The sequence below is a fragment of the Phascolarctos cinereus genome, unplaced genomic scaffold (genome assembly GCF_003287225.1).
Source record: "Phascolarctos cinereus isolate Bilbo 61053 unplaced genomic scaffold, phaCin_HiC Scaffold_5;HRSCAF=322, whole genome shotgun sequence".
Taxonomy (NCBI): domain Eukaryota; kingdom Metazoa; phylum Chordata; class Mammalia; order Diprotodontia; family Phascolarctidae; genus Phascolarctos; species Phascolarctos cinereus.
Genome location: NW_027555958.1, coordinates 271,723,825 through 271,784,772, shown reverse-complemented (window position 1 = coordinate 271,784,772; position 60,948 = coordinate 271,723,825). Strand labels below are relative to the sequence as shown.

At 43.6% G+C, this 60,948-nt stretch overlaps 1 protein-coding gene across 2 annotated transcripts; it reads right to left on the bottom strand.

Moving 5' to 3' along the window:
• Positions 1 to 6,406: 6,406 nt before the first annotated feature.
• FSCN2 (fascin actin-bundling protein 2, retinal) lies at positions 6,407 to 23,975 on the bottom strand. Of its 2 annotated transcripts, none has more exons than XM_021000921.1 (5): positions 23,153 to 23,975; positions 12,794 to 12,950; positions 8,361 to 8,486; positions 7,926 to 8,134; positions 6,407 to 6,827 (listed from the first exon to the last, which is right to left on the bottom strand). In XM_021000921.1, the coding sequence occupies exons 1-5, from the start codon at positions 23,973 to 23,975 to the stop codon at positions 6,622 to 6,624; spliced, it is 1,521 nt and encodes a 506-aa protein (XP_020856580.1). In that variant the 3' UTR covers positions 6,407 to 6,621. The 2 variants fall into 2 exon arrangements, with proteins under 2 accessions (XP_020856580.1, XP_020856581.1); XM_021000922.1 differs by having other exon boundaries at positions 7,926 to 8,093; positions 8,365 to 8,486.
• Positions 23,976 to 60,948: the final 36,973 nt, after the last annotated feature.

Sequence of the window (60,948 nt, the reverse complement as noted above, 5' to 3'; positions counted from 1 at the left end):
CATTCCTCAATTAATAAATGGTCAAAGGACATGAAGGCAGTTTCCAGAAGAAGAGATCAAAGCTATCTATAGTCATATGGAAAAAAATACTCTCAGTCACTATTGATTAGAGAAATGCAAATTAAAACAACTCTGAGGTAACACCTCATACCTATCAGATTGGCAAACATGACAGAAAAGGAAAATGATAAATGTTGGGAAGGTATGTGGAAAAATTGGAACTCTAATGCACTGTTGGTACAGTTATGAACTGATCCAACCATTCTGGAGAGCAATTTGGAACTGTGCCCAAAGAGCTATAAAACTGTGCCTAAGTCTTTGACCCGGCAATATCACTAATAAGTCTGTATCCCAAAGAGATCAAAGAAAAAAGAAAAGAACCTATTTATACCAAAATACTTATAGCAACTCTTTTTGTGGTGGTAAAAAATTGGAAATTGAAGAGATGCTCATCAGTTGGGAAAGGCTGAACAAGTTGTGGTATGTGATTGTGATGGAATACTGTTGTGCCATAAGAAATGACGATCAAGATGCTTTCAGAAAAACCTGGGAAGACCTATATGAACTGATGCAAAGTGAAGTGAGCAGAATCAGGAGAACATTGTAAACAGTGACAGCAATATTGTATGGTGATCAACTATGAAGGACTTCGCTGTTCTCAGCAGTATGGTGATCCAAGACAATTCTGAAGGACTCATGATGAAAAATGCTATCCACGTCCAGAGTAAGAACTGATGGAGTCTGCATGCAGATAGAAGCATGTTGTTGAATTGTTTCCCACTGTGTCCAACTCTTTGTGACCCCATTGGGGATTTTTCTTGGCAAAGATACTAAAATGGTTTGCCATTTCCTTCTCCAGTTCATTTTACAGATGAGGAAACTGAGGCAAACAGGGTTAAGTGACTTTCCTAGAGTCACACAACTAGTCCCACTGTGCCACCTCGTTGCTCAGATAGAAGCATACTTTTTAACATTTCTGTTTTTCCCTTTGGGTTTTTGAAGGATTTGTGTTTTCTTTTGCAACATTGCTAATATAAAAATGTTTTACATGACTGCACATGTCCAATCGATATCAAATCGCTTAAGGAGAGAATTTGGAGCACAAAATGTTAAAAAATGAATGTTAAAAATTATTTTTACATGTAATTGAGAAGAAGAATGAGAGGAGAGGGAGAAAGAGAGAGAAGAAATGTACCTAAGCATCTTCCTTTCCTTTAGTCCAGCCCACCAAATGATAATGATGAGGGTTACTGGGAGTGAGTGGCAGCCCTATCTTACCTTCTGTCACTTTGTTATAGCCTAATTTCTTTCAAATTGAATCTTCTCAGGGAGAGGGGATAAGGCTGCATCCTGGATGCTGGGGTTAAGTCCTCCCTTGGGGTGCAGAGAGCTGAGGCCAAGACAGCTGTCTGCTTCAGGCTGGATTTGGCAGGGCAGATGGTAATGCGCATCTCCCTGGCTCACTCCCATTCCCCTCCACACCCAAGCCGCATCCTTGGGATGCTGGTCCTGACAACCCACTCCCTACCCTGCAGAACCGCCACACCCAGATCTCAGCCAGAGGGTGGCCTCGTGGGCTGATGCTATAAGATACCTCCCCACGCCAGACTACCTACTACCTACTCCCAGCCCTCTTAGTGCTCAGCACGGAGGCCTTCCCCTTGCCCAACCTCTCTGGATGCGGGGGAGAGGAGGCCGAGGGGCGTCATCCCAATCCCCACTCTGATTGGGCTTAAGGCTCCCGGGGCCAATGGAACCCACAACCCAGCGAGATCCTTTTAAATTCCTTCTCCGGTTCCTGCCGGTCTAGGAAACAGCTGAGCTGGTTCCAAGTACCAGCTCTGTCCTCAGTCTCATTCAGCCCATTAGCAGCCGTGGCTGCAGCTGAACCTGAGCCCCAGGACCTCGTTTGCTTCCCCCCTCCCTCCTCTTGCAGGGCCTCCGCGGCGTTGGACCATAGGTCCAGGAGGATCCCTTTGATTTTCCTCACGGTCTGAGGTTGGAAGTGGGCTTCCACGTGTCCTGGTCCAGTCGCGGTGCAGGATGCCCTTCATCTTTGTACCTCGGTTTCCCTTCGTGCACAGACAGGGAAAAGTTCTAAGAGAGCTCCCCTACTCCACCCCTCTGGCAGGATCAGAGCAAACCCTTTTCTGGTTTCTTCTTTTTTCTCCCCATCCCTCCTCTAACATCCTCAGGGCCGGAGAATCACAGCTATAAATGATAGATTTGCATCCTGTTGGGTGACTTAGATCTGGTCCATGGAAAGGGTCTAGGGAATCTTTGGCTTTCCAGAGGACGTGGCCCTAGAGTAGTGAACTAATTTCAGATTTAGCAAAGTGGTAAGATGGGGTGCCTCTTACCACTGGGAGAGACAGGGACATCTGGGGCAACCTTGGGCAAGTTGCTTCACTGAATTGTTCAATGATCAAATGAGATGTCCCTTCTGTCTCTGACATTCTATTGTTCTGTACTATGGGGTGACTGGGAGAAGTCCTTCTCAGCACTCAAATTGTCACAAGGGTAGAAGGGGGTGAGGCGAGGGCACAGTGTGTGCCTCCTCTCCTGCAGCAGCTTCTCCCCACCCTCATACTCAAGAGAAGAAGGAGGGGTCCTTAGTTCCTCAAGCCAAAACTTTGAGGGATGGGGCTAAGCATTTATATAGGACCTATTATGTGCCAGGCACTGTGCTAAGTGATTTATCTCTAAGAGGTAGGTGCTGTTATTAATCCCATTTTACAGTTGAAGAAACTGAGGCAAACAGAGTTTAAATTATTTGGAAATATGTTTTGCATGATTTCTTATGTATAATTGAGATATTGCTTGCCATCGCTGTGTTGGGGGCACTGAGGGAGGGAAAGAATTTGGAACTCAAAATTTAAAAAAAAGAATGTAAAAAAAATAATTTTAAAAGAAAATTATTTATCCAGGGTCACACAGCTAGCCTGAGACTGAATTTGAACTCAGGTCCTCCTAACTCCAGGCCCAACACTTTACCCACTGTACCACTTAGCTACCTTCAAATAGAAATTGTTTGCTAGTGAAAAAGGGCTCAATTTACCAGCGATTAGAGTCCACAGAAATCAAAAGATTGATTTTGGGGGAAGGTAGACCTGATGATTCTAGAGTTCAGTGATTAGGGTCTAGTCCTGCCATGACACTGTTCATAGGGAAGTTTAAAACTAGGAGGCATTGCCACCTTTTGGTGGAGGTACCAGCTAATCTATATTGGCATGAAATTTGAGGGTCCCCATTTTACAGGTGGTGAAACCGAGGTAGTGACTAGGATAGAAACCACTGGAATCCCACTGGCATAGTGAGCACACATTTATTAAAATAATTATTTAATTTAATTGACTAGATCCCTGGCTGAGGGTTCCTGTGTTTCTGGCGTTGTTGTCTGGTGCTAACAGCTAACACCTGTTTTGCCACTGCACCCGAAAGACCATGGGACTTTTCCATCTGGCTTGGGGCTGAAACTTTCTGAAGGTGTTGTATCCTCCCTGTTAGAATGTGAGCACCTTGAAGGCAGGGGTTGTTTTACTTTTCTGTTTGTGTTCCCAGAACTTAGCACAGTGCTTTGCACATAGTAAGCATTGAATAAATGCTTCATTTATTCATTCATTCATTCATTCATTCATTCATTCGGCAGGAGTTCTTAACCTTCTTTGGGTTTTTCTGGCAGAACCCCTCCTCAGAATAATATTTTTCAAAAATGGAAGTCAGTGAAATTGAAATTAAATTTCAGTTAGTGAAAACAAGATTTTTTTTCCTAAACAAGTTCATGGACTCTGAAATCTATTCACGGACCCTGTAAATCCCAAGAACCCCACCTTTAGAATACAGTCGACTGGATCCTTCATTCCCTGAACCACCCTGTGGCGGGTGGTGATGAGAGACCCCCTCTGGCCCAAGCATGTGGAGTCCAGGCAACCATGAGATTTAGCACAAGGAGAGAGCTTAGACAGCATCTCTTCTATTTCAACAGATGGGAAAGTAGGCCCAAAGAAGTGGATTTGTCTAAGGTCACTTAGAAGTACCTAGTAAAGAGGCAGAGTATCATGGTGGATAAAGCCCAGGACTTGGTTTGGGGAAGATCTAGGTTCCAGACCCATGGTCTCAAGGCACTGAGGGTGTGACGCTAAGCAAATGACTTCATCTGCCTGAACTTCCATTTCCTCAATGGTAAAATAGGATTTTTTTTTCCTCCAGTTCTCCAATGGAGAATTTGGTAAGGAACTTTGTAAGCCTTAACGTGCTATGAGTCAGTTTTTATTATTATTACTGACCCTGTTGACTTCATTAACACAGGGAATTCCAGGTAAAGAACTTACAGATGCAGACCTGAAACTGAGACAAACCAGGTTAAATGACTTGCCCAGGGTCACACAGCCAGTAAGTGTCTCAGGCCAGATTTGAACTCAGGAAGATGAGTCTTCCTGACTCCAGATTTGGTACCTTATCCACTGCACCACCTAGTTGGCCCCCTCCCCTTGAGATTACTTCCCATTTATACACTATAGATCATGTGTGTATGGAGTTGGCATTTTGTCTCTCCTATTAGAAGGTGAGCTCTTTGTGAGCATGGATCTTGTTTTTTGACTTTCTTTGCATCCTAGTACTAAGCCCATTGCCCAGCATGTAGGAAGTGCTTAATAGATACCTGTTGACTCTTTGACTAGCTCTTCACCTCTCTCTCCCCCTCTTCCAGAGCCCAGGAGTGACTCAAAATGGATTTTCCCCAAATTCCTATCCAAGGAATTCTGACTTCAGCCTTTTCCCCTTCTCCTGGCTCTGCCATATCTCTGTGGATCACAGTACAGCTGGTTACCCTGGAGATAATCAGAGAGGCACAGGCAGGCTGGAACTCAGAGCAGACTGTGAAGGGAGGGGTTGGGAGCTACAGAACCTTCCCACCCAACCCACCCACAGTCAAGGCTGTCCTAGCCACCCCACACAAATTACCCTGTTATATCCTCACACAGAATCCATTCCACAAATATTCCCAAGTGTTTTCTGAGTCAAGAGCTATCCTCAATCTACATTCTGGAGGGCCTGGCTGCAGTTTGGGGGAATGGTCCAAACACTGACTCAGTGCTGGGGATGAGCCTGGGCAGATCACTTAATTTCTCTGGGCCTCTGTTGCCTCACTCGTAAAACAAGGGGGGTTGGATTGGGTGACTTCTAATTTCACGAGTGCTGGAATGGGATATATGATGTATATAACATGCGGTGAAGTTAGTGACTCTGCCCAAGGTGGTATGTGCACACATGGGTGGGTACCTCAGGCCAGCCAAAGCCAGCAAGTGTTTGAGAAGTGTCCCTGGGTATACTGCAACCCGTGTTATCTGCAGTAAAGTGGGAGGGATTCAGAATTCTCTAAATGTGTCTAGGGAGGGGATGGAGAACAGGGAAACCACACCAGGAGTGGGTTTGCTGTCTAACAGAGAAAATTCTTCCTAAGACACTCTGGAAATGTGATTATTAGTACTAGTACCAGCTGGTCTCACAATGGGGAGACTTTGATGTGAAGCTGACATACAAAATCCCAAGGGAAAGAAGAGCCCAGACGTTCTTTGTCTTCCCTGAGACCCCAGAGAGTAGGAGCTCATTGGAAAGGGGAAGTTCTTGGCCCTGGCTCTGCCCCTCTGAAGTTCATGTAAGGGTCCCAGGAGACCAGGCCTCAGGGTCCCTTAGCCAAGTAGGCATCAGAGAAACGAGGGCTCCAGCCAGGTGAAGGAGCAGGTTAGGAAGAGAAGGGAGACAAGAGAGGAGGGGGAAAGAAAGCTGTGGATGGGATGGATTAAGGAAACTGGACAGGTCAGGGAGACACTTGGGCCAGTGGAATGTACAGAGCTGACCTGTCCAGCCCTGGCCCTGGTTCTGGCCATGCCCCTCTTTTCTGCAGGCTCTGTTCCTCTCAGGGATTGCCCATTTTTTCTCTCCCAGGAATTCTAACAGGCTCAATTTTCCCTGTCCTCCTCCCTCCTCCCCCTTCTCTTCCGACTCTAATTCCATTCTCTTCTCAGGCTGTGTCCTTTATCCTGAGGTCACCTTGAAGCCAAGGGGGATTCTGGGAGGCCACAACTCCTCAGAGCTCTCCAGGCTCATCACAGAAAGTGGGATAGAATCACTCCTGGAGGATAATGGGGCCTATTCCTGCGAGAGAGCCATCTGTGGGCAAACTTTGGCTATGTGTATTTCTCCTGGGAACAGAGGAAGGGAGTAGTAATGACCTGAAACCCTGAATATTGTGATAATGGCCATCACAGGAAGGCCAGGCAGCCTTCCCAGAATTTGTCTGGCTTGCTTTAGAAAGACTGTCTTATTGCCTTTCAGGGCATGGGATGTGAGACACAGAGCAGGTGGGCATTGAATGTCAAGAAACCAGAGAAAGCTGAATCTCAGACAGAATTTTTATGTGGGAGATGGGGGAAGAGGAAAGTTATGATCACGCATTGTGTGCTGGAGTCAGAAGAGGGAGGGGATGGGACTCCCCCTCCCACTCCACCCCACCCCAGGGAGATACCCAGGCTCCTTCCCTGAGTCTACTTCTATTCCTCTTCTATCCTTCTGCTTCTTCCCTGGAAGGCTCTGGGGGCAGTTCATCCGGGTAGATGGGAGTCAGTACTCCCAGAGGGTGGCACAGGCAAGGGAGTCTCCATCAGCCTTCAACATGCCTGACGAGGCTCCCCGCAGGTATTTGCCGTTTTTACCTCTGATGGCCACTCGACCCCGCTCCCGAAACTCAAAGAAGAAATCTTCTGACCTCTCGCCATCACTGCACACGTTGCCATTGCTGGCTATGTACCAGAACTTACCGCCTCTGCCTGAGGGTGGAGTGGGGGGGCAAGTGGGTCAGGATAGGACAGATTCTAGGGGTTCCCACCCCTGCTTTTGGCCCATTTCCTCCCTTCTCCTCCCCCTAGATTTTATCCTTCCCTTTCCTCTCCTCCCAATCTGGCTCTTCTCATCCCCACCTCCCTCAAATTGCCTTCTTCTTCTGAACACTGCTGACCCCCTGGGATGGGACTGGAGCTGCCTGGGGTTAGAAAGTCTGTGCATGGTGACATTGAGGATGATGAGACTCTTCCTGTGAACTCCAGGGGCACAGTCCTCCATTGCCCCTCTCAGCGCTGTCACATTCCTCATTACCTCTAGTGCTCAGTGCAGTGGCTTTTGTGGGATGGAGGTGCAGGTGGAAGGTTTGGGAGTGGGGGAGAAAAGGTTGTGTGATTCCTTTCTGTGGCAGGAAGGGGGCCAGCCCTTTCCTACCAGGCCCTGAGCAAGTATGTCATTCACATCTGGGTCACCAAGAGTGAGATTAGGTTCTATTCATTTCTGTCTCAGCCCCAGCCCCTTTTCCCATCCTAGGTTTTATCTCTATCTCTATCCGTATCAGGGGTGGGAGCAGTAACTTTACATTAACAAAAATCCCAGAAATAGTTATGAGAAGGAAACTAACTCCCTCTCTCTTTCCTCCTACCAATGTCACTGTCTGGGTAAGCTTTCCTTCAGCCATTGGTGGTTCTGATTTGAAGCTACATCATATTTGGCTGGCCAGATGCTTATAGACAGCTCGTTCAGCCAGTGACAGGTGATGCAGGACCAGTAGGTGTGTCCTTTATTTTCCATTCCTTTCCCACTGATAGAGCACAAGAGAAAAAGCGTTGGGGGGGGGGAAGAGAGCAACTGTTTGACTATGATTCTCTAAGAATGCCAGAGCACAAGTAGATCCGACAGCAGATTCCTCAGACTGTGCTACTCAACCTCTCCCTCACCGTCTTGTGCAGGCCAGAATGGGGAATAGGGGCGGGGACAGGGGTGGGAGTGGAGAGGTGGGGAGACTCTTGTCTAACACCAAACCCCCAGTGTGGTCTCAATCCCCATTCTGATCCCTACCCCTGCTCCCCACCCCAAAGCTGCACCTCGGATCTGGTAGGCGCCATCGCTGAAACTGATGTGGAAGACGTCATAGGCGGATCGATTCGTGTCGAGCAGATTGGAGTTCCGATGATGGCAGACAAAACCATCGTTGCCCCTTAACACCAAGATGGGCCGATTGATGAGTTTGATGATAAATTCTTCATCCTCACCTGGGCCGAGGAGAGGATGACTGCTGTGGGGACGGGGATGCCTTACCTTGCGCCCCCCTTTACACTCACCTGTCTGTCTGTGTGTGTGTGTGTGGTGTGTGTGTGTGTGTGTGTGTGTGTGTGTGTCGTAGGGGCTCTTTTCTTCTCTCCTGCCCATCCTTCTCCCTATCATCTATCATTGCTTGAATAACGAACTAGGCGTTGCTAGGGACTCTCAAATCTGCAGACTTTCAGGCTCCTCCCTGGACAGCCTGGCCTGGCAGTCACTCACCAATGAAGTCACTGATGGCCGCTAGGTGCCCATTCTTCTTCGTGCAGATGTAGCGCCCGTTGCTTGCCTTGAGCGCTATTCGTCGGCCGCGCCATTCGATCTCAAACATGGTTTTGGCAGCACTAGGGAGGGGAGAAGAGGGGGACAGTCACTGTCATTGGGGAAGGGGGGGGTCTGATAATCGTTTGCCTGCCCCACCACCCACTTAGTCCTGCTTTGACTGGGGTCATACAGAAGGTCTGTTTCATCCCAGGAAAATCAGAGCAGGTGCAGGGCTAGCCCAGGGGTTTGAAATCACTGTTATCAGGTAGAGATGGGAGAATGCCTCCCTAAATGGAGGATTCTTAACCTTGTTTGTATCATGGTTCCCTTTGGCAGTCTGACAAAGCCTGTGGATATCATAGAATATAATCTTAAAATTCACAAAATAATATAATGGGGGTACAAAGGAAACCAATTGTGTTGAAGTATAGTTATCAAAATAGATAAAGATCCCAGGTTAAGAACCTTTGCCCTAACCTTGTGAATGGAGCTGTCCCCCCTGGGTCTCTTTCCCCTCCTCTTCCTCTCAGATAAATAGCTCTGGACTCTGGAATCAATTCCCTTTGGATTCAACAACCCTACCTCAAAGAGAAAGTAGAAGAGAAGGCTCTGTCTACCCTCACCTGTGGTCTCGACCCCAGCCTCCTACCCTTCTCCAAGTTCCTCATACCCCTTGGAATTGCCTTCACCTGGCCCCCCAGAGTTGCTATTTCTTCCCTAGGTTGAGGTACCATCCTCACCTCACTTTCTAGGTAATGCCTTGGGCCAGAGAACACTGGCTCATCACTGGGTGGGGCCTACCTACCAGAGGATTCAGAAGAAAAGGGAGAAGTGGCCATTTAGGTCCTACGGATGCTACTGCTGAAGGTGACAGTGGATAAGAGTAATCTGATGAGGGTGAGGCTGGCGGAAGTGATGGTGATAATTGTAGTTGAGATGGTAGTTGTGAGTTTGATGGTGGTATAATAGTGATGATTGTAGTGGTGATGGCAATGGTGATGGTGATGGTGATGGTGACAATGATGACAGTGATGGGGTGATGTTCATTTGGAGGTAATCTCGGTGATTGTGATAATAACATGGCTGGTAGTGATCAGATGGCAATGTTAGCAAGGAAGATGATAGTGAAGAAAATGGTGGTGGTGAGGGTGACAAAATTGTCCCCATCTTCACAAGGCAGTTTCTACCTTCACAACATCTCTTGAACACTTCTCTCTACTCGCTTAGCTCAGTTCAGGCCCTCATCTCCTCTTACCTAGATTATTGCAACAGCCTCCTAATTGGTCTCCCCAACTCAAGTCTTTCTCTATCCAACTTCATTCTATACATTTAAATTAATTTTCCTTAAGCATAGATTGGACCATGTCACTTCCCTATCCAAACAACTCCAGGGACTTCCTATTGCCTCTAGGATAAAATATAAATTTCTCTGTCTAGCTTTTTTTTTTTTTGGTGAGGCAATCAGGGTTGCCCAAGGTCACACAACTAGAAAGTATCAAGCGTCTGAGGCCAGATTTGAATTCAGGGTCCTCCTAACTCCAGGGCTAGTACTCTATCCACTGTACCACCCAGCTGTGTCTTAAAGGAAGAAAAGGACTCTGTGAGGTGGAGATGAGGAAGGAGAACATTCCAGGTTTGAGACACAGTCATTATAGAGGCACAGAGATCAGAGATGGATTGCTGAATGTGAAGAATAAAGAGAAGACCAAACTGGCTAGATCTCTGAGTGCTGGAGGGGAATAATGTCCAATGGGGCTAGAAAGGTAGACTGAGGCAAGATTTTGAAGGGCTTTGAAGGCCTTAGACATTTACTAACTGTGTGACCCTGGGCAAGTCATTTAACCCTGACTGCCTTAAAAAAAGATACAGCTCAAGTACCATCTTCTGCATCAAGCCTTTTCTGATCCTCCTAACTGTTAATGCCTCTCCTCCCAAACTGCCTCGTGCATCTAACTACTGTGTGTGTGTGTTTGTATTTGTTCACTTTATGTTGTATGTATATATGCATATATATATATTCACATATGCCCATACAGTTACATGTGCTTCTTGTCTCCCTCATTAGAATGTCAGCTCATTTTGAATAGGGATTGTTGTATTCTAGGTACTTGTATCCTCAGCACCTAGGACAGTATTTGACACAAAGTAGACATTTAAACACTAGTTGATTGATGAATTGTTTGAGGTAGCCCTTCTTCTTACAGTGGCCATGTATCTGATTCTCACCCTCTCCTGCTTCTCCAGGAGATCACTACCCAATTATCACTGACCCCGGAATCTTTAATCTCTCCCTAGCTACAGCTCCCTTTCCTACTGCCTGCAAACACACCTAAATCTCCTTCATCCTGAAAAAACTCCATGGGCTCTACCATCTCCTTGAGCTATAATCCCAGATCTTCCTTCTCCTTCTCCTTCTCCTTCTCCTCCTTCTCCTTCTTCCTCTCTGTCTCTCTTCCCCTCTCTCTCTGTCTCTGTTCCCATCTCTCTCTGTCTCTCTTCCCCTCTCTCTCTGTCTCTCTTCCCCTTTCTCTCTCTCTCTTTCTCCCCCCCCCTTACTTTTGTCTGGCTTCTGACCTCATCACTCATCACCTGAAACTGCTTTTTTCTAAGGTTATGAATCATTTCTCACTTGCTAAATCTGGTAGTTCCACAAGCGCATCCACATCTTCCCCATTCTGAAAAAAAATCACTAGACCCTCTCGTATTCAAGTTATAATTCTGAATCTCCCCTCCCTTTCTCAGGCTGTCTCAACTTCTCTTGGTTTCTGACCCCATCACTCAACTGAAACTTTCTCCAAAGTCATGGACTATCTCTTAGTGGCCAAATATGGTGGGCCTTTCTCCATTTTTTCCCTCTTGACCTCTGTGCAGCAGATGACATCGCTGAGCACCTTGTCTTCCTGGATGGTCTCTCCTCTGTGTGCTCTGTGATGCTGTCCTCCCTTAGTCCTCCTTCTACCTGTGAGACTGCTGAGCCTTTATCTTCTTTGCTGGATTATCGCCCATTTCATGCCTCCCTTAACCATGGCTGTACCACAACCTTCTGTCCTGGGCCCTTCTTTCTCTATACTCTCTCACTTGATAGGCTGGTCAACTCCCATGAGTTTAATTATCATCTTTATTCAGACAATTCCAATATTGATATGTCCAAACCTAGTCCCTCTCTCAAGCTCCCATCCTGCATCACCAACTGCCTATTGGACATTTCAAACTGTAGTGTCTTGTAGGCACCCCCAAACTCAACATGACCAAAACAGAACTCATTATCTTTCTCCCCCAAACCCACCCCTCACTATTTCTATTAAGTGCACCATCATTCTTTGAATTCATCAAAGTTCATAACCTGAGTGTCATCCTAGTCTCCCCCCCTCCATATCTAACCAAAATGATAGGCTCTACCTCCACAGCATCTCTCCCATATGTCCCCTTCTCTCCACTCACACTGGTATCATCCTATTTCAGAGTCTCATCATCTATCACCTGGACAACAAGTCTCTCCAATCTATCCTCCACAGGCTACTTCAGGGAGTTTTCTAAAATGCAGGACTGACCATGTCACCTCCTTACTCAATTAACCCCTATTTCTCCTTATTACATCTAGGATCAAACCCATTTAAAGCCCTCCACAACCTAGCTCCAACTCACCTTTCTAGCCTTATTACACACGACTCATTTTAATCCAACCTGTTGTTCAACCAAACTGACCTTACTGTTCCTTACACACTTACTCCATCTTTTCCTTTGCCCAGTTTGTCCCTCACACCTGCAATGATCCATATTCCTTAAGACTCATCTCAAGGGGCAGCTAGGTGGTGCAGTGGATAGAGCACCGGCCCTGAACTCAGGAGGACCTGAGTCCTACTAGGTGTGTGACCCTGGGCAAGTCACTTAACCCCAATTGCCAAAAAAAAAAAGATTCATCTCAAGTCCCACTTTCTACATCACTCCAGCTACTAGTGCCTCCCCCTACAAAAAAAAATTACTTTACATCTACTTTCTATGTGTTGTCTTTACATACACATATATTTATACACACTATATATAATTAGAGGTAGATATATACATATACATCTATCTACCTACCTATCTATCCACATGGAAAATATACATTTCCTGATAGAATATAATCTTCTTGAAAAGAAAAATGGCTTCATATTGGCCTTTGTATCCCCAGAACCTCTCACAATACTCGGCAAGCGGTGGTTTATTGGACCTTATTGATTGATGGTGATGGGAAGGAGGTGGTGATGGTGACAGTGTGGATGTTTATATATACAGTGAGTGTGATGATGATGATAATGTTGATGGTGGTGATGGGTGAATGTGATGGAGATGGTGATGGTGAAGGGGAGACTGGGCAAAGCCAGGAGTAGTCAGGGCTGCTCACACTTGTGTGGCAATAGACTGGATACCCCCATGAGTGACCAGGGTCCAGTAATCCCCAGTGTTGGAATGGAAAATACACTTCTTGGTCTCACGGTCAATTTGCATCTGGAATGTCTCATGGTCCAGCTCTTCATCCTGATTGGCTGAGACGTTGATCCCTGGAAAGAGGAAATGGGTTAGAAGGAAGGAAAGAAAGTTACTTTAACTAAGCCTGGTAGGTAAGAAAAGTCGAGTTCAGAAGTTCCAGGGCACCCCTGAATTTCAGGGAGGACTAAGGATGGACAAAGGGAGGTATCCATCTTGTTCCTGGCATAGGGAATGTGATAGAACACAGAATCTCTCACAAGCCCCCTTAACCAGTGGGGTGATTTATTGTTGTTATTGTTCAGTCGACTCAGTTGTGTTGGACTCTTTTGTGGCCTCATGGACCATATGGTCCCTGGAGTTTTCTTGGCAAAGATAGTAGAGTGGTTTGCCATTTTCTTTTCCAGCTCATTTTACAGATGGGGAAACTAAGGCAAATGAATTTAAATGACTTGCCCAGGGTCACACAGCTAGTAAGTGTCAGAGGCTGGATTTGAACTCGGGTCTTCCTGAATCCAGGCTCAGCGCTCTATCCACTGAGTCACCCGGCTGCCTCATCGATGTCATGCTCAAACAGAAAGAGGGCCACTACACCAGACGTAAAGATCTGTGCAGACTTAGAAAACCATATATTAACATTATGTTCTATTGCTTATTTATTTTGCTTGTTTTGGTTTTTGAAGGCAGTCAGGGTTAAGTGACTTGCCCAAGGTCACACAGCTAATAAGTGTCTGAGGCTGGATTTAAACTCAGATCCTCCTGATTCCAGGGCTGGAGTGCTATCTACTGCACCACCTAGCTGCCCCTTTTTCATTTATTTTGTTAAATATTTCCCAATCTGGTTAGCTGTACTTGGGAATGTTGCTGGCGGCATGAAGCTGGGGTGCCTCTTTGACATGTCTGCCCTTTACCACTAGGCTACCAGCCTTTTCTTGAAGGGATGTAGTAGCTGGCACAAAGGGGAGCCAAGCGAGAGAGACAAAATCAGTGTAAGGAGGAAATCCACTCAAATCCAGTTTGGGGGGAAAATGGACTTAGTACCCTTCCTGTGCCTGATTTCTCCTCCCTAAATAGCCAAACCAACCTCCTTCTGTTTGCCCAGAAAATCCTCCAAATCATCACTGCTAATTGGAAAGCTAAGCTGATTGCTGTAGTTTCCATCTGCCCATCAGATGGAGTTGACGTCCCTATTTATAACTCACCCCTTAATCAGCTTGGGTTAGGCCAGGGCCCCAGTGTGGGGGAGAGCCAGAGGCTCCAAGGATCTGTTAGGTCACCGAAGCTGCCCCAGGGGGCCTGTCCTCATTTAAGAAATGCCCAAGTCTTCTGAGCAGCAGAGCTTAGCACACTGACTCCCTACCTCCCCTGTAGGAGACCCTGGAGGAAGTGGATCAGACTCAGGGCTCTGCCAGGGCCACAATGGGGGTTTACAGACATAACAAAGTGAGAGGCATCGGTGGCAAATTGAGGGAGGGGGCCAAGTAGAACTGGAAAAGGGAGCAGTCAGCTAGAGCCCCCTACCCTACCAAGATGCTCTTAGCTCCGCCTTCCCTTTCCCTTCCCCCCCCAAACCAGAGTAAACCAAACCCCAAGCTCATCATCATCATCCCCAAACCGGGCCCAGTTACCATGGCAACCCTGCAGCACTCAGAACCTTGGCAGACCACAGAGCCTGCCTTGTACCACCTGCTTCCCACGTGGTACCCCAGTGGTCGGGGCTAACACACAGGAGGGGAGGGGAGTGGGAAGTGATGAAGAGGAGGCAGCTTTGACAACTGCAAGTAAATACCAGCCTACACCTGCCGCGGAGGACACAGCCGTTCAGGAGAATGGATGGCGGATCAGGGCGAGTCCCTCTGGTACCCAATGCTCACTAGGGGTAGCCCTGGAACTCCTCCCCTGTCCCAGAGAAAGATCAGACAAGGGAGATTTCCTGCCTAAGGTGAGAGGAGGCTTGGGATCAGGTGCCCATGACACCTCCTCCTGCAAAGAATGCCCTCTTCTCTTCCTTTAAGCTCCAACTTGTCCTGCAAGTAGCCGTGAGCCTAGGGCTGACAGGCCTCCATGTGAGGCCCTGAAAGCAGGTCTTGTCCTTAAGGACTGTCCAGGGTTAGGATTTTGCCAGAGTGAAGGAAGCCACCAGAACAGCCCCCCGCAAGAGAGAGTGGGGGGTGGGAGGCATAGGAGGAACACCAGAAATGGAGTCAAAAGATCCCTCATCCCAACTCTGCCATCCAAAGCAGCTGGCCAGCCTGTGGGTGCATCCTGTATACTCTTTTGTGTCCTGATTTCATTATCTGAAAGATGGGGACAATCATACTTGTATTACCTACCTCACAGGGTTATTATTAAGTAAAGAGCTTTGTGAACTCTAAAGTAACACATAAATATAAACGATCATCATTTACTGTTGTTGAATCACTTCAGTTGTGTCTGGCTCTTCATGATCCCATCTTGGGGTTTTCTTGGTAGAGAAACTGGAGTGGTCTGCCATTTCCTTCTCCAGCTCATTTGACAGATGAGGAAACCAAGGCAAACAGAATTAAGTGACTTGCCCAGGACCACACAGCTAGTAAGTATCTGAAGCTGGATTTGAACTCATGAAGATGAGTCTCCTTGACTGTATACACTGTGCCACCTAGCTGCCCTGCTAATGTCATCATCATTGGAGTCATACGGATAGTTCTGATCTCTCCCAGGGTGCCCCAGGATTGGGCACCCCTCTCTAGCAATGACGCACAGAGGAAGCAACAGAGAATGAAGGATTTCTGTCAGAGGGTCCCTGTGCTCTGCTACCCTTGAGAGGCAGCTACGTGACGTAACCAGTATATGAAGTATAGGACCCACAGTCAGGAAGGCCTGAGTCCCATTTCAGACACTCGTTAGCTGTGTAATCCTGGGAAAATCACTTCTCTCCACCTCAGTTTTCTCATTTGTGAAAATGGAGATGATGATAGCACCTACTTCCTCGTTTTGTTGCAAGGATCAGATGAGATTTTTGTAAAGTGCTTTGCAAACCTTAAAATGAGAAGTAGATGCTAGCTACAGTTATTGTTAGATGAAATCAACCATGACCCCTGTGTGGTCAGTTTATGGGAGATCACAGGCCTGAGTAGCCCAGGATAGGTAGGTGTGGGTGGGTTATGAGCTGGATCTTGGGAGGACAATGCCCACCTTGATGAGATCACAGATCTGTTGAAGGACTGAGAATTTTGAATCCTGCAAGGAACCTAGCAGCCCATACCTGCTTGCTCATCCATTTGGGAAGGGAACAGAGGAAGAGGTGTCCCTCTGAATACTACTTATTCTGTCAGTGAGGTTGTTCCCCCTCTTCTCCTCGGGCTGGAAGCAAAGGAGGACTCTCAGATTTCTGCAGAATGGCTGTTCTTGGGGAACCAAGGCAGAAGCTCTTGACTTGGGGTCCACAAATTCCCAAGTGTCACATGAATAGATTTCAGTGGCGTCTGTGAACTTGGATGGAGGAAAAAAATTACATCTTCATTTACACTGACCACAGCTAGGTGGCCTAATGGATAGAGCAGTGGGCTTGGAGTCAGGAAGATCTGAGTTCAAATCCAGTGCCCACACTTACTAGCTGTGTGACCCTAGGCAAGTCACTTACTCAACCTGTTTGCCTCGGTTTCCTCAACTGTAAAATGGGAAGAAAAATAGCACTTACTTCCCGGGATTATTGCGAGGATCAAAGGAGATATTTGTAAAGCACTTAGCTCAGTGCCTGGCACATAGGAGGAGTTTAATAAATGCTTATTTTATTCCTTCTACTAACCTTTGATTTAAATTTAACATTTCTTTCACTTGTTTAAAAACATTATTCTGAGAAGAGGTCCAAAGGCTTCACTAGACTGCTAAGGGGGTCCATGATTCAAAAGTTAAGAACTCCTATTCTAAGGATTAGATGAGGCAGCCTGTTGGGTTTTGAGTTCAAATTCTACTCTGGACCTTACTAACAGAGTGACTGTGGACAAGTCAATTCATCTTTCTAAGCCTTAGGCAACTCTCCAAAAAACACTATAAAGAATGAAGGAGGGGGTAGCTAGGTGGCGCAGTGGATAGAGCACCACCCCTAGAGTCAGGAGGACCTGAGTTCAAATCCAGCTTCAGACATATAACACTTACTAGCTGTGTGACTCCAGGCAAGTCACTTAACCCCATTACCTCACTAATAAATAAATAAATAAGTGAATGAATGAATGAATAAATAAATAAATGCTTGTTGACCGACTGACCCCTAGGCTTCCACCTAATCCAATTCCTTTTGTCTCTTCCAGCTTTCTCCTCCTTTTCCCCAAAGTGCTGGACCCTGGGTCTGGGCTGGGCTGAGCTGGGAAATCATAGGGTCAGAGGAGCACAGATTTAGATCTAGAAGAGACCTAACGAGTCATTGAGTCCAACCCCTTCATTTTACATCTGGGGAAACTGAGGCCCAGAGAGATGAAGCATCGCATGGCTAGTAAGTATCTGAGGCAGGATTTAAGCCCAGGTCCTCCTAATTCTAAGTCCAGTGCCAGAGTGTCTGAAGCTAGAAAGAGTGGACAGCTCTCAAATTTGTATTTTAAATCCCTATAGGCCTTCGCTCCCTGTCTCTGCTCAGCCTGGGCACAGGGCCAGAGGCTCAGACTCTGACTTAGTTACTAGGGAGAAGGAGAAGGAGTTGTGATAATAGACTATAAGTCCTCATTTGCATATGATTACCCAGAATGCCCCACCTCAAACCCCTAGCCTCAGGTTCTGGGGTAGGGAGTGAAGGGGGTCAAACAGCGGCACTGGCACAACCTCCCCTGTGTTTAGGCAGCTCGGACACCCTCATGTCTCCCTAAGCGCGGCAGGGGAGCCCGCTGATGAGCAAGAAAGGAGAGTGGGCATCCACTACGAAAAGCAGATAAGAGAGGAAGTCAACCGGACTTTCGGAATTGATTTATTCCGTTCTAGCCAGACACTTTTGTTAGTCTGGTAAAGCCCATGAAACCCTTGTCAGATTAAAGATTTTAAAAGCATAAAGCAAAACACATAAGATTACCGAGGAAACCAGTTATATTCAAATACATTTATCAAATTAAAAAAAGTTTCCGGACCCCTGTATTCACTCACTTAATCATCATCATCGTCATCATCATGGCTGACATTTATATAGCAATTTCAGTTTTGCAAAGTGCAAAGCACATTATGAGATCATTCCAGTGAGGTCTTGTTTGATTTATGGATTCATTCGACAAACATTTAATTAAGTTCTTCCTTTGTACAAAGGACTGAGATCAATCAGATCTCTTACATGCCTTCTGGCTTGAAAATTCTTTGATTCTAGAAATGGTTCCTAATTTCAAGGGAGGGAGGCTGTTTAATTGTAAAAGCAAAGAGTGGACCTTTTTAGGGACCAAGTACTTCCCTTATCTTAGCTCCTTTTTCTTCTTCTGTAAAATGAAGTGGTTACTGAGGAAGAAAAAAAGGAGGGGGGAGAGGAAAAAGTCTTATGCGTACAAAAATATGTAAAGCAGCTCTTTTGTGGCGGCAAAGGACTGGAAACTAAGGGGATACCCATCAATTTGGAAATGACTGAAAAAAATTATGGTTCCCTGAACAAATATGGTATACAAATCTAATAGAATACTGTTGTGCTGTAAGAAATAATAAAACGAATGACCACTAGGGGGCACCATAGTGTACTGAGCGATGGATCTGGAGTCAGGAAGAACTGAATTCAAATCCAACCTCAGACACACTTACTGTGTGACCCTCTCTCTGCCTCACTTTCCTCAACTCTAAAATGGGAATGTATAACAGCACCTATCTTCCAGGGTTGTTTCGAGGATCAGAGGAGATAATATTTGTAAGCACTTAGCACACTGCCTGGTATGTAGTAGGCACCATATAAATGTTTATTCCCTTCCCTTTTAAAGAAACCTGGGAAGACTGGTATGAGCTGATGCTGAGTGAAGTAAGTGGAATTATTTATTTTTATCTTTTTTATTTATTTATTTATTTTGCTTTTAGGCAATTGGGGTTAAGTGACTTGCCCAGGGTCACACAGCTAGTAAGTGTCAAGTGTTTGGTCTGAGGCCGGATTTGAACTCAGGCCCTCCTGACTTCAGGGCTGGTGCTCTATCTACTGTGCCACCTAGCTGCCCCAGTAAGTGGAATTAGGAGAACAATTATAACACCAATTTTGAAAGACCTGATCAATGCAAAAACCAATCATGAATCCAAAGGACTGAAATGACTGAGCGACAACATGCATTCTTGCTACAAGGGTTTTGTTTTTCTTTTCTTTTCCAGTGTGGGGTAGTGTGGGAGGGAAAAAATGAACGAATATTAGATAATTTTAAAAAATGAAGCATGCTACGCACTTTCTGACAGGGAAGTGATGGATTGAGAGTGAAGAATGAGCCATATATTTTTGGAGATGACCAATATGGGAATTTATTTGGCTTGACTACGCATACTTCAGGCAGCTAGGTGGTGCAATGGATAGAGTGCTAGGCCTGGAGTCAGGAAGACCCAAGTTCAAATGCAGCCTCAGACACTAATTAGCTGTGTGGCCCTGGGCAAATCACTTACCCTCTCACAGCCTCAGTTTTCTCATCTATGAAATGAAGGTAATAATAGCACCTATCTCATAGGGTTATTGTGAATTAAATGAGGTAATATTTGTAAATGGAGCAGCTAGGTGGCACAATGGATAGAGTGCCTGGCTCAGATAAGGAAGACCTGAGTTAAAATCTGGCCTTGGACACTTACTGGCTGGGCGACCCTGAGCAAGTCACTTAACCCTGTTTGCCTCAGTTTCCTCATCTGTCAAATGAACTGGAGAAGGAAATGGCAAATCACTCCAGTATCTCTACCAAGAAAACCCCAAATGGGGTCACGGAGAATCAGATATGACTGAAATGACTGAGCGACAACATGCATTCTTGCTACAAGGGTTTTGTTTTTCTTTTCCAGTGTGGGGTAGTGTGGGAGGGAAAAAATGAACAAATATTAGATAATTTTAAAAAAGTGAGAGATCTGGACGACATAAGCTCTAAGGTCCCACGATTCCTGTGCAGCCTCCTCTGGGCACTGCCCCACGTTGGGCTATCCTGGCACCGCCCCAAAGAGTCCAGGGTCACCTCTGTTATCTGGGAGAACTTGAGTAGAGGACAGCATTGAACATCAGGATAGTTCCACAGATTTCCCAGGAATGACAGTTTTCAAATCCAGCTTTTCATGGACCTATGGCATCTTCCTGTGCTACCGGACATAGGCTCCCCTCCTCCTCCTCCCTACCCTCTAGACCCTCTAGTTCTTAACCTGAGCTCCACGAAACAAACAAACGAAAAATTGAGAACCCCTGCTCCAGGAGAACAAAACATTTTTTCTTTCTAGAGTTCAGGGGGTGCCAGAAAGAGTCTAGGAAAATTATACGAGACCTAGATAATGGGGGAATTGGGGGATCTCTATTGAGGGGTTCTTCCCTAGTCTCTCCTCAACTTCAGGTAAATGGCTCCATCCTCCCTCAGAACTGAAGGTTGGGGAGGTCCTTCTTTCTCCCTGCGTCCCTCAGTAAGACCACCAAAGGAGCTTGTTTAAGGATGAGGCCGGCTTCTTTGACATACATGCCTATGCCTCTTAATCCGAAACTGGCCTGTGCCCCTCCAAGGGTCCGGAGCAGGGGTGGGGAACCCGAGGCCTCGAGTTCCTCAAGTGCGGCCCTTTCCAGTCAAAGGGCTGCACTTGAGGACCTTGGGAGTCACAGGTAACTTCAAGGCCTCGGGTTCCCCACCCCTGGGGAGGGAACGCTGGGGAGGTTGAAGGAGTAGAGGATAAGGAAGGGAGAGACTGTGACTCTTCCCGTAGTTAGACTGTCTCCTTAGGGCCCACTACCCTTCCCTCACCCCAGCTTTGAAATTCCTCTCTCTCTGAGACATATTTTGGATGTGACCAATGCAGGAAATTTGTTTTGCTTAACTATGCATATTTGTTACAAGAGTTTTGTTTTTCACTTCAAATTTGGACAAGAGGAGAGAAAAAATATTTTTTAAATAAAAAAAAATTACTTTTTTGTTTTAAGAAACTTTTTTTTTACTACCTCTCTCCATGTTCTCTTCTGTATACTCCTCAGCCCTAGTCCTCCCCGGACCCTGGACATGTTACTTAAACTCTTTTAAAAAGTCTCAGTTTGGCTATCTGTAAAATGGGGATCATAGTACCTACTTCACAGGGTTTTGTGATGGTTGAGTGAAAAATACATGTAAAGTTCTTTGCAAAACCTAAAGTGCTATATAAATGTTAATAATTGCAATTATCATGATTGTTATTTTCTGTCCTCCCTTTCTACTCTGCTCTCCGGAAATTCTATTGTTTAAAAGAGAGAGAGAGAGAGAGAGAGAGAGAGAGAGAAAAGAGAGAGAGAAAGAAAGAAAGCTCTGTTTCATTCTCTATCTTTTCCTCTCACTTTCCTTTTGTTTTTCTGATTCTCACTGAAACCTTCTTTTCTCCCCTACCTCACCTCCAGACATTCCCTCCAAGGTTAGCTAGTCCCTACCTCTGGTTTCACCCCCTCTGACACTCAGGGCCAGAAAGAATTGACAAATATTTGGTGCTTCCCACTTTCTTCTTCTGCCTCAATTCAATAAACATTTATTAAGCACCTTCTCTGTGCCAGGTACTATGCTAAGCACTGAAAAAGAAAGACATTCCCTGCCCTCAGGGAGCTTACAGTCTAATCAGAGAAGCCAACACTTAAAAGGAAGCTGAAAAGGGGAGGCGTGCTCTACCACCCACCCACCCACGGCCTCTCTTCCTTTAAATTTAACTCCAGCCTGTCCAGATCCTCACTGCTCTCATCTTCGGACCTACAGGTCACTGTCACTCTCTCTCAGAAGTTCAGAACTATGTCACAGTCTTCCTCACCCCAACCTTTGCCTCCTTCAAATATCCTGACCTCCTAGTCACCTAAGCAACTCAACCCCCATGGTTCTATCTCCAGGGTGCCTTAAGCCGAACAGTAGTTCTTGTCCTTATCCTGCCCTCTCCTACCTTTACACTTGCTTGTGTAATCACCTAGAATGGCCACCCCACCCATCTAGAGCAGAGGTTTCTAACCTTTTTTTGTGCCGTGGGCCCCTTTGCAGGGTGTTTGGTGAAGCATCTACAGAGCCTTCTCAGAATAGTGTTTTTAAATGCATAAAACAAAATACATAGGATTATAAATCAAGATGTAATTTTCCCCACCTCCAAGTTCACAGATTCGTGGGCCTCCAGTAAGATCCCCTGGTCTATAGAAGTCCTTGCCTTTCTTTAAGGTCGGGCTTCTTTGAATCCTTCCCTAATCTTTCTATGTCAAGTTATCCGTAGTCCCCTCCTTTACTTTTCACATTTTAATTTGTGCTCTAATTATCCATTTACTTGGCTTTCCAGACGGTAGATTCTAGGAGAGGAAGGATTGCGTGTCTGCCCCAGGGCCTAGCACGTTATGTGTCCATAAGGCAACCCTAACCCTCCGTACCTGGAATGCACTCCCTCTTCATCTCTGACAAAATTTCAGTGTCTCTCCCTTCCTTCAAAGATCAAGCTCAGAGGGCCGGAGGGGGAGAAAAATTTAAAACTCAAAAGCTTATGGAAGTGGTTGTTGATAAATCAAAATAAATTAATAAAAAAAAAAGGCCAAAAAAAAAAGATCAAGCTCAGGTTCGCCCTCTTCCCTGAAGTCCTCCCTGATCCCCAGCTAAATGGAAATTTCCCTAGAGCGCTTTATCTGCATCCCTCCTTTGACCCCACCTTACTCCCTATTTTGACACCCAATTAGCTCTGTTCTTCTCTACTCCTGCTGGCCATTGAATGTAAACTCTTTGAGACCCAAGGCTATGTCAAATTATTTATTTGTACCCTTGGCACCTAGCACAGAATTAAGTGCATATATCATTAGATGCTTTAAAGATGTTTGTTGAATGCCTGCTTGTGAAGGAATGCTTAACAAATATCTGTTGAGCTGACTGAAATTCCTGAAACTAGCTCTTTTTGTATTTATGCTAAGTCCCACCTACTCCGTAACCTTGACCTCTGCGTACTCCTTTCCCTGATCTTGAACTTCTCAGTTTCACCAAGCCTATTAAGTTTTTCAGCATCTTTCCCTACCTCAAACGGATTAATGCAGTGGTGAGTGGTTTTCAGCTTGGGTAGGGGCCCCCCACCCCAATTCTGGGCTGGACACACTGACTCAACTCTCCCTGGTTATAGGAGAGCCTGGAAGAAGGGGAGGGAAAGGGAGTAATAGATTTACCTTGTCGGATGGAAACATAGCGCCCATTGGAGCCCATAAACACCACTTGGGGATGGCTCTCCTCCAGGTCAAAGAGTTCGTCCTTGCTTGGCTTGGAGCTGCGCCCAGCCTTGAGGGTCCCAGTGGGCCCCATGGGGGCCAGGTACCTGCCATCACAATCCTTGAAAGCCAACTTGCCAGCTTTGAACTCCAGGGTATAGCGAGCCCGGGGCTCTGGCTCCCACACTAGTTTACCATCATTGCGTAGGTAACGACTGTCACAGGTCTTCAGACAGTATTGCTTGTTTAGGAAGATAAGAGTGATGAGGGCATCCACGCCCCAAGGAATGTTGCTGTCAGTTGCAATCTCATCCTCCTGTGGGCACAAGTGGGCATAGCGCCGGCGGCTGATGCTCAACAGATTGGCCTGGGGATGGATGGCGAGGTGGACCGTCCAGAGCTCAGCAGGCGTGATAGTTGGTGAAAAGCAGGAGAGGTGGTCCTCGGAGCCCCCGAAAAATCGCCGATAGGGTTCTGACTGCAAAGCCCAGCGCCCGTCCGAGTGGGTGACGATTAGGAAGCGAGCATCCCGGCCCGGCTTCTCTGCCTCACAGGACACCTTCCCGTCCTGATCAGCTTCCAGGTAGCGTCCTAGGTGGCTTCGGAAGAAGACAGCCGAGCTGTTGTCTTCACCCTGCTCCAGGACCCATATCTGCTTCCTCTTAAGGCTGGAGGCTGAGGCGTTTACCTTGAAGCCAAAGCTTTCAGCTGTCAGATAGCGGTCCTCTTCATTGATCAGGCCAAATTGGATCTTCAGCACCTGGTGGATCCCATTGGTTGGCATCTTTGGGGCCCCCAGGGGACCCCTTGCAACAATGGCTTATCTGCCCCAGCAGGACACCCACTTTGCTCACTTTGCTCCAGACTCTCCTGTCCTCCGGCAAATTCCGCTTAGCTAGCTGGAACTGAATATCTCTGCTGAAACGGGTCAGGGGCCACCCGCCCTAGACGTTGATTCTTCAGCTATCACCTGGGATCCCCTCATTGAACCCCATGGGTCAGGGGTCCCCAGGGCCACCTGCTCTTCCACTGACTGGTACCTGCCTCTGAGGCACTACCAGGTCACCTCTTACATGACCATGGGAGCAGGGGAGAGAGAGAGAGGAGTGATGAGGTGGATCAGACAATGTGCACACTTAGGAGCTGCCGGCTGGTTTAATTAGCCACAGCTAGGATTACAGAGCTCTCCCAGATCTCAATGAGGCCAGAGCCATCAGTAACCAACAGTCAGCCCCACTAAGGAAGGGGGGGCTCAGAGCTGAAGCTCTTTTCTCTGCCTGCCCTGCCCCCCCTCAAGAATCCCAGGCCACCAGCAGCTCTGCTCTTCTCCCTACCTTCCAATCCTTTTGTTTTGCCCCTTCCCTCAGCCTCTCCTGGGGGCTTTCCCTGGATCTGTACTCCCCTAGCCTTACAGCCTAGCTCCGGTGGAAAACTTACAGTGTAACCTGATCATTGCCCATGCCTCCCTCAGCCAGCCTTCCAGATCTGTTCCCTTTCATATCGGGATAAAATTACTTGCTTCTCTGATTCCTACTGCTGCCAGGAGTGGGTCATCTCACCCCACCTGGCCTGTTGGGCCCATAAGCTCCTTATCAATTAGTCCAACTTGTTATTGGTTTAGACCTTCTATCCTTCCTCCTGCCCCTTGCCCTCTCCATCTGTCCATCTGGGAATCCTCCCAGCCCTGACTTCAGCTCAAGGGATTAGGAAAGGGGAATCCATTGGTATCCTGTCCCGGTCCCCCAGAGGAGCCATTTTGGCTAACGCCTCTCTGACCCAAGTCTGCTATCTCCTCCTGTTGGTCAAACCTTACTTTGTCAAGTAGGGGGAAGAAACCTGGGGCCTAGTGGCATAGGTTACAGATGGAGGGAAAATACTCCTTGGCCTTGTCCCTGAGATTCAATCCCCAGATTTCTGACCTTGGAAAAAGGAAGCCACACCAAAGGTGGAGTGGGGGGGAGGTCATGGATCATTCTTTGAGACTGACACAACCAACCTTTAACATGAAGAAAAGCTTAGCTGCCCCCAGAATAGGCCATCTGACATCATCTCTCTCCCTCCCTCTGTCCCACCTGGTTATGCCACAGGAATCACAGAATCATTGAGTCTCAAAGATTCAAGAGGCTTGAGCGGGCCTCAAGGCCAACCACCTGGTCAGTGCTTGAAACCCCTCTATGGCCCTCAAGAAAAATGATCCTTCATCTCTGCCTGGACACCTCCAGTGCCCTTGATGCAGCTGGGAGATAACAGGAGCTGAGGTTTGTGGGATGTAGTAGCAGAGGTTTGTGAGTGGTTCTGAAAGGTACTTAATTATCGGGGGGAGGGAAGAAATCTTAGACATAGGAACACAGACCTAGGGCTAAACCTAAGAGGCAACCTAGCCCCAGCCTTCATTTTGTAGTTGAGAAAGCTGGGGTCCCAGGGAGATTAAGGAACTTGCCCAAGGTACATACATAGGTGTCAGAGGTAGGATTTGAACCCAGGGCTTCTGATTCAAGTGAGTGGGTTTTCCCCCTACTATGCTTTCTCTTCATCATTAGTGGAGGAAGCAGGGGGGGCCATGAACCTTTATGAGCAATGTTGAGGAAAGATAGTCGGGCCTGAAGTCAGGAGAGCCCTGGGTTTGAATCCAGGCAGTAACACTGGCCGTATGACCCTGGCTAAGTGTCACCTGGCCTCTCAATTTCCTCATCTGTAAAATGGAGATAATTGTACTTATACCACTAACTCACTGAGTTTAACACAGTACTCAACACTGTAGTAGGTACTTAATGAATGTTTACTGATTGATGAGTTCCTGTGGGGGGAGATTGGTAAAACTCAAAGTGTTGGTAGAGACCTGAGTTGTCACAATTACCATGTTGCATGTGGACAATCTTCTGGGTACCATAGGAAGGGAGTGAGAGACCTAGTCCTGCTTTCTAGGGGTCACAGTCTAATGCCAATATAGGGATACAGCTAAACATCTTGGGAGGACTGCAGGCAGAGAGCTTAGACATGGCCAAGGCCCTGCTTTGGGCTACTGAGGAAAGTGAAACTTCCCCCTTCAGCCTTTCTCTTCCTTAGCAGCTTTAGGGTCTCCTTCCCTCCTCCTCTCTGCACCTGCAGTCTCTTTGGGCTGTTTGAAAAATATGGCCCCCAATATCGCAATGGTGCCGGGGGAGGTCTCTAAGCAGACCTCCTCTTCAACCACCCTACCCCCTCAACTCACTGTCATCCTTCCTTCATCTGCAAGCCAGTCTGTCTTCGGCACCTGCCCTGGGGGCCAGGAGCCAGAATAGAAATCGGATCTTCCCATCCTGGGAGGCAACGAACCGAGGTGTCCTCTTCCTCATCTTGGTGTTTTGACCCAAACGTCTCCCTGGGGACTCAGAAGGCGGGGGTGGAGGGTGGGGGGGGGGAGACTGAGAAAGAGAGGGAAGAAGTAGGGGGACTTCTTTGGATCTGAGGGGAGTTAGCCTAAATTTTGGACAAAGACCCAGGAGTCTCTGCAAGTATTCATTGTCCCAACTCTCTTAGCTGATTTTTCACACTCCTCCACAGCCCCAGAGGGGTTAGGAAGCTTATCTGTAGTATCTACTACCTACTACTTGTGAGCCTAGAGTAACCAATCAATCAGTAAGTAATTATTAAGTGCCTACCTCAGACACTCACTAGCTGTGTGACCCTGAGTGAGTCCCATAATCTCTTTCTGCCTCAGTTTCCTCAACAGGAATATGGGAATAATAATAGCACCTACCCCCAGGGCTGTTGTGAAGATCAAATTAGATATTTCTAAAGCATTTTGCAAACCTTAAAGTGCTTTGTAGATGCTAGCTATTATTATTTTTATTAATACTATTAACTGTTTATTTTTGAAGAAGAAAATCGATATTGCAAGCAGCTTGTGGCTAACCCATTCTAAGCTTTGGTTTCCTCCTCTCTCTGTAAAATGACGGGGGTCAGACTAGATGACCCCTTAAATTCCCTTCAGCTCTAAATGTTTGATTCTCTAACCTTCTGCAAATTCAACAACCTTTAGGGTGTCTGAAGATCCTAGGTAGCCCCAGGTCACAGATCCTTTCTCCAGACAAGGACCTGTGAATATGGACAGGCAGGTGTGTTTGTGTGCCAGGGATGGTACAGAAGTTGGATTTTGGCCCAGTAACCTGGTGCAGGGAGGTCTATAAGGGCGAACAGAGTAGGAAGAAGAGATTTACTAAACTGTAAGGTCCACAAGGGCAGGAATTTTGTCTTAAATAAACTTTGTATCTGTTCCAATACTAAATTCAGTGCTCTACACATAGTAGGTGCTTAATAAATGTGTAGTTAATGGTGAAGGAAGGAAAGAAGGAAGGAAGGAAGGAAGGAAGGAAGGAAGGAAGGAAGGAAGGAAGGAAGGAAGGAAGGAAGGAAGGAAGGAAGGAAGGAAGGAAGGAAGGAAGGAATGGTGATGTTCCAGGAACCACTACTAGAAAAAACCTAAATTGTTACACCGTCCACATGGGCTAAGGGGCTGTGTGTGTGTAGGTATCAGGGGCATATTCTAGTCTGCAGATAAAATCACACCTGGACATGTAGAGTGATGAAAAGTTTTGTGTGAATGATCTGAGCCAGGAAGACATAGATAGCAATTGCACAAAGATATGTTTGTGTATGAATGGTCTTGCCTGTGTGGCCACTTAGGAAACTTCCCGACTCACACCTGCAGCTGCCCTGGCTTCATTTCAAAAGAGCTATGGGCCACTTCTGGCCACTACTACGTCCCAGTAAGAGATGCTCAGGCTGTTGGACAGCATTCTCACTGATTAGCTTAATAGCCTCATTAGCATATGAATGGGCTATTGACAGCTCTCTAATGGGCATCGGGTGCCCTATTGGAGCTGGGGGTGGTTGTTGAGGCTCTAATTGGACCTCTTGTGAGAGCCAGAAACAGCTGGGGAGGGGGCATTTGAGAATAGTGTGGACAAGGCCCTTTTCCTGGGACCACTGAGTCTGTTTATACACTCTCCAGAGATATGGAGAAGTCAGGGGTGGGTTGAGGTGCAAAGGGCCTGTGCCATTTAGGATCTGTTGTGCCCCCATCGGCATTAATCCTTTGCATTTTTCTATTCCCACAGAGGGACAGTGCCCCCTTTCAGGGCCACAAGTTGTCCAGAAGTCCTTAAAGAGGCGGACTATACATTTTATAGTCAACCATAAGAGAAGTAAGTAGTAGTGGTCTGGGCCCCTGGAAATTTTGTTCAACAGCTTGGCACGCTGGGGATACCCTTCACCTTCTCTGAGGAGAGCAGAGGATGGTAATGAAAAGAACATCAGACAGATCCTGGCTTTGAATTCTGCCCCCCCCCCCCGGTTGTCCTTGGGCAACTCATGGCCTCAGTTTCCTCATCTGTAAAATAAGAGGGTTGGATTAGATGATTGAAAAAACCTTTATTAAGTGTTAGGTTTCGGGGATATAGAGCCAAAAAAAAGAAACTGCTTCAGCCCTCAGGGAGCTTATGTTTTATAGGTGCTTGGGGAGAGGGATGTACCACATGTAGACTGATAAATATAATGCAAGGTAGGAAGAGAGAACAAGAAAGAGCAGAGAGCCTTTGGGATACTTGAGGAAGCAATTTTGTGTGTGTGTTTTGTCCTTCGTTCTAGATGAGGAAATACCTAATTATTCAGAAAATCAGGGGAGGCTTCTGGAGTTGAGCCTTAGTAAGGATCCTGAAAGGCAAAGATGAGGAGGGACCTATGAGCCTAAGATCAACCCAAGGACACAGAAGGAGGAAATACCCTGGGCATTCAAGAGCCCTCTACTCCCCCTCCCCTTCGATCTTTCAGCTCTCCCTATATAGACAGACTGATAGGCTTCTGATTGTCTTCTTTAAAAACAAACAGTTAATATTATTAATAATAATAAATAGCATCTATATAGCACTTTGAGGTTTGCAAAATGCCTTACAATATCTAATTTGATTCTCACGACAGGGGGTAGGTGCTATTATTATCCCCATATTCCAGTTGAGGAAACTGAGGCAGATAGAGTTTATGGGACTTACTAAGGTCACACAGCTAGTGAGTGTCTGAGGCTGTATCTGAGTTCAGGTTTTCCTGACTCCAGATCCACTGGCCTGGACAAGAGTGACCTGGAAGCCACCTGTGGTCCTCCTATCTCTTTGTGAAAGGTGGTCTTTGTCTCAGCCTGGGGTGCTTCCCTCCTCAGCTACTCTCAGAGCATTCTTCCTTCTCCTGTATTTCTCTTATGGATGCTAGAGAGGGAAAGGGAAAGAACAGGCCAGACATGGGGCCCACCCCCTTCTCCTGGAGAAAGGCCAGCTCCCCACAGGCCAGTCTGGGAATAGTGATAAGAATGATCAGATTTAGAGCTAGAAGAGATCTTAAAAATCTTCTCAGCTTTTGGGGGCCATAGGCTCCCCTTTAGCCTATGGTGAAGCCTTTATGGAAGAATGGTTTTAAGTGCATAAAACAAAATAATAAGATTCTGAAGGAAACCAGTAATATTAAAATAAAGGTGTAATTATTTCCCATCCAAATTCACAGACTTGCTGAAATCTACGCACGTGTTAAGAACTCCTGTTGGCTTAACCCCCTCAACAAACAAGTTGAAACATCTGGGCCCCCCAGTGGCCCAGCCAGTAAGAGGCACAGTCAGGATTCAAATTCAGGTCTTTTATCTATTGAGCCTGCATCAGGAGCCAATCCAACCAAAACCCAGGTCCCCACGTTTGCCAGACTCTCCTGGGATGCTCCTCTTTTCCCTCCAAGAAGAAATTAAAAATGGCAGCCAGTGGTATGGGTGTCCCAGATTGGGGGAGGTAAGGAAAACATCCCCGAGGCTGAGTTCTGAGTAGGCTTTCCCCTAGGGTTATACAGCAAGCTCAAGGCAGTGCAAAGCTCCCAGAGCTGGCTCAGGCTCTGCCACCATGGCAACGCAGTGAGCCCAGGCCTGGTGCCCAGGCGAGGCTGTGATGGGTGGCATGAGCTGGCAGAGGTTTGACAGCTCCCGTGAGCAGGCCTGACCAGGGCCCAGACAGACTCCTGGAGGCTGGAAAGGCCTCTGAAGTTTTGGAAATCTCTGGAAATCCACCAGGGGCTATCCTGGTGATAATGAAACATCTTGTGAGAGCCACCTGCAAACAGCTTGGGTCTCTAGGCTCAGAGCCAGCCCTAAATATTCCTGAGTCTGTAGCAGGACTACAATGCTTGAACTTAACACCCAGGCTTGAGTTTAACACCCAGAGCGGTAACTAGCCTCAAGTGCACAGGGCTTTGGCCTACGGCACTGACTTTGGGGGTTGTGCTACCTCTCCTACCTTCATCCCTGAACTTCACAGGTGTTCCTTCGCGGTCCTAGGTGGCGCAACCATCCCCAGCATCCTGTTGCTCTGGTCCCAGACCAACCCCTCTCTCGAATGCACTAGCGAGACCTTCTGCGACAGTGCTGGAGTTTATGTTTTACCCGAGGGATATGACATATAAACAGAAAAGCATACACTTGATTATTTAAGGAGAAGGAGGGAAGAGATCGTTCCCAACTAAGGGGACCAGGATCAAGGAATTGCACCCTTCCCTCAACTGGTTTTCCCCAAATGAAAAAAAAATTCCTGGCGAGAGCTCCAGGGACACTCCCTCCCTAAAAAAACTCTCCAACAATAATAGCAAATTTCGCACATTTAGAAATCTTCCTAGCTCCAGGAATTACTGCCAGCTCTCTGGCATCCTTCAGCCCACAGCCAGTCTAGATGGGTCACCTCCCAGTAGGCTTTTGGGGCCTTTTGTGTGTAGAGGTCAGAGATTCCGCTAGTGGCCTTTAGCTCTTCTGTTCCTTTTCTTGGTTTCCTCAGTTCCTCAGGATGCAGAGCAGAGGAGAAAGGAGGAGGAGGAGGAGGAAAAAGGAGGAAGAAGAGGAAGAGAAAGGAGGAGGAGGACAAGGAGGAGGAGAAATTAATTTGGTCCCCCTTTCAGGGAACTAGCCAGAGGCCCTGATTTCTTTTTTTCTAGCTCAGGCCCTGCTCCCCAGTTCCCCCCCAGGGTCCCGCTCAGGTTTCCCTGGGCCCAGGCTGTTCTTATTGTTCCTGAAAACAGGCCCAGGGGATTGGCTGGCTAATGATTTTTTCATGGCCGAGATCTCTCTTTCCTCCGTGGTTCCACTTACACTAGAGCTCGGCCAGCGCTTGTCTTCCTCAGCACTGGGTTGGTTTACTCGGGCCCTGCGCTTGTGGTTTAGGGTGACACTCTCACTGGGCACACTCCCTGGCACCAAGCCAGCACTGGAATGCAGAAGCTGCTTGCAGGATGAGAGAGAAAGGCTGTTGCTATGGGAACGTGAGCTCCCGAGAGAGGCTCCTAAAATTGGGTTGCCACTCTGTGTTTCCATGAGCGTGATCCCAGGCTTAGGCGCCCACACAGAGGCAGCTGGAGTGTGCAGAGTAGGAAAAGGCACAGGATCTGAACCTTGCCAAGCTGCAGGTTTGGTTCTGCTTCTATTACTTACTTGCTCTGTGACCCCAAGGAGCCTCAGTTTCCTTACCTGTAAAACAGGGATATTTGTAATATCTACCTCACAGGCTTATTGTGGGAATCAAACGAGCTGACAGATGTGAAGTGTGTTATAAACTGCAACAGGCTATTAAGAAGCAGCTTAATATAGTGGATGAAGTGCAACTTTGGAGTCAGAAAGACCTGGGTTCAAATCTTACCTTGTACATGTACCGCTGTGGGACTCTGGGCAAGGGTTGCACCTCTTCGTGTCTTAAAAGACTCTGTAGGACTAAGTCATAAATGGGTTGTGATTAGCGCTAATGGAGTTCCTGCATGACGTGTTTGTTGCCCTTAATTCTAAAATCACCCATCCTTTGCATATTGTTCTATTACCCACAGATAGAGATAGGGATAAGGATGGGGACTGGACCTGGGATTTCATTAGTACACTGAACTCCTACAAAAGGAAATTCCTTCTACAAATACAGGTGAGCATCTCTTCTGCAACTTCCAGTCTTAGAGAGGAACCCAGAGCACCAAAAAAATGAAGTGACTTTCCCAAGGTCACACAGCCACTTATGGGGTAAAGGATGGGCCTTTCTGGTTCTTAAGGTGGCTCTCTATTCACTATGCCAAGTTGCCACACATAAAATAAAAATAATTGATGATATTTATATAGTGTTTTAAGATTTGCAAAACACTTTATATAAATTACTTTATTTGCCACATGCTCTCACTCTCACGCTCACATCATCCAAAAACAGTGTGTACACATATTATACTTGTTGGTGGTGCTTTTCTGGTGTTTTCAGTTATATCTGATTCTTCGTGACCCCATTTGGGGTTTTCATGGCAAAAATACTAGCGTTGTTTGCCATTTCCTTCTCCAGCTCATTTTGTAGATGAGGAAACGGAGGCAAACAGGATTAAGTGACTTGCCCAAGGTCACACAGATAGTAAGTGTCTGAGGCTGGATTTGAATTCACGAGGATGACTTCAGGCCCTGCACTCCATCCACTGTGCCACCTAGCTGCCCTAATACATATTATATACACATACACAAATATACATCCGCATGTGTACACATGTTGATACTACGCCATATTCTCAATGTGTGTGCACCACTCCATTCACTGGTGTGCCCTGTATGTTCAGCAACTAACAGCTCTGGCCCTAATGGCCTGTGTGAACCTAAGCAGAGGACTTAGACTCTCTGAGGGAAAGAGGGAAAGAGTGAACTGGAGAACCCCTAAAGTTCCCTTCAGCTGTAGGATTCTGTGGCTCCACAATTCTAACTCACAGTTAGTCAATTGATTGATCCATCGATCTATCTATCACCAAGCATTATTAAGCACCCACGACGTGGCAGGCGAAAGACAAAAACAAAACCATCCCTGACCTCAAAGACACTTCTTTCACTCTATCAGAGAGAGAAAATGTGTAGGTAACTAAATCTATGTGAAATATAAACAAGTAAGTATGAGGTTAAATTAATGGCTGGGGGTATTGGGAAAGGCTTCACGGGGAAGGTGGTACTGAGCAGTTTTGAAAGAAACTAGGAGGGGCAGTAGGTGGCACAGTGGATACAGCACCGGCCCTGAAGTCAGGAGGACCTGAGTTCAAATCCAGACTCAGACCAAACACTTGACACTTACTAGCTGTGAGACCCTGGGCAAGTCACTTAACCCCAATTGCCTAAAAAGAAAGAAAGAAAGAAAGAAAGAAAGAAAGAAAGAAAGAAAGAAAGAAAGAAAGAAAGAAAGAAAGAAAAACTAGGAACTGTCAGAGGAGGATGTAAGGAGGGAGGACATTTAAGGTATGGGATACAGTCCTCAACGACACAGAGATGGAATATGGAAGGACTAGCAAAAAGGCTAGTTTGTCCGGACCACAGAAGCAGAAAGGGGATTCACATTCGAGGTGTTCCAAAAGTCTGTGTAGTTGTAGGCTTTAATAGCTTAAAACTCTGACTATGATTTCCAGCCCTCTATATCCATCCCTAAGTCTCTCTGCCGTTCTCTGGTCACATGCCTCAAACTAGTCATTGCATTTTTCAGATTAGATGTTCTGTAGGCATCTAAGGCCTAAGACCACCACAAGGTCTGCATCCCAGAGAGATTAAAGGGAAAAAAAGGATCTATTTGTATAAAAAATATTTATAGCAGCTCTTTTTGTGGTGGTGGCAAAGAATTGGACATTGAGGAGATGTCCATCGATCAGGGAATGGCTGAACAAGTTGTGGTATATGATTATACCAGAATACTATTGTGCTATAAGAAATGATGAACAGGAGGATTCCAGAAAATCCTGAAAAGACTTATATGGACTGATGCTGAGTGAAGTGAGCAGAACCAGAACATTGTACATAATAACAGCAATATTGTAATGATGGTCAACTGTGAATGACTTAGCCATTCTCAGCAATACAACAGTCCAAGACATTCCCAAAGAACTCTTAATGAAAAATGATATCCACCTCTGGAGAAAGAACTGATAGGAGGGCAGCTAAGTGGCTTACTGGATACAGTACCCACCCCAGAGTCAGGAGGATCTGAGTTCAAATCCAACCTCAGTCATATAACATTCACTAGCTGTGTGACTCTGGGTAAGTCACTTAACCCCAATTGCCCTCACAGAAACAAAAAACTGATAGCGTCTGAATGCAGATCAAAGCATACTCTTTTTCACTTTTTTTTTTGGCCTGTGTTTTCTTTTACAACATGACTAATATGTTTTGCATGATTACACATGTATAACCCATATCAAATTGCTTACTGTCCTAGGGAGGAGGGAGGAATGGGAGGCAGGGAGACAATTTGGAACTGAAAATTTTTTTTAAATGTTAAAAATTGTTTTTACATACAATTGGGAAAAAATAAAATATTATTAAAAAAAAAAGCTGGGCTAGCCAGAGGCTACAGAAAATAATAGCTTGAATATAAACCCTAAGAAGCTTATAAACTCCTCAGAGAAATAATGCACATACAGAGAGATAACTAACAAATGTGATAATACATGAAATGTGCCAAAACATGATCTGCACTCAGTGGGTGTTATAGACTGTGTATGATAGAGGAGTTGAGAAGAGGGAAAGCTTCCTAAACTGATTTGGTTAAGATTTGCTTCACGGTCAGGGCCAGAAGAGAAACACATCTTTATGCATTAAATCCTTCCCTTCTCCTTCCAAACATGCCCACATTTCCCTCCTTAAAAACAACAACGCTTTGCCCCTCAAACTATGCTCATACACCTCCATTCCCATTCATAACCAAAATCCTAGAGAAAGCTGTCTATCTTCATTGACACAACTCTCTAGTCTCACTCATTTCTCAACCATTGGCTTCCAGTCTATGGCAGAAGTTGTCCTTGTTTTGTTTGGGTGGGGAGAGGAGCCTGGGGGCTATTGCTGAGGAGGTCAGGCTACTTTATCCATAGGCCCGAGGAAATGAGGGTGGGATCCCTAACACTTTCTCTGCAGCTGCAACCAGAGTCTCTTCTTCCTCCTTTTCCTTTCACCCCTGGTCCTTCTCCCTTCCCCTTCAGCACTCTATATTCAAGGCAGTATAGCCTGGTCTGGTCCTTGAAAAGGGTCACAGGTCATTTGGCTTCCTTGCTGCCTAGCCACGGGGAAAACTGCATAAGAGATTATACCTAAATTTGCCTTGCAAGGAATGATTTCCTGAGTTCCTGACTTGACGATCGCGTTTTATAGCCCTTTAAAGTAAGCACAAGGGGCAGCTAGGTGGCCCAGTGGATGGAGCACTAGCCCCTAAAGTCAGGAGGACCTGAGTTCAAATCCAGCCTTAGACACATAACACTCACTAGGTGTGTGACTCTGGGCAAGTCACTTAACCCCAATTGCCTTAAAAAAAATAAAGTTAACACAGTATTCTTTTAAATTCTTTCTTTTTTTTAGTAAGTGATTAGTAAAATTATTTTTATCTTATTCTGTTTTCTGGCCTATAAGTACTATTTGAACTCCTGAGCCTCAATTGCTGGCCTGGGCTGTGGTTAGGTGTGGCCCAAAATATTTGGCATAAGTCTGCAGGGGGTTGTTTTGCAATAATTTTGTGATTAAATTCCTGTCCCCCCCCCCCCTTTTTAAGCTAAGGAAAGAAGAGATCCCTAAGTGACGGGATGGCCAGATAAAGACTTTGGGTTTCCAGTGGTGAAAATGGGGAGCCCTTCCACTAGAATAAGAAGAAAATTCCCATTCACTCTATGGTATTGGCATAATTGAGGAGCTTGGTAGGGACAATAACATTATATATATATATATATATATATATATATATATATAATATATATATATATATATATATATATATATATAATATATATATATATATATATATATATATATATATATATTCTCAGGCTTTTATTGACATCTTTGGAAAAGCAGTTTGTCAAAGCAAGGAGAGTAAAGATAAATTGGCCATGTGTATTAAATAATTAGAGGCAGAGGTGAATGAACTTTTGATTTTAAAAGATCATGTGTTTGAAGGCAGAAGAAAGATTAATGAATGTGGTAATTAACCAAGTTTAAAAAAAAACACCAATACAAGGGAGATGGGGACCAATAAGCCGAGAATGGGAGCTTTGATCTTTGACCCAGAGGTTGTTTGAAGAGTGTGTTCAACTCAGGTAATATTAGAGTTATGACAGAGGAAAGCAGGAGGTGGGGTGATGGTGAGTGAAAACTAAAACAGGAGGTAAGAGAACCACAGGCTTATCCTGTTACTAGCCCTTTGGCTACTACTTCCCAAGGAGTGACTTCCTCTATGGAGGAATTAGAGGATGTGTGAGAGGGGTTTTTCACCCCCAAAATACTCAGGAGGTTACAGAAGAAATTTAAACAGCAAGCCAATGAATCATTAAAATAATAGCTACATGAGGTCTTATGGGGAAATTCGGAGTATTTGTTAGTTGTAGAATTCCACCAGGCAGCTGGTGGCACAGTGGGTAGAGTGCTGGGCTTGGAGTCAGGAAGACTCATCTTTCTAATATAGGAAATGGGGTACAGAAGTCTATCCTGCCCTACAGGAAAATAGAAGGGGGAGGGGATAAGAGAAGGGCAGAGAGATGGAAGAGAGGACAGAGTAGGGGAAGGGATATTCCGAATGCATGACATCTTGGGGTGGGGGGAGAGGGGAGATGGGGTGAAAATTTGGAACTCAAAAACTTGTGGAAGTGAATGTTGAAAACTAAAAATAAACAAATTTATATTAAAAACAAAAAAATGTAAAAAAAAAAAAAAGACTCATCTTCCTAAGTTCAAATCTGGCCTCAGGCACTTACTAGCTGTGTGACCTTGAGCAAGTCACTTAACCCTATTTGCCTCAGTTTCCTCATATGTAAAATGAGCTATAGAAGGAAATGACAAACTACTTCCAGTTTCTTTGTCAAAAAAAACCCAGATGGAGTCATGAAGAGTCAGACATGACTCAGCAACAAGACGAATGTCATCAGGGCAAGAAGCATATCCTTATATATTGGTTCTTTCCCTGATTACAGAGTTTGTAGATGACTTGCTCTTGCAAAGTCAATTGAATTAATTGGAAGCTTTGAATGAAGATTACCTTTGGTCCCTTTTTTGGAGGATGAAATGGGGAGTTCTGCATGTTTGGCCCCATAAAGATTCATTCCCTCTGTAGCCAGTTTTCAACAGGAAGTTGTGATCTTTTTAAAAGAGATGGATTTGGTGAATTGGATTTATCCATGATCTCTATAATCCACCCCCTGTGCTCCCCTTATGACCAACCTGCTTTGAGTACAATTAGATCCTGCCTTTTGAGCAAAGTCTTGCCTAGTGTCAGACTTTAGCTATGGACTTTCTGCTTGAAATCACTATAGAGGCCTCAGAAAATCAGTTGGTAAAACTTGAGCAAAAGATTGGGGCAGCCCCAGCAACTCTGGGCAAATAGGGTTGTACATATCTGGGGATGATGGGAGAAGAAATAACGTCTCCTTCCATGTGAGATGGGCAGAGGGTGATGAAACTCTTTTCCATAAAGAATTTTGGGTATTGCTTTTGAAACATGGAGTAGAGAAGATGATTGATGATCAGTCTATTGGGACATAGGGATCCAGGCCAATAAGAATCTGTCCTGACAAATTTAGAATATTTGAAAACTTCTTTCTCATTTGGCCATTCCCCTGACTGAATCTCTAATCTAAGTCTTGCATTCAGATTTCAGGATCAGTTGGATAGATCTTTGGCTGGGGATCAAGGATTTCTTGGGCCTCAGGATTTTAAAAAAATATTTTATTTTCCCCCCAGTTATACGTAAAAACAATTTTTAACATTTTTTTAAAAAAATTTTGAGTTCCAAATTGTCTTCCTCCCTCAATTTCCCCTTCCCTGAGATGGCAAGCAATTTAATGTGATTATACATGTGCAGTCATGCAAAACATATTTCCATATTAATCATATGAAAGAGAGCACAGACAACCCCAGACAAACAAAAATAAAGAAAGTTTTAAAAAGCACCCTTCTATCTGCATTCAGACTCCATCAGTTCTTACTCTGGAGACAGATAGCATTTTTCATCCTAAATTCTTCAGAATTGTTTTGCATCACCATACTGCTGAGAATCGCTAAGTCATTCACAGCCGATCATCGTCACAATATTGCTGTTACTGTGTACAATGTTCTCCTGGTTCTGCACACCTCACTTTGTATCAGGTCATGTAAGTCTTTCCAAGGTTTTTTGAAATCTACCTGCTCAGTTATTTTGAGTCCCTGCATAAAGATGAAGAGGTTAACCCTTTCGCAGAAGCCTCTCAAAGGGCCAAATTTGGCACTATCCCTCAGGGCTTCTAGGGGGACTGAGGTTGTGACTTGTGAGTTGGAGAACACTAAAGGGGTAGTGGTACAGGATGAGTCCTGGAATTAACTTAGGCCCTGCAAAGACTGGATACAAGAGGCCTATGATCTCTTAGCTAGATCAAAACAGATGATTCAGGCCTGTGATGGGGACTTCTTTAAAAAATATATTTTTATTTCATTAAATATTTCTCAATTACATGTCGAATTTTTTTTAACATTCATTTTCGCAAATTTTGAGTTCCAAATTCTCTTCCTCTCTCTTGTCCCTCCTCTTTCCTTGAGGAGTCAAGCAATTTGGAACTGATCATACATGTGAACTCATGCAAAGCATATTTTTTTTTGAGAGAGGCAACTGGGGTTAAGTGACTTGTCCAGGGTCACACAGCTAGTAAGTATCTGAGGCCAGATTTGAACTCAGGTCCTCTTGACTCCTGGGCCAGTGCTCTATCCACTGTGACACCTACCTGCTCCTATAACATATTTATACATTAGCTACATTGCAAAAGAAAACACACACGCAAAAAGAAACAATAAAAATAAAGGAAGTTTTTTAAAAGTATGCTTCAATCTGTACTCAGAGTCTGATGAGTTCTTTTTCTGGAGGTGGATAGTATTTTTCATCATGAGTCCTTATTATCTTGGATCATTGTCTTGAACAGAGCAGTCTTTCACAATTGATCATCTTTATAATATTGCTGCCACTGTATATAATGTTCTCCTGCTCTGCTCACTTCACTTTGCATCAGTTTATATAAATCTTCCAAGGTTTTTCTGAAACCATCTTGTCATTTTTTTTCCTTTTTGGTCATCAGGGTTAAGTGACTTGCCCATGGTCACACAGCTAGTAAGTGTCAAGTGTCTGAGGCCAGAGCTCTATCCACTGCACCACCTAGTTGCCTCTATGCTTGTCAGTTTTTATAACACAAAAGTTATTATTTAGTTGATTAGTTGTGCTGACTCTTCATGACCTCATTTGGGGTTTTCTTGGCAAAGATACTGGAATGGTTTGCCATTTCCTTATCTAACTCATTTTTACAGATGAGGAAACTGAGGCAAAAATGTGCCCAGGGTCGCACAGCTAGTATCTGAGGTCAGATTTGAACTCAGGTCCTCCTGATTCCAGAGCTGGCACTCTAACCACTGCCCCCCCAGCTGCTCATAGCACAATAGTATTCCATCACAATCACATACCACAATTTGTTTATCCATTCACCAATTGATGGGTATCCCCTCAATTTCTAATTCTTTGCCACCACAGAAGGAAGTGCTATAAATATTTTGATACAGATAGGTCTTTTTCTCTTTCTTTGATCTTTTCGGGATACAGACCTATTAGGGTATTGCTGGATAAAAGGCAATGTACAGTTTTATAGCCCATGGGGCATAGTTCCAAATTGTTCTCCAGAATAGTTAGACTAGTTCATAACTCCACCAGAAGTGCATTAGTGTCCCAATTTTCCCACATCCCCTCCAGCATTTGTCAGTTTCCTTTCTGTCAGGATAGCCAATCTGGTAGGTGTCTCAGGGTTGTTTTAATTTGCATTTATTTAATCAGTAGTGCTTTAGAGCATTCTTTCATATGACTATTGATAGTTTCGGTTTCTTCTTCTGAAAACTGCTTGTTCATATCCTCTGACCATGTATCAACTGTGGAATGACTCTTATTTTTATAAATTTGGCTCAGTTCCCTATATATTTGAGAAATGAGGCCTTTATCAGAGAAACTTGCTATACATTTCACCTCCAGGTTCCTACTTTCCTTCTAATTTTGGCTGCATTTGTTTTGTTTGTGCAAAACCTTTTTAATTTCATGTAATCAAAATTATCTGTTCTACTTCTAGTGATGCTCTCTATCTCTTGGTTGGCCATAAACTCTTCCCTTATTCACAGAACTGACAACTAGATTTTTCCATGCTCCTCTATGTAATGGAGACTTGTGATGGTAGAAATACCTTCATTTATATCGTGAGTATTGCTCAGGGCCATCATGACCTTAAAACCCTATAGTGAACTGGCATGATCTCTACTTTTTTTAGAATATTGTTCTTATTGTTTTGGGTTTTTATTATTTGTATCAATCTCCTATGGTTGCTAGGGTCATTTTGATATTCTTTTAGTAGTGGAAGGCCCCCTAGAAAATGTTTTGGGCCTTTCCACTAGGGAATGGGTTGTAGCAGGAGCTGTGCTTGTTTCAAGTAGGTAGGCTATCATAGGGAAGAGACAGCTAGGTTGTTCTTCCCGTACAGCATTGAAAACAGGATCCTGTCTGTGCTCCTTCCATGGCTGGAGCCTTTCTCTCCTCTTTTCCCTTTTGTCCCTAACCTCTCCCTTTTCCTTCATCAGTAGCTCTACCCAGTACTCTATATTTTGAGTAGTGGCTCAAGCAGCAAGTAGACTAGCCTGATCCTTTGGGGGGCAGGGGTCATTTGGCTGCTTTGATGCCCAGCCTAGATGGGAATTTCATCAGAGACTATCTAAAGTCTAGGGAATGATTTTCTGATCTGGTGACTGTGAAGTTTTTAAACTAGAAACTATATTCTTTTAATTTTAATACTCTTAAAGCATGAGTTTGACTATATCACTCCTCTGATCAATAAACTCCAATGATTTCCTATTACCTCCTCTGTTTGGATTTTAAGTCCTTTCCAACCTGGCTCGAAATGCATTCTAGGCTTGGGAGATGGCCTATCATGTCAAGTCCAGAGAACAATATGAAGGCCTGTTTTCCTGGAATTTAGAGTGTATAAAGGAGAATGAAAATTCAACAACCCTGAAAAGGCAGGCTGGAGCCAGAATGTGAAGGACTTTAAAAACCAGAGAAGTTTGCATTTTACCCTAGGTGCGATAGGAAGCTATGATGCTTCTTGAGCCGGTAAGTTAGGCCCTGTCAAACCTATACTTTAGTAATGTCATTTTGGCAGCTGTGTGAAAGATGAAACTTGGGGAGGTGAGAGATTGGAGGCTGGGAGACCAGTTAGGGGGCTAGTGCAGTAGTTCAGGAGAGACAAGGTGAGGTTCTGAACTAGGGCAGTGGCTATTTGAGTAGAGAAAACAGGACAGATGTGAGGCAGAAATGATGAGGCCTTTATAACTGTTTTATGTGGGGTGAGATGGAATAAGCAGTCAAAATGAGTCCAAGGTTATGAGCCTGTGTGACTGAATGGTGATATCCTCAACAGAAATACGGAAATTAGAGAAGAGAAAGCTCTGTCTGTTTTAATAGCAATCAATCGGTGAACATTTCTTAAATGTCTACCATGCTCCATGCACCAATGCAGAGTTTCACACTCCTAATACCCTGTCTCTACTAAGAAGGGAGAGAAATGAATTCTTATATCTCTTCTTCAGGGCCAGATTTGGTCATTATAATCATACAGGGTTCAGTTTTGATTTTTTTTTATTCTTTCCATTTATATTCTTGTAGTCCTTCTGTATGTTGTTTTCCTGAGTCTTATTTCATTTCTTATCAGTTCATATAAGTCTTTCCATATGTCTTCCTATTTATCATTTGTTATAGTGCAGCAATATTCTATCATATGTTACAGTTCATTTAGTCATTTCCCAATTGATGGGCAACTACTTTGCTTCCAGTTTTTTCTACCATAAAAAGTGCTATAAATATTTTCACATACATGGGACTTTTCTGTGTTTGACTTCCTTGGGATATATGCCTAATAGGAGGATCTCTGGGTCAAAGGGTATGAACCCTCTATAGATTAGAACATGTTTAAGGTTCCTTCCAGATCTAACTACTACCATTCTTCCAGTCACCCAGACTTACAACCTGGTATTGCTATTTTCTCTCCTTTTTCATTCTTTGTCATAAGGACTGGGTCTCTAGGTGAGGTCAGGGGAGGGATATGTTAGATAATAAAGGTGATATAAAAATGAATTAAAAACTTTTAAAAGATTATCCAACCCACTCTTATTTTACAGATGAGATAACCAAGGCCCATCGTGGTCATATGATTTGCCCAAGGTTATACAGAAAATAAGTGCTAGATTCCAGATTTGAACTCTGGTCTTTTAACCTCCGAAAATGAACCTGGACAGACTTTCAAAGATAGTGGAGGACAGAAGGTCCACTGGAGTCACAAAGAGTTGGACACAACTGAACGACTCAACAACAGACTTCTAACTCTAAATTCAGTGCTCTTTCTCAGAAGCAGATAGGTGGAACAGAAGCCAGAGCACTGGGCCTGGAGTCAGGAACACCTGAGTTTAAATCTTGTCTCAGACACTTACTAGCTGTATGACCCTGGGCAAGTCACTCTGTCTGCCTCGGTTTGGTCATCTGTAAATTAGGGACATAAAAGCACTTAAAAGGGTAGTTGTGAGGATCAAATGAGATATTTTTGTAAAAGCACTTAACATATAGCAGATGCTTAATAAATGCTTGTTTTCTTCCTTTCTTTCCTTCCTTTTCACTTCAGCACTCTACCTCCCTAAAATACTAAGCTGTCTGAGAGGTCATGACTTCCCTTCTCTGTCATACAGCTAGAAAGCATCACAGTCAGGTCTTCAAACGCAGGACTTTCTCCATGGTGCCATGGATGCTTCCATTCCCAAGGCCATCACCCTTGTTCAAGCTCTCCTCCTCCATTGTCTACCTTGTCCCTCTGCTTCTGGTCTTACCTTCTTCCAGGCCAGCTTTGGTGCCCACATTGCTGGCACAGCAATACACAGCCCTGACCACCTTGCTCCTCTCCCCCAAAAAACCTCCTTAATAGCTCCTCATTATCTACTGAATGAAGTCCCAGGTATTTCTCTCCAACCTCAAGATTGCAAACTCAAAGGATCATAGACCATCGGGCAGACCTGAAAGTAAGCTCAGAGAAGATGCCTTACAGGAATCCTATACTCCAGTACACTAGTCTCCTTCATGTTTTCCAAATTCTCTGTGTGCATTTTCTTCTTTATACCTTTTTAAAAAATGTGTTATTGTTATTTTTCTTTTCATTGATATGTTTTGGTTTTACATCATCTGTATTTCCAAATACAACTCTCTTTACTGTTCTCCCCAGAAAGCCATCCTTTGTAAGGGGAAGAAAGAAAGAGAGGAAGGAAGGGAGAAAGGAGAGAAGGAAAGAAGGAGAGATGGGAAGGAAGGAAGGAGAGAATGAGGAAAGGAAGGAAGGAAGGAGAGAAGGAAGGAAAGGAGAGAAAGAAGATGGTAAGGAAAAAAGGAAGAAAAGAGGGAAGAAAAGAGGAAAGAAAAGGAGGGAGAGGAGAGAGGATGGGAAGGAAAAAAGGAAGGAAGGAGAGAAGGAGGAAGGAAAGGGGGAAATATTTCAGCAAAACTAATGAAAACATCAAATGAGCCTGACAGCTTATGCAATATTACATACCCATAGCCCCCGCCACTGCCAAGGAAGGTGGGAGAGGCATTTTCTCTGTTCTTCCAAGGGGCTCAGCTTAGTCATTATAATTGTATAAGATTCGGTTTGGGCTTTTGGTTCTTTTTATTTTCAATTTTGTTTTCATTGTACAGATTATTTTCCCAGTTCTGCTGACTTTACTCTGCATCACTTCACACACTGCCCTCCTCCAACATCCTGGTTAATCTGAACAAGTTCCACATTACAGTTTAGCAGAACCAGCCTGCCCTAAAGGCAGCAAGATTTTGACTCAGGTCCTGTGTCTGATACATTCTAGATTGGTGACCAGGAACAAATCCTTTAACCTCTTAATGCTCCCAGGCAATTCTCTAAAACCAGAATTTACAGACTAGTTGTTGATCTATGCTGGTAGAAGTTTCCATATTGGAAGTTCCCCACATCATCAGTCTCCAAAGTAGGATGTACCTGGAAGAAAATATTAAATCTTTTATTTGTTTTTAATCTAAACAGGAAAGATATTAAGCTTTACTAATATTTAGTATATAGATTGACACTGGCACCCTCACTCAGTCCACCTATGAGATGACAGTCTCATGTGTCATATATAGTATCTCATAGCTGCTGTATGAAAAAAAAAAGTAAAAGGCAGTCCCTGCCTTCAAGGAGCTTACAGTCTAATGGGGGAGACAACAAGCAAACATATATACAAACAAGTTATATACAGGATAAATAGGAAATAATTAGCAGGGGAAGGCATTAGAATTAAGAGGAGTAGAAAAAGGTTTCCACTAAAAGATGGAATTTTAGGAAAGGAAGGAAAAAAAATTAAAAAAAAAAGGAAAGGAAGGCAAAGAGGTCAGTAGGTAGAGCAGAGGAGGAAGAGCATTCCAGGCATGGGGGACAGCCAGAGAAGATGCCCAGAGCCAAGAGATGAAGAAAACAATAAGGAGATGCGGAGAACCATAAAGAGAGTTGTACTTGGAATGGAACAGCCAGGAGAACAGCAGTACTCTGGTGAGTACTTCTGGTGAGTAAGGTGTAAGAAGGCTGGCAAGGCAGAAGGGGGATAGGTTATGAAGGCCTTTGAATGCCAAACAGAATATTTCGTTTTTGCTCTCACTTGGCAAAAAAAATTATAAGTGGCAACATCTGCCTGGCTAAATAGATTTATGGATAATATTATTTTGTTTTAACTAAACTGACCCTCACAAAATGGACATGTGGCTTTAAAAGATTCCTATAAAGAAATGGCTGTTTGAAGATAATACTGACCACAAGAACACAAGTGAACAATAAGAAAATCCTGGACCGCTGAAAGTCTAGAACTGCAAGGTAGAGGGAGGATTCTGCCTCCCTTCCTTTCTTTTCCCCCTTCAGGTGCAGCCACTTAGCCCTTTTAGGTGGGCGTTGGATGGGAAGAGTGATGTGATTATCCACACTCCTTTGGTGAATTGGGAGGCATCAAACCCAAGTCATCCAATGATATGGAGGACCACCAAGTATTGCTACCTATCCTTAAACTGAATTCTAAAGTCCTTTACATTTTAGTCTGTTCCCCCCAATATGCTTCTGACCCTTGGTCACTGTCATCTAAGCAGGTCACTTAAGCCTCAGTTTCCTCATCTATAAAACTGGAATAATAATAGCACCTAGCTTCCAGGGTTGTTGTGAGGATCAAATGAGATAATATTTGTAAAGTGCTTTGCAAACTTTAAAGCACTATGTAAACACTAGCTATTGTTACCACTGGGTGGTGCTGTGGACAGAGAACCAGGCCTGGAGTCAGGAAGACTCATCTTCCTGTTCAAATCCAGCCTCAGACACTTACTAGCTGTGTGACCCTGAGCAAATCATTTAACCCTGTTTGCCTCAGTTTCCTCATCTATAAATTAAGCTGGAGAAGGAAATGGCAAACTATTCCAGTATCTCTGCCAAGAAAACCCCACATGGGGTCATGAAGAGTTGAAGCACAATTGAAATGAATGAACAGCAACATTATTATTATTATTCAAATGGAAATAGGACATTTCCACAGCTAATGATGATACAAAATAGCACAAGGCATTAGACATTAAGACACTCAGAGCAAAGTGCTAAGTGAGGTTTGAGGGGGGATGGTTGTAATCGATTAAGGGGACTCAGGAAGAGGTAACATTTGAGTTGGACTTTGATGGACAGGTAGGGATTCCAAGCCTTGCTCTGAATGTATCCTAATCTCTCCACAGGTTCCTCTGCTCCAAGGGTCGGGTGGGGAAGTGTTGGTGGGTGGGATGGTGGGGAGACAGAGCTAGTACTCTGCATCCCTCTCTCTTTCTCTCTCTCTCTACCTCTTTGTCCCAAGAATAAGATATTAGGGAACCCTGAGAAAAAGAAGAAAAACAGTGGCTTTGAGAACCATAAGAGCAGGGATTCTTAACCTGAAGTTCATGGACTTTCAAGAAATATTTTGATAACTGTTCTTCAATATAATTAGTTACTTTTAAAATATTTTGTATTTTATTTTATGCATTTAAAAACATTATTCGGAAAAGGGCCCCACGGGCATACCAGACTGCCAAAGGGCAGCTAAGTGTCACAGTGGATAGAGTACTGGGCCTTGGAGTCAGGGATACATGAGTTCAAATCCAGCCTCAGACACTTTCTAGCTGTGTGACCCTGGGAAAGTCACTTAACCTCTGTCAGCCTCAGTTTTCTCAACTGTAAAATGGGGGAAATAATAGCACCTGTCTCACAGAGTTGTTGTGAGGATCAAATGAGATAATCCTATCTTTACCTGTGGAATCCTATTCATCTCTTCAGTCAACATTCAATAAACATTTGGGAGGCACCTATTGTGCGCAGCAGATAGGGAGAGAGCCCCATTCTCTTGCTAGGGAGGATCCTCTTCTCTCTTTACCCATCCTCCCATTGCTTGCCAAATTGATTTTCTTTTTTGTTGTTGTTGTTTTTATTGATCCTTCATTGATAACTTTTTTAATTTATTTTGATTTGTCAACAATCACTTCCATAAGCTTTTGAGTTTTAAATTTTTCTCTAGTCATCGCTCAACGTGGCTGTTATTGTGTACAAAGTCCTCTTGGTTCTGCTCACTTCACTCAGCATCGGTCCATACAAGTCTTTCCAGGTTTTTCTGAAGTCCACCTGCTCATCATTTCTTATAGCACAATAGTATTCCATTACATTCATATACCACAACTTGTTCAGCCATTCCCCCAATTGATGAGCATCCTCTCAATTCCCAATTCCCAAACTGATTTTCTTAAAACACAGATCTGACCATGATACTTCCCTCCTTAAAAATTTTCATTAAGTCTCCACAGCCTCTAAGATAAAATACAAGCTCTTCCAGCTGGCATTTAAAGTTGTTCCTCTATTATTCAGTTTCATTCTTTCTTCTTCTGCTCCTTCTCCTTCTCCTTCTCCTTCTCCTTCTCCTTCTCCTTCTCCTTCACCTTCTCTTCTTCTTCTTCTTCTTCTTCTTCTTCTTCTTCTTCTCTTCTCTTCTTCTTCTTCTTCTCTTCTTCTTCTTCTTCTTCTTCTTCTTCTTCTTCTTCTTCTCCTTCTTCTTTCTCTTTTTCCTTATTCTAACCCAATCAGACTATGTACTTGCTATTCCTGAGAAACCTGATATCCCACCTCCCATCCTTGACAGGCTGTTCCCCATATCTGATAGACACTCCCTCCTTACCTCCTAGAATCTCTAGCTCTCTTCAAAGTATAGTTCAGGAGTTGCCTTCTACTCTTTTTAAAAAATTGTTTTTATTTATTTTGTTAAATGTTTCCCAATTACATGTAAAAAATTTTAACAATCATTATTTTAAAATCTGAGTTGCAAATTCTCTCTCACCTCTCCCCCTCCTTGAAAAGGCAAGCAATTTTGATTTTACAGGTGAGGTCATGCAAAACAGTTCCACATTAGCCATGTTGCATAAGAAAACAAACACAAAATAAAACAATAAAAATAAAGTTTTTTAAAAGTGTGCTTCAACTTGTACTCAGAGTTCATCAGTTCTCCCTCTGGAGATGGATGACATTTTTCATAATGGGTCCTTTAGAATTGTCTTGATCAGAGTAGTTAAGTCTTTAGCAGTCGGTCATCATTACAATATTGCCATTACTGTGTACAATGTTCTCCTGGTCCTGTTCACCTCTCTTTGCATCAGCTCATGTAAGTTTTTCCTGGAACTAGCCTGCTCATTATGTCTTATAGCACAACAATATTTCATCACAATCATATACCAGTCACTCCCCAACTGATGGGCATCTCCTCAATTTCCAATTCTTTGCCACCACAAAAAGAGCTGCTATAAACAGTTTGGTGCAAATAGGTCTTTTCCCCTTTTCTTTGACTTCTTTGAGCCACAGGCCTTATGGTGGTATTGCTGGATCAAAGGGTATGTACAGTTTTATAGCCCTTTGGGCTTAATTCCAAATTGTTCTTCAGAGTGGTTAGACCAGTTCACAACTCTCCCAACAGTACATTCAAAGTCCCTATTTTTTCACGTTCCCCCCAACATTTGTTATTTTCCTTTTCTATTATTATTAACTAATCTGATAGGTATGAGGGTGGTATCTCAGAGTTGTTTTCATTTTCATTTCTCTAATTAATAGTGATTTAGAGCATTTTTATATGGTTATTGATAACTTTGATTTCTTCTTCTGAAAACTACTTATTCATATCCTTTAACCATTTGTCAATTGTGGAATGGCTCATATTTTTATAAATTTGGCTCAGTTCCTATGTATCTGAGAAATAAGCTGCCTAGGCCTTTCCTGATTCCCCTGCAGTTCAAAGGATTGTAGACAATGACCATACATTTAGAGTTAGAAGGGACTTTGAGTCTGATGCCCTCGTTTCATAGAGGAGGAGATAGGCCTAGAGAGAGACTTACTCAATATCATATAGACAGGAGAAAAGTCAAGATTAGAACCCAGGTTCTATGACTCCAGACCCATCATACTATACTATCCTTCAAGTTGCTAGTTCTGTTTCCTTAAAAATACTTTGCACATACTTTGGATTTACTTATCTGAGTCCATGTCCACCCTTCTTCCCCCCCCCCCCAATGTAAGTTCACCAAGGGTAGGGAATGATTTATTTTTGTCTTTGTTTTTCTAGTGCCTGGCACACACTAGTTTCTTAATAACTGCTTGTTAACGGAATAGGAATTCAGATCCCTGGAGACACTCTTTGAGTTCTTTTCTCAAATTTTGTGACTAGCTTCCTGCCTCTCCCTTGGCTTCCACTTAGTTGAGGGTGAGGGGATTCAAAGAGCCCTATATGCCAAGTCCATGCTGATTCAGGCCTCGGTGAATCAGCCCTAAGCTCTTATCTCACCTAGAAGTACCAGGGGAATCTCCCTGCATCACTAAATTTTTAAGCACAAGCCCAGATCCTGGAAATTTGTCACTCTCCAGCCACTGTGGGAATGAGAGCTTGGTTACCTCGCTGCTCCTCCCTCTAGATCCCACAGAGTTCCCCTGTCTGGCCAACCCCCAGCCTCTTACCATAGGGGTGAAATCTTAAAGCTATGGCAGTGATTGATTATGTACGTGGCTGAGACAGCAGTGTACAGGAGACCGACAGGGCGCTGAAGACTGCTACGGACCAAAGATACAATTTAGCTACATTTTGCCAAAGCACTTAATAAAAACAAGCATTTGCCCTGATATCCTTGTGGGAAAAATGACAAGGGTATGGACTAGTACCAGTGTTTGTTAGATTCTGAACTTTTTGAATTGTTATTGTTTGTCCTTTCTTTTCGAAGAGGACCAATGAATGGGCCATACCCAAAGAGTATTCCTTTTTTAAAAACTTATTTCTTATTTGTGTTGCACTTAAATACAAAATGATACAAACAAAAAGAACATTTCCATGTACATAGCACAACATAAAAAGAAGATTCAATATAAAACCATCAATTTCCATCTCACACTGTTTACTTTTTTTTTCAATTATATAATAAATACTACTCATCATTTTCAAAGCTACCCTGCTTTTCTGTGCTTCCTTATAAGTTTTCTTTTGCTCTCTGTTGTGTACTTTTAATTTTTTTCCCTCTCTCCCCACCCTGCCCTAGAGAAGGCTACCATTAGATATAAATATGTATATGTATGTAAAACCATATTATACATACTTCTATTTATCATTTCTTCTCTGGAGGTGGACCAAAGAGCAGTGTCTTAGTGACAACTCTGAAGGAAACTTCTGTAGAGTAAAGTCCTTGGCCCTCCCCTGCTTAATACTTTTATCAATGGCTTGGATAACAGTATAGAAGAATGAATGAAAAAGCATTCATTAAGCACTTATGATATGCAACCTTATCCAAGTTGCACACAACACAAAGCTAGGAATTTGGGGCTGAAGCTAATGAAATGAAATTTAATAGGTATAAATGCTAAATTAAAAAAATTGATTTCACAAATGCAACGTGGAGAAGACATGGCTAGACAGAAATTCCTCTAAGATAGGGGTTGTATTCGTGTTATATATATGTATGTATGCATAGATATGTACATACATATTCATATAGTATATTAATGTCACATATACACATACCTTAAGAAACAATACATTTTCTTTCACTTTATTTTTATTGCTCCTTTTTTGGGGGGGGCTAGGCAATGGGGTTAAGTGACTTGCTCAGGGTCACACAGCTAGTAAGTATCAAGTGTCTGAGGCTGGATTAGAACTCAGGTCCTCCTGACTCCAGGGCTGGTACTCTATTCACTGTGCCACCTCACTGCCCCTGCTTATTTTTTTTTTTTGTAACATGGCTAATGTGAAAATGTTTTTCACAACTTCATATGTGTAATGGGCATCATATTTCTTGCTTTCTCAATGGGTTTAGGAGGAGTGGAGAAAGGGAGAGATTTTGGGCCTAAAGACAAAAATGAACAAAAAAGTAAATATGAAGAATTCAGAGAAAAATGAGATTTATATGAACTGATGCAGAGTGAAATAGCAGGACCAAAAAAATAATACTATAACAATGTAAATGAAAATAACAACAAAAAAAGAAACTGAACAACTATATAATTATGATGACAAAGCTTTTAGGCCCTGAGAAAAGCTGAGAAAAGACTTCATTGTAGAGCTGGGGAACTTTGGTGTGGAATATTGCATATACTATCAGCTATGGTCAATGTATTAGTTTTGCTGACTTGTTTTCTTCTTCTTTCCTCTTTCATCTTTGCTGAAAGGAAAGGCTCCATCCTGGGTAGGGAAAGGGGAGGAGGTATCTATTTGAGTATAGTGGATAAAGAGCTCTCTGGAAGCCAAGAAGACCTGGGTTTGAGTCCTTATTTCTGACCCATTTTGGCTGTGTGACCTTGGACAAGTCCATCAACTTCTCGGTGCTCTAGCACTTCACTCTCTAACACTTGCAGGCAAGATGTTTCCCTCTCCTGGGAGCTCCCTATACTAATTAAATTGTAACTCCAATCCCCATCTGTAAAAACAAAAGACATCTATTTAAAAAAACAACAATTAGGGCTGTCCCAAAGGGAGACGAGCTGCCTCTGGAGGTATGGAGTTTCCTTCTCTGTAGACCTTTGAGGAGAGGCTAGAGAGCCCCTCTGCCATAGAGGAGATTCCTGGTCAGGTGTGGATTTGAAGACTAGGGAACCTCTGGGTTCCCTTTCCTACTGAGATCCTGCAATTCTGGGAGTTCTCCGGACAGCCCTGCCTGCCTGCCTTATGGTATGGGATGGACCCACCTGGTGGCTCACCTGGGGAATGACAGCACACCTCTGCCCACCTCCCAGCTTTCCTGGGGGATTGATTGCTCCTTCTCTCCCTCTGCTCTCAAAGGAAACCCAGCATAAACTAGAGGACTTAAGAGCCCTTAAGGGTGGGTATTCACCTTAAAGGTGAGTCATTCTGATTCCTTCCTCACCTATGTCCCAGACCCCAAATTTATAATGTTCCAAGTCACTGGGCCTGTCATTTCCAGGAGACCAGGAAACAGCTGCTCCCTTCTACTTTGCCCTTAAAAGGTTAAAAAAAAAGTTTGTTTACATGATTTCCCATGTAGGGACTAAGGAGGAGGGTAGGGAGTGATGAGGGGCTATGAGGTCATGCTAATTATCCATCTGTAAAATGGGATGATAAACTTGCAGTGCTCCGCTCCATGTGATAATCAGTGCCTGAAAGTACTGTCATAGAAACATTATTCTTATCATCTTCACCCTCATCCAAGACACAATCTCCCTGACAGTCCTACCCCACCGACCGACTACCCTCCCCTACAGATATACACAGTGGAATGGCTTGGAACCCACTTACTGAGCTAGAGTGCTGGGATGGGAGGGCCACCTCTACGGCCCTGTCCTTCATTGCCCAGTTAATCTTCTGGGATAGAAAACAAGATAGGACTGTGAGAAGGGTATAGCAGGAGACTTTCCAGCTCTGAAAAGGCAGAAAGTGTCGGGGGAGGGGACTGAGTCATAGAATCCAAGGTGGGTGGGGCAGGGACCTGTCTCCAAATTCTCTGTTAACTGCCTGGGCCCAGCCCTCCAGATACCAAGATGCCAATCTCCCAAGGCAAATATTGAAGGGGGAGGCTGTGACAGAAAAAAATGTAGTCAAAAAAGGTAAACCCTCATGTTCGTTTACTCAGGGCTAATAATTGGCCTCCTTCCACACCCTCTGGGATTAGAACAGCTTTGGACTGAGATCTCAATCTTTAGCCCTGTCTCCTACGTTGTCCCCAGGAGTCCCTGGATCTAGGCAGGAGAGTCCTGTCTGCCTGAAGCAGCTTTTGCCTTTCTTGGTGTCTTTTCCCAGCTCAATTTAGCTCTAACCTGCAAACTACTGGTTCTTCCTTCTTACGGGCATAAACACCTCAGGCTACTAAGGGAAGGACTGAGAAGTCAGTACAGGACTGGGCATAGGTGACGGTGAGAGGACTGCAGATGGATTAGTGGGGACAGGCTCCCATCTTCTCTGGGGTGCTCAGCCCTCTAAGGTCACACAGGTATGACTGATGACTCAAGATCATTCAGGAAGATCATTGTCTTCTGTGGAGTCACAGACTTCCCAAAGTGAAAACATACATGCCCACTTACTGACGCAAAGTCTGCCTATTAAGAGGCACCCATGGTAGTCAGTGGATGTCAGAAGGCCTGCTTTCCATTCTGAGCTCTTCCTCTCACTAGGTTTATAGGACTTGGGCTGAGTCATTTAAACTCTGTGAGCCACAGTTTTCTCAGCCATAAAATGGAGATGGCTATATTGACTTAGTCTACCTTGAGTGAAATAAAATGAGTGAAAGTATTCTGTAAATTGCAAAACGCTATGCAAATAGGTCATTATGGGACACTTCCTGAAGAGATAGGCCATCTGAATGGGAGGCAAGCTGCCCAGCTCCCACATAAGTACTCTAGCAAAACTCTAAAAGTTTTAACCAGACCTGATAATTATCAAGAAATCTAATGAGAAGCTATGGTAAATTGCATTTTTCACTCCAGAACTGCACAAAAAGTTAACCAGAAATCCAAAAGCAATAGGAAAGGGGACCCAAAGCAATAAGAAAGGGGACCCCTCAAGCAAAGAAATTACAATGTGACAAGACAGTATAACCCGCAAAGTTCTTTGTCCAGAGACATCAGGAACTGAGGGCTCCCTGAGAAAGCTCCAGGGTGGGGGACCTTAGAAATCTCCAAAGGACCCTGAAGATCCAGTGCTCTGAACCTCCAAGATCTAGAGAGCGAGTCTAACACCAGGAGGAAAAGGTCAGGTCAGGAACCTAGGGGACACAGGACAAGATAAAGCAGGACCGACCAACCCACCAAAAAGTATAGCAGGAGGCAGAGTCTTGCCCAGCACAAAACCCCAGTTCCAGAACTAAAGCTAAAGAGATAAGTAAATCAAAGAAAATAATGACCAATATCACAGATTATTGCATCTCTAACTCTACAACAGCTGTGGAGACTAAATGGGAAAAAAAATAGATTTTCCATAAAGACTAAATGCTTAGAAAAGCCCAAACCAGGTCTTCTGGAATCAAGTTCAGTGCTCTTTGTCATTATATTACACCACCTAAAACATTTTTAATAATTTTTAATAAATACGCTTTGTCAAATAATCTCATTTTCTCAGTCTCCTGACTGGAGACGCAACTAAGCAAAGCCATCCTTAAAAGGATGAAACTGGAAGGACAACAAACAGATAAAAGATAGAAAATATCTGCAAAAAAATTAAAAACAAGTTCTTTTCACCATCAAGGACAGTGAAGTCATGATACTTGGAGTCTAAAATAAGAGTCCCAAATGTACTTGGAGTGGAATTGGCACTGAAGAAAACTATATTGAAGAAACAACACAATTCTGAGGTATTACGGGAAGGACTTTCAATGTACCAAAGGTGTGGGGGGAAAATAATCTTAGACTTTATTGATAACCAAAAAAAAGGTGACCAATGGGATATTAATAATTATCAACACATATGTTTAGGGCAGCTAGGTGGCATAATCGATAGAGTGTCCAGCCTAGGGTTAGGAACACTTATCTTTATGAATTCATCTCTGGCCTCAGACACTTATTAGCTGTGTGATCCTGGGAAAGTCACTTAACCTTGTTTGCCTCAGTTTCCTCATCCATCAAACAAGCTGGAGAAAGAAATGGCAAACTACTCTAGCATCTTTGCCAAGAAAACCCCAAATGAGGTCACAAAGACATGACTGAAACAACTGAACAACAATAGTGGGAATAGTTGATGTAAAAACATTCTCCCAAAACTTGGGACATTGTCCCACGAGCAGGGTAAAAATGGATTCAGGCTTATAAAGCAAACATGACAAAGGGGTAACTCACAGCTTCTGGTGGGATGGAAGTCCTTTTCTCTTTATGTCAAGTTTTCATGAAGTTCCCCTGAGATGTGTGGTTATTCTCTAGGCCCCAAGGGCCAGGCCCTTACAGAATCCAGAAGCTGTATTTTTCTCCTCCCTTCTAGTTTGTCATCTCTCAGCTCCCAGCTGGCTACAGTCACTGCACAGTTTTTGATGTAAGACGCACTCCCTCACCCAGACACAAGTAGTCTCCATGTGCTTCTGAAGCTTGATTCTCAAAGCAGCTGCTAGAACATTTCTACTGGAGTCTCCTTCTCTTATATGTTCAGTCCTTTCAGTCATGTCTGACTCTTCATGACCCAATTTGGAGTTTTCTTGGCAAGGATACTAAAGTGGTTTGCTGTTTCCTTCTCTAGATCATTTGATAGATGAAGAAACTGAGGCAAACAGAATTAAGTGACTTGGCCAGGGTCACATAGGTAGTAAGTATCTGCCAATGGATTTGAACTTAGGTCTAACTGACTCCAGGCCTGACTCTCTATCCACTGTACCACCTAGCTGCCCCATATGCTTAGGACCATAGGCTATGTCTAAGTTTTTCAACCAGTCCTAATACATTTCATCATCTGACTTTTCCAATGGTTAAAGACCACCCAAACTTTACTAAATAGGCTGTTTATACTTAGTTTATGGCTTTGATTGATTGATTTAATAAAGTTCTCTAGGAATTTTACATGTTTGATTCCGTTACTCAGTCAAAAAGTCATTCTCATCCGATGAGGCCTTATAGCATCTTTTTAGTTATGCTAATTACAATTGGGGTATGGGATACATCCCAGTTACACATAATTGAATGAACCTATAGAGCTTATCTACTAGTATAACTATCTTGAACAGATTCTGCAGATGAACAGTGTTTTGGGTCCAGAAATGAACAGGAAAATAAGAACAGGTTGGCCTGCCTTTGGGTAGTTTTAAATTCTTTTAAATGACCCCAAGCCTCTTCCTGAAACTGGCCCATTTTGTTAAATTATCAGAACTCTACAAATAATGTTGTATGGCTATGATTCATGGTGACCTATGGTCTCTGAAGAATTATTGAGGATTACCCAAAGAACAATGGAGAGGTGAATGGTGGGGATGAGTAAGCTACCACCCTTTATAAACAAAGAATTATGGAAAAGAAATTGTGTAAAAAGTGGCATCAAGGAAATATATGAGCATAAAGCATTATGGGCTGGGCACGTGGCGAGAGCAAGGGATAAGGAATGAATAGCCTATGGGCTTCATTGGAGTCATTTAGATGTCAGAAGAAATTGAGAAAAGTCCCCAGTATGATGGGAAGGACAGAGGACAAGAGTCCCATAGGATGGGTGAGTGATTTTGCCACAGATTTTGAGTAACCCCATTCTCCAGAAGTTAAACTTATTTATCTCCTGCTAAGTCAAATTTCTTGTAGTAATGGGCCAGGTCTGGCTAAAGCTAGGCTGGTCGTTCAGGTTTAAAACTGGAACAAAATGAAACATCAATAGGTCATTCAACAGTTAACAAGAGGAGGTTTACTTAGTCATAGAATGTAAAGGATACTCAGCTATACCCCAAAATAATATATGCTACAAAGCCGAGCCAAAACATAAAAACCCCAAAGCTACATATTGAGGAATAGGGAGGAATCAGAATCATTCCTTAAAAAAAAAAAAAGCAAAAAAACCCCAAACCAACCCAGGTACGGTAATGGAATACTTTTGTGCTATAACAATTGATAAGCAGGTAGATTTCAGAAAACCCTGGAAAGAATTAGATGAACTGATGAAAAGGGAAGTGAGCAGAACCATGAGAACATCGTACACAGTAACAGCAACATTGTGTGATGATCAACTATGAATGACAATTCCTCTCAGCCATACAATGATCAAAGACAATTCCAAAGGATTCACAATGAAAAAAATGCTATCCACATCCAGAGAAAGAACTAACTGATAAAGTCTAAATGCAGATCAAAGCATACTACTTTCACTTTCTTTAATTTTTTTGTGGGTTTTTTTTTCCTTTTGGTCTTTTCTTCTTTCATAACATAACTAATATGAAAATATGTTTTACATGATTGCACATAATAACCTATTCAAAATTCTTGTCTTTTTAGTGAAGGGGGAGGGGAGAGGAGGGGAAAAATTTGGAACTCAAAATTAAAAAAAAAAGTTAAAAATTGTCTTTACATGTAATTGAAAAAATAAAATACTATTTTAAAAAACACCCAGAAATGAGCAGGGTATTCAACCTGCAAACTAAGCAAACAGCAAAAAGTCAAATTTCAGATAATAAGGAAAGACTGAGAAATGAAATGTTTATTTTTGTGTGACTAGGGCTAGACAAGGACACAAATATGTGTGAAGGTGAGTATTTCTGTTTGTTGTTTGATATTCTTTAAACATATATGTGTATTTATATCACACATTGTCATTGAGAAGGCAATGGGCTAAAGAACCCAATACATAAAAGGTGTAATGAGAAAAATAAGGGACTTCTGGATAAAATGGCTGCTTGTACAGGAGGCAGACTGCCAGCTCCCATGTATCTATTCTAGGAAAACCCTGAAGTTCATACCAAACTGAAAAAGGACCCAAAAAATCCCATAAGAAACCATAATAAGTGACTTCTACCCTTGAACTCTACAAGAGGTTAGTCAGAAGTCCAAGGAGAATAGGAAAGGGGACTACCAGCAAAGTTAGTGCCAGGATGACCAGAGGAGCCATCAACACATGAAGCCTGCAAGGCTTTCTGTCCAAAGGCAGCAGAGTTGAGTCCTCCCTGAGAAACCCCAAGATGCTCAGAAAGGTCCAGGGTGAGGACCTTAGAAACCTTGGGAATCTGCATAGTATCCCAGTACTCAAATCAATATACCTAAGGCCCATGGTCCCTAACATTGTGTCCTGAGATGCTAGAGGAGAACTTGAAGATCCTAGTACTTGGAACCTCAGAGATACAAAGGGTCTAACCCCAAGAGGTGGAGTTCACAGCTGGAGCCTAAGGTACTCAAGGCAAGACAAAGTAGGGCCAACCATCCTACCCAAAAGTAAAGCAGCATGTAGAACCTGAGGCTGGCACAAAGCTGCAGATCAGGAACTAAAGCTGGAGAGAACAGTAAACCAAAGAAGATACAAACCAGTATAAAAAATTATTGTAGGTCTAGAAATGACCAAAAATCCAGCTTAGAAGGAAGGAAATAAGGATTTATTCAGCATCTACTATGTAGTAGGCACTGTGTTAAGAACTTTACAAATATTATCTCATTGAATCCTTATAACAACCCTGGGATGTAGGTGCTATTTTTATCCCCCCTCTTTTTTTTTTTTACAGTTGAGGACACTGAGGTAGACAGAAGTTAAATGACTTGCCTAAGTTCATACAGCTAAAAAATATCTGAAGTCAGACTTGAACTTAGATTTTCCAGATCCAGCACCCCACCTACCTGCTTCTGAAGGAGAAAGTAATTCTATAACAATTGTAAGTAGAGTCTCAAAGGGAAAAAAAAATACATTTTCTATAACAAATGAATACCTGGCAGAAATTAAGCAAAACACACAAAAGAGAGAGAAAAGAAAGAGAGAGAGAGAGAGAGAGAGAGAGAGAGAGAGAGGTTAAAAAACACTCAAGTAAAGAATTAGAAAAAGTGCAAATCACTTAAAGGAGAAAGTGGTAAATTTTGCCCAAGAAATGGACTCCCTCAAAACTAGAACAGACCAAACAAATTAATAATTCCATGAGACAGGAAGAAATAGTAGAACAAAATAAAATGTTGGAAAAAAAAAAGAAGAAAATGTAAGATGTCTGACATCCAAAATGACTGACCTGAAAAACAGTCAAGGAGAGATAATTCAAGAATCAGTGCACTCACTGAAAACCATTGTAAGGTAAACCCTATTTTATCCTTGTTGTGTTTCTTAGGTAAAAACATGTCTTAATTAAGCAATCAATCTTGGGCCTTGGACTAAGTATGAAAAAATATGTGAAAGCTATTTGATGAGGTGAAATGAAGTCAGATAAGAGGTCTGTTGTAATTGACTGGGGGATTTTTTTTTACATGTTTTGGGTTCTATATAAATGCATCAAGAGAACTTGAGAAATTGTGGTTTTCCAGCATACCATTGAGGAGTTACCTGCTCTCCCCCTCCCTTCTGGCTGGAAGAGAAGCTTTCAGCTTCAAAAGGTCAGGAGCATGGACTTCCCAATTTCCCATCAGTGTTCTTGCATCACAGGTGCTACTGACTTCATCATTAGGTGCCAAGGACAAAGATTCATCATGCTTAAGGGGGATATTCTTGAATACCCCACAAATGTGAAAAATCATAGCAACAAGGAGATGCGAATTGTCCCTTTACCACATATAATCTCCAAGTCTAAGCCCATTTTCCCCTTGACTTCTTACGTACTTGCTGAAGAGTGTATCACAGACTTTTGTGGTGACATTTTGTACTAGTTGTTCTTATTGTTGGTACAATAGTAAACATTCCCTTTCTAAAAGCTACTTAAGGCTAGCTGACCAAATGCTTCTCAAATGATATTCTTAGGGGGAGGTACACTGATGGGGGTTTGAGTGGGTACCTTAACCTTGAGATAGTGCCCCAGAACCCTGAGAAAAACTGTAACTAGCCAAGGTCTGGGGAACCAAATCTTTATGGGTGATAAGGATAGCACAGAGCTTCAAGTATAAGCTATACCATGATTTTAAAAAAAATCTGGACACTATATTTCAGTAAAACATAATTGAAAACTGCCCCAATCTAGTAGAACCAGAGGGCAAGGGTAGAGACAGAAAAAATTCAGTGACTATCTCCTTCAAAGAACCCCATAAGAAAAAGTCCCAAGAGTATTACAGCCAAAATCTAAATCCCCATGTCAAAGAAAACAAATACTGTAAACATTCAGAAAGAAACAGTTTTAGTACCAAAGAATACAATCAGGATCACACATGACCTGGAAACTTCTATAAAAACTAAAGATCTTGGAATACAATATTCCAAAACGCCAAAGACATAGGTTTACAACCAACAGTCACTAACCCTGAAAAACTGAATATAATCCTGCAAGGGGAAAAATTAATATTTAATGGAATAGAAGACCTTCAAGAATTTCTTATGAAAAGACCAGAGCTGAGTAGGAACTTTGAAACATGAACACAAGAGCAAAGAGAAATTTAGAAAGGCAAGTTTATTTGAGCAAGTGGAAGGAGCTGCCTGATGATATAGTACTAACATTCTAACGATGAAGAAGAAACTCAATACCAGGACCACAATATTTTCAAAGGGCATTGAGATAATTAAACAAGACCTGGGGGTGGATCAGTTCTGAAGTTTTTAAGAGGGAAAAGAAAAAGGAGGGTAAAAGGAATACACTAGTGTAGAAAGAAGGAAGAGTGGGGTGGAACTTGCTGCATGAGAAAAATATATGAACATGGAAGAAGGATTCCAGGGGTGGGTATCAGATGGACTTTTATCTGAAATGGATAAAGGAAGGTTGAAAATACATACACACACACACACACACACACACACACACACACACATATACACAAATAGTTTGGTTTAGACATGCATCAAACTCAATAGGGATGGAGGGGGTTTTAGAGGGACGATAATACTGGCAGGGGAATAATCTCAAACAAAACAAACTACCTGATCCTTAAGAGGAAATTATAAAACAGATGGGGGGGGCGGGTAAAGGGGAGGAAGGAAGAACTAGAATTTGAGGGAGTGCTTTATACTGCCCCTAAGACATTTGGGAATTGGCTGGCAAATTGTAATGTATGAATGTAATAGAATATTACTGCACCATAAGAAATAATGAGATGATCTCAGAGAATCCTAGGTAATATGAACGGAAGCAAAATGAAGTGAGCAGAATCAGAACAATTTATACAAGGACAGCTATATTATAAAGAAAAACACCCTTGAAAGATTAAAGAATTAGATCAATGCAATGTCTCCAGAAGGCCTATGATGAAGTACATTATTCACCTCTTGATAGAGAAATGATGGACATGAGGCATAGAAAGAGACAATATTTTTGGACATGGCCACTGCGTAGATTTATTTTGGTTGGTTAGATTTCTGTGTTACAAGGCTTTTTTCTTTCTTTCTCTTGGATTTTAAGGAGAAGAGGTTAATAATAGTGATGCCAAAAAAGAGAGGGCCATTGAAACATTTTTTAAAAATGTGCAGAAGAGAACTGAAGGTAGTTTAGAAGGAAGCACAAACAAGACAGTTTTAAAAACAAAAGAGATTCATGGTTTTATATAGAATCCTCTTTCTGTGTTCTGCTGTGTGT

Excerpts from the sequence above, each read along its gene's own strand:
- FSCN2 (XM_021000921.1), bottom strand. The coding sequence starts at position 23,975 with ATGCCAACCAATGGGATCCACCAGGTGCTGAAGATCCAATTTGGCCTG. Across the intron at positions 8,135-8,360 it reads ATCAGTGACTTCATTGGTGA|GCATCCCCGTCCCCACAGCA; the intron begins GTGACTGCCAGG and ends GCGCAAGGTAAG. Across the intron at positions 6,828-7,925 it reads TGGCGCCTACCAGATCCGAG|GCAGAGGCGGTAAGTTCTGG; the intron begins GTGCAGCTTTGG and ends CTCCACCCTCAG.